The sequence below is a fragment of the Panicum virgatum genome, chromosome 8N, assembly GCF_016808335.1.
Source record: "Panicum virgatum strain AP13 chromosome 8N, P.virgatum_v5, whole genome shotgun sequence".
Classification (NCBI taxonomy): domain Eukaryota; kingdom Viridiplantae; phylum Streptophyta; class Magnoliopsida; order Poales; family Poaceae; genus Panicum; species Panicum virgatum.
Window position 1 is genome coordinate 15949914 of NC_053152.1, and position 72089 is coordinate 16022002.

The window sequence follows — 72089 nt, forward strand, 5'->3', positions numbered from 1 at the left end:
TGTCCTACAGCACCAACAGGAGTGGAGAGATAATCAAAAAAATATGATTTTCCTACTCTTCCACCCTATAATGAGTCACAGAAGGAGGACAGGATGATACATCTAATGAATCAAGCGATCGGACAAGGTTTCATAAATCATGCTCCGATCATGGCTAACCATGTTCACAATGCCTTCTAATGCTCCGATCGGACAAGGTTTCATAAAGACGCTGCAAGACATGGGGACGCCTGGTTTTGTAGGACCGGCCTATCAACAGGCCAGTCAGATGTTCTTTTCTCCTACTGGATCGGCTACTGGGACATCACAGATTGACCCTCGAGCTCAGGCAGATGGGAATGTCATGGATGCACAGCCGATTAGTACTATGGCGTCAACTCAGTTTTCTCATACACTAGTTCCTTGCTAATGGCTACATATGCATAGGGAAGCTTCATGTCAGGATACCCAACTGGCTAGGATCCTACCACCGGATTTGGTATGCCTCCAGAATACATGATTCCATCTCCAACAGGGCAACCAAGTACATCGGCTTCTCAGCCGATGAATCAGCAGGTCAGTGCATCGGCTCCACAACCGACACAACCTCAAAATACCGCACCGGCTTCACAGCCATCGGTTACACCTACATCAGTCCCTTTGCCAGCAAGCCCAAGCAATGTGTCGGCCCCATGGCCGATGCCTCAACAACAGAATCTGGCGATGATACTGCAGCCCAAGTCTCCTACGGAAGTACTGGCAAATAGAATTCCCCATGCTAATGGAGTCACCTAGGTTTTCCATGATCTTGCAACTGGTTTTGTGTGTCACGTGAACGTGCCCAACGTACCTCCTGTGGCACAACAACCGCCTAGTCAGAAGACACCATAGAGCGGTCATGGCGATGAGATGGTGCTCTACCAATCACCGTCTAATCAATCCCCTCAGCAAGTCGCACGGACCGCATCGGCTGCTCAACCGATGGCCACACCGAATGTCCAGCCAGCATCGGCAGCCTTGCCGGTAACTCCACCAGCGCCACAGGCAGCATCAGCTGATGGTCAGCAGATTGACTGGGCATCCAAGATTGCTGAGGTGATGAGAGATCAGTTTGGTTTGAAGCCAAAGCAGCAGAATCTGATGTACAGAACTCCATATCCAGCTGCTTATGATCAACTTCCATTGCCCCACAAGTACAAGCTTCCAGATTTCACCAAGTTTTCTGGACAGGGGAAAGTCTCCACAGTGGAACACATTAACAGATTCATCATGCAGTGTGGAGAAACAGCTCAGAATGATGCATTGAAGGTGCGATTGTTCTCTATGTCTCTCTCTGGATCGGCCTTTACATGGTTCACGACGTTGCCAACCAACTCCATTATATTTTGGGCCGATCTGGAGAAACAATTCCACCAGTTCTTCTACTCTGGTATAGAAGAGATGAAGTTGACCGATTTGACCAACTTAAGGCAAAGGAATGATGAATCGGTCACCGCCTTCGTTCAGAGGTTTAGGGATGTCAAGAACCAGTGCTTTAGTCTAGTTCTATCTGATCAGCAGCTTGCAGAGGTTGCCTTCCAAGGACTCCTGCCACACATCAAGGAAAAGTATGCTTCCCAAGAGTTCTACAACATCAGTCAAATGGCTCACAGAATGACAGGGGAGGCCAGACCATATTAGCAGAAGAGAAGCAACTTCCAGAAGAAAGTCAATTTCATTGACTACTCAGACATTTCTGATTTAGATGATGACCAGATGGTGGGATCGGCTGAATGGGTCCAGAACAACAAAAGCCGATTTCATGTCCTTTTGGTAACAAAGAACCTGAAAAGTATGGGTTTGATATCACCAAGGCTAACAAGATCTTTGACATGTTACTATCAGAGGGACAGATTAAGCTGAAGCCATAAGATCCCAACAGATCAAGAGTTGAAGAATATCAAGTACTGCAAATGGCACAATGCAACATCTCATGATACAAATGAATGCAAAGTGTTTTGTCAGCAGATACAATAGGCTATAGAACAGGGTAGGCTCAAGTTTGAGATGCCCAAAAAGCCGATGAAGATTGATGAACACCCGTTTCCAGCAAACATGGTGGATGTTGGAAAGAAAGGAAATGCACTACAAGAAAAGGTGCTCACATCTCAATCGGTCAAGGAATCTGGGACTGTTGATCCCAAAGCACAGATAACAGCCGATGAAGCCAAGGGTAAGGAGCTGCAACAGTAAGAAGAATCAGCGGCACCAAAGAAGAAGGTCATGTCTCAGATGTTGCTAAACAAGTTTCAATGTGATCAAGAAAGGAGACAGTATAGAGAAGAGTCTGCATGGTGGCATGAAGGACACTGGAGGTGTCCTTTCTTTGTGTACTGTTGGGAGGAAGGCTTGACTCTGCCGACTGTGGATAACTGCCCAGAGTGCAACGGTTTCTATCGTGAAGGCCGATTGCACAAGAAGCCAGGTTTCGACCAGAGGCATCGAAGGCCGATCATCAGAGAGAGGAGGGGCGATAGGCGCATCTCTATACATGATCGGCTGGGGGGCAGGGTTTCAGTGCATGATCGACTGGGGCGCAGGACCATGCTGCGTGATCCTGTAGGAGGAAGGATTTCTGCCGATGAGCAGATTGAATGAGTTGCTAATGCCCAAGTTTTTGATGAATACCCACATCGCAGGGACCCAGAAAAAGAGCTTGTTCATGATAACATTGATCAGCCTCGGTGGTGTCCAGCTGGTTTGAACAGATCGCAGAAGAGACGAGTTCGGAGACTGCGTCAGACAGAGGCGCTGGAAGAGAAGAGAAAGGAGGCTCCCTAGAGAGGAGTCAGGTCACAGGTTTGGCATATCAAGCGAAAGGCTGATGATGGGCAACAATCGGGGTCATCGGCTGCACTTGTTAACATAGCCACCATGCTTCTACCAATCCAAGCAGTCGGTTTCCCAAACCGTTCCTAATGGATGAGTTCCTAGAAGATGAAGGAAAGTTGGGGCACGAGTTCACGTCGGCCGATGCTTTGGAAGAAGTAGACATTGAAAATGGAGATAGACCAAGGCCGATGTTTATTAGTGCTAAGTTAGATTCGGAGTATAAACAAGAGTTGGTGAAGCTGTTAAAAGAATATAAAGATTGTTTTGCTTGGGAATATTATGAGATGCCGGGTTTGGATCGTTCTATTGTTGAACATCGGTTACCTATTAAACCTGGATATCGGCCACATCAACAAGGTTCAAGGCGGTGCAATCCTAAAATCCAACCAGATATAAAGGCCGAGATCACAAAAATAATAAAAGCGAAGTTCATCAGGCAATGCAGATATGCTGAATGGATATCCAATGTGGTTCTTGTTTACAAGAAGAATGGGAAGTTACGTATATGCATTGACTTCAGGGATCTCAACAAAGCTATGCCAATGGATGGTTACCCGATGCCAGTTGTCGATATATTGGTAGATGCTGCTGCAGGACATAAGGTGATTAGTTTCATGGATGGGAATGCTGGATATAATCAGATATTCATGGCTGAAGAAGATATTCATAAAACTGCATTTAGGTGTCCGTGGCATGTCGGTTTGTTCGAATGGATTGTCATGACTTTTGGGTTGAAGAACGCTGGGGTAACATACCAGAGGGCCATGAACTATATTTACCATAAGATCATCGGCAAGATTGTTGAGATTTATATGGATGACGTTGTGGTGAAATCAAAAGGGTATCAAGAACATTTAGTCGACTTACGTAAAGCTTTGGAATGCACTAGAAGACATGGATTAAAGATGAATCCTAACAAGTGTACATTTGGTGTGTCAGCTGGTCAATTCCTTGGGTTTTTGGTTCATGAGAGAGGAATCGAAATTAGTCAGAAGACTATTACAACCATTAACAATGTAGTGGCTCCAGAAACTAAAGTTGAACTTCAATCATTGATCGACAAGATTAATTTTATTCAGAGATTTATTGCTAATCTGTCCAGTAAAATACAGTCGTTCAGTCCTTTGTTGAAGTTGAAGGCCGATCAGAAGTTTGTGTGGGGAGAAGCACGGCAAAAGGCGTTGGACGAAATCAAGCAGTATCTAACATCGTCTCCTGTGTTGGTTCTGCCACAAAAGCACAAACCGTTTAAATTATATTTTTCGGCTGATGAGCGTGCTATCGGATCGGCCCTTATTCAAGATTTTGAGGGAAAAGAACGTGTGATATATTTCGTCAGTAGAAGACTCTTGGATGCTGAAACCAGGTACTCTCCTGTTGAAAGGTTATGTTTTTTCTTATACTTTTCTTGTACCAAGCTTAAACATTATCTGTTATCGGCTGAGTGTGTTGTGGTGAGCAAAGATGATGTTATTAAATACATGCTCTCGTTGCCGATTTTGAATGGGAGAATTGAAAAATGGATTCTGGCCTTGTCGGAATTTGATCTAAGATATGAATCGGCTAAAGCGGTTAAAGGGCAAGTCATGGCCGATTTTGTTGTTCAACATTGTGGGCCAGAATTGGGAGTTGTTGATCTAGTTCCATGGACGTTATTCTTCGATGGTTCATCATGTGGAATTGGATCTGGTATTGGCATTGTTTTTGTGTCGCCTCGGGGGGCAACGTTTGAGTTGTCTTTTCCAATAGAAGCTACTGCTACCAATAATCAGGCTGAGTACCAGGCTTTGCTTAAGGGAATTCGGCAGTTGCAAGAAATCAGGTCCGATGTGGTAGAAATATATGGGGATTCCATGTTAGTGGTCAACTAGTTGATCGGTATATATGAATATAAAGATGATATTCTACGAGTTTATCATAAAGAGTGTTGCCGATTGCTGAGAGAATTCAAGAAGGTAACCATAGAGCATGTACCCAAGCTTTATAATGGTGATGCTAATCAGCTGGCACAGCACGCTTCTGGTTATCGACCGATGGAGGGTGTGATGGCATTGGAATTACCTGCTGATGATTGGAGGTAAGAGATTGTAAACTATTTGGAAGATCCCTCCAAGAAAGTGAGGTGAAAAATCAGATTTCAGGCAACTAAATATGTATTGCTTGAAGGAGAGTTATATTACCGGACGATTGATGGAGTTTTGCTCAGATGCCTTGACAAAGAAGAAGCTAAGGTCTTGATGGGAGAGACACATGAAGGTGTATGTGGTTCACATCAATCGGCGTATAAGATGAAGTGGGTGATCAGGAGAAACATATACTTTTGGCCAACCATGCTAGAATATTACTTCACTTATTATAAAGGTTGTCAAGGGTGTCAGAAATTTGGTAATGTGCAGAGAGCACCGGCATCGGCTATGAATCCCATTATTAAGCCATGGCCATTCAGGGGGTGGGGGATTGACTTAATCGGACAAATTTATCCACCATCCAGTAAGAATCATAAGTTCATATTAGTAGCAACGGATTATTTCACCAAATGGGTTGAAGCGATTCCTCTGAAGACTGTGACATCCAAAGAGATGATTGAGTTTGTGAAGGAGCATATTGTTTATTGATTTGGTACTCCGCAAACTATCACGACCGATCAAGACAGCATGTTTATTTCAGAGGAGTTTGGGGAGTTTGCTGCAAGTATGAGAATTAAATTGTTGAATTTTTCTCCATATTATGCCCAAGACAATGGTCAGGCAGAAGCTTCTAACAAAGGAATCATTAAGTTGATTAAAAGGAAGATTGAAGAGCAGCCAAAGAAGTAGCATACAACTCTTAATGAAGCTTTATGGGCCTACAAGATGTCAGGCCATGGGGCTACCAAAGTGTCTTCGTATCAGTTGGTTTATGGGCATGAAGCTGTGCTTCCTTGCGAGACTCGGCTTGGTTCCAGATGGGTTACATTTCAAGATCAGTTGACAGCCAAGAATTATGTCACATTGATGAAAGACGAGTTAGAAGATTTGGCTGGGCATCAGTTGAACGCTCCCATCAATATTGAGGCTAATAAAGCTAGAGTGGGCCGATGGTATAATAAGAAAGTCAAAGCCAAATATTTTGACCAAGGAGACCTGGTGTGGAAACTAGTATTGCCGATAGGAACAAAAGATCCCAAATTTGGCAAATGGTCTCCGACGTGGGAAGGGCCATACAAAATCAGCAAATGTGTTCCTGGAAACGCATACATTTTGGAGACACTAGAAGGAGAAGAATTTTTCAATGCGCTTAATGGCAAAGATCTGAAGAAGTATTACCCAAGTGTATGGGTAGATGCGTAGCCGATTGTACGAGAAAATCGGTTGATTTTAAATATAGCCGATACGGAGGAAGTATCGCCTTTAGTGCAAAATAAGGGACTTGATCGTAGCAAGATGCGTTCAAGTGTTTTCATGGCCGATATGACATGGATCGCCCTTAGATCAAAAATACAATCTAAACGCATGGTTCGAGTTTGGTTCGAATTTTCTGTTCGGCTTTGGATTGTGGGATGTGTTGGTTTGTTCGGTGTGATGATCGTGGATTGCAAGACAAAAAATTAAATCAAAGCATAATGAAGGCAAGAAACCAAAGGGGAGGAGGCCAGTCCATTGATTATATTTACAAAAGAGCCAGAAAGGCTGTTACATTTACAACTTAGTCTGACTCTGCTCCGAAGAGGTTGCGATGACCCCGTCCAAGCTCACATCGTCGACAATGGCGTCGGCGACGAGGCTGAGATTGTCAACCAGCTCATCGAAGTCCTCGAGCTCCCGTGCCACACCCCACTCGGGGAAGATCGGCTCCGACTGCCAATAGTCCGCCCCGGACATGGTGGAGACAACGGCGATGGCCCTGGCGGCGCTCGCCTAGACTCCATGGCCGGCGACCTCCTTAACGCGGGCCGGGATATTCCGGAGGCGTGCGGCGACGGTGCTCCCCTTCGCATTCACCGAGTCTATGGTGACCCGGGAAGCCTCCAGGAGGGTTTGGACCTGCGACTCCAAGTCTAGAAGATGAAAAGATTAGAGCAAAAATTCGGAGAAGATCACCGAAGAAGACACGGTCAGGTAGACATACTTGCGACCTTGGTGTCGGCGTTTGTGAGCTGGCCACGGATGACGACCTGATCCATCTGCGCCCGGTTAAGGTCATGGCGGTCCTCGTTGCGCTGGCAGAGGAGGTCGCGAATGAACCCCTGGGTGCCCTCATCCAAGTCCTAGAAGTTGGCGTGGAGCTCGGCGTTGGCGTCTCTGCAGAGATGAGAAGGTGGTCAGATACAGATCTCAAATGCAGCATTGACAAGAAAGAGAAGCGTCTTACCTAAGGCGAGGACGGAGCGGTGGAGGAGCACCGGAAGAACCTTCGCCGGCACGCTTGTTGCTGGCCATTTGCTCGGAACGAGAAGGAAAGGCTGGGGTTTTTGGGAGAGTTTGAGGAAGGAAAAAGCAAAGAAAGCTCTGCCCGATGGAGCAACTACAGCGCCGATGGGGTAATTTATAGTCTAGAGGAGGGAAGATGAATCGGTTGCGTGCGCCGGTGCAGTTTTTTACCCCTGGATTCAATTGGGGGTATGGGTAAAAAGACAGAAGGTGGATCAGCAGACTCCCATTGTGTGGATGAGAAGATGAAAGATTAAGAGCAAAGAAGAGATTTTCATTCGCCACCCGCACGGGAAGCAAGATGGCAGTAAATGAAAGGACCGTTCGGCAGTGTAATCATGACAAAGATTAATTTCAAAATAAAAGGGACATTTTACTCCGAAATTGGGGGGCATGTGTTGACACCAGATTTTGGCACGTGTCAAGGAAGAGTGTTGCAATGGAGAAAAGGTTCTGCGTCATACGATCGGTGGATTTGGAGAGGTGGTCGTGTGCCACGGTTGAAAATCTTGTTGACCGAGGAAGGAGAGATTGACCAGATATTTTGGCTTCGGTTTGGCAAGAGTTATCTTATTTTTAGAATAGTTTTTCGTTTCTTAAGATAGAATCGTTCTTTGCCGTAATTGGCTAGGATTGTGTTAGCGTGGGTTATAAATATGAGCCCCCCGGCTATTGTAAAGATTAATACACATCCAAACAAACAAAGTTTACTACTTGCAATTTACTTTCTCGTCGGCGACTTCGCCACCCTTTTTTCTTTTTTTTGCGAGTTCTTTCAAGCTGATCAAGGATGCCTCACATTCGAGCGACTTGGTTTACTGGTAAGTCTTTGTTTACAGAGTAAATTTGAGCTTTAGCTTCCGGACGCATCGCTGTGGCTTCGTTCAGATCTATTCAAAATTTACCGAATTTATCTAATCTTTGATCTCAGGCGTATCGCTGTTTTCTCGTTTAGAGCTATTCACAAACTATCCGGCTTAGCGATCTGTTTAATCGGCTGTAAGCTTCTTGTTTATCGTGATAAACCTTGTAAAGCTGATTAGATTGGTTGCAAGCTTAGCTTTGTCCAGATCCATATATTTGTGGGTTTGTACACTATTACCTGGCACGTGTCGGCTCTAGATCTAGCCGTCTAGTAGCATATCGGTATCGGCAGCTCATTGCCGATTCCTTGTAGATCGCTTTTATTACACGTTTTTCATACCCGATCTATTGTCGTTTTCTGTATCGGCAGAACCTTGCTGATACGCCGTGTAAGAGTGATTCGGAAATCCAGCCGATACACTCTTGAATTTGACGGTTTGCTATTTCCTTGTCAATTTACAGGTCAAATTGACTGGCACGCCTTGGTTTGAATCAAGTGCAGCCCGAGCTTGGCATACGGGGTTCTCGGGCTTGGTGTGTGATCGTTTCACGTCAACAAAGCCGACCACTCTTTCTCGATCCTGTGATTCGGAATCCTTGGTTAACTCTTAACCCTAGCATGGCCATGCATTTCTTGATCCGAATCACTCGAGGGGCCCAGAGATATCTCTCTCTTGTAGAGAGGGGCAAATCTCATCTTGGCCGACTATGTCTCACAACATGCTTCTTGATAGACCCGAAAGCCACCTTTATAACTACCTAGTTACGATGTAGTGTTTGATGGCTCCTAAGTAAGTCGATTCACATCTTGAGTACATACGACGATCTCAGGTCTTAGGACACAACGTACATATTGTGTAATGAGAAGTCATCATCTCGTGTTGGGTTAGTTCAATCTCATGTCTCATATGAGCCCACATTATTAGTTTGACATCCCCATGTCCATGACTTGTGAAACGTAGTCAATCAACTAATACATGTGCTAGACATGTGTGTCCTCACATGAACTCCGACTAGGAACACTTTAGAATATTCATACAAGTAAAGAGTTTCATAAACACTTCACATAAGCATTAATCAATACAAGTTGTCATCCATGAATATTCAAGGAACACTTTATTAATCATGAATATAAGGAAATATGATTGTCTCTAGGGCATATTTCCAACATCACATGCCGATAACCTTCTCGGAGGAGGACATGAGCCTCAACAGCTACCCTCATACTGATGAGATGGTGATCGAAGCCAACATTCATGGTTGGACCATCGGGAAAATACTAGGCGATACTGGCAGCTCCGCACACATTATCTTCTCAAGAACCTTCGACAAAATGAACATTGACAGAAACCTCCTCCAGCCTGCTGAAATCCCTCTGATTGGGTTCGGAGGGAAAAGGGTCGAAGCTCTCGGAAAGATCTCACTGCCATTGTCTTTCGGTGACACCACCAACCCAAGGACAGAACATATCACCTTCGATGTTGTCGAAATGAACTACCCTTACCTCGCCATCTTCAGTCGAGGCCTCATCAACAAGTTCAAAGCAATAGTACATCAACTGTATCTGTGCATGAAAATACCAGCTTCAATGGGCATCATTACTGTACGTGGCAATCAGCAACTTGCCAGAGACATCGAGCGAGGTGTAGCTCCCGGGCAAAGAAATGTCCATACCCTCGAAGCCGAGAAGAGCGCAGTCACGAAGAAGCGCGACAAAAAAAATAACCTTCGAGGAAGGGTGTGAAGTCAAAAGGGTACCCTTGGACAAGCACCTTCCAGACAAAGTTGTGACAATCAGTGCAACACTCTCCGATGAAGAAGAAAAAGAACTACTTGATTTTTTGAACAAGAACAAGGAAGTTTTCGCTTGGTCAGCAGGCGACCTTTGGGGAGTTAGCAGGGACATAGTTGAGCATCGCCACGATATCAGGCCCGGCGCCAAACCAAAAAAGCAAAGGCCTCGCAAAATGTCCGACGAAAAGGCAGCTGTTGTCAAAGTGGAGGTCCAGCGCCTGCTGGATGCGGAGGTTATCTGCGAAGTCAAATATCCAACTTGGCTTGCTAACACAGTGCCTGTCAAAAAGAAAAATGGCAAGTGGAGAATGTATATAGATTTCACATACTTAAACAAAGCCTGCCCGAAGGATGATTTCCCTCTCCTGAGAATTGACAAAATTATTGATGATGCTGCAAACAGCCTGTTAATGTCACTCTTAGATTGTTTCTTCGGATACCACCAGATCTGGATGAGGAAAAAAGATGAAGAGAAAATAAGTTTTATAACTCCCTTCGGCACATATTGTTATGTGAGAATGCCCGAAGGCCTGAAAAATGCCGGCCAATCATTTTCACGGATGACCTCAAAAGTTTTAGAATCACAGTTAAAAAGAAACATCCTAGCCTATGTCGATGACATTGTCATCATCAGTGCAGCACGACAAGACCACATCAAATATCTGGCGGAAACCTCCGCAAACCTCCGGAAGGCCAACCTAAGCCTCAACCCTGAAAAATGTGTCTTTGGGGTACACAGGGGAAAGATCTTGGGATGCCTGGTCTCAACCAAAGGCATCGAAGCAAACCCAGACAAAAATGCAGCCCTCTGCAACATGGAGGAGCTGCAGTCAACCAGTGATGTACAAAAGCTCACAGGAAGAATTGCTGCTCTAAACAGATTCATCTCACGCTTGGCAGACCGAAGCTTGCCGTTCTTCAAGGTGCTCCGAAGCTCTCAAAAATTCGAATGGGGCGTTCAACAAAGAGAAGCTTTCAACTCCCTCAAAGAATACCTCCAGCACATGACTAAACTAACCTCTCCAGGCCCAAAGGAGACGCTTTTGCTATACACCTCAGCCTCTCAAAAAGCTGTCAGCACCGCGTTAGTTGTTGATAGAGAGACAGATAGCACTCGCAAGCAACTCCCAGTCTACTTCACATCCGAAGCTCTAGCGGGCTCCAAGTTGCATTATTCGGAACTTGAAAAGGTATCCTACGCAGTCATCATGGCCTCTCGTAAGCTTCGCCACTATTTCGAAGCTCATAGAATCATTGCCATCTCCAATCAACCTCTGCACGACCTACTACACAATAGAGAAGCTTGCCCACGGATAGCCAAATGGGCTTCAGAGCTATCAGAGCTGGTAGTTGACTTTGAAAAACGAACAACAATCAAATCCCAGGTTTTGATAGACTTCATAGTAGATTGGACATCCCCCAAAGCCTAGGTAGAAGAGCCCATAGAAACATGGACGATCCATTGCGATGGAGCTTGGCAGAACGAAGGTGTTGGTATCGCAGCAATCCTCGAGTCACCTTCGGGAGTAAAGATATGATATGCTGCTCGCCTAAGCTTCGATCAGTCAGTCCCATCCACAAACAACATGACTGAATATGAATCTCTCTTACTTGGGCTTCGCAAAATGAAGGCGCTCGGACATCAAAACTGCATCATCATGACAGACTCGAAGGTCATAGCATACCATATAGAGAAAGAGTCCAAAGCCAAGAAACCCGGCTCATTGAATACTTGGAAGCAGTAAGGGCAATGGAAAAATATTTCAGAGGCTTTACCATCACTCACATCCCACGTGCCCAGAATGACGAAGCCGACAAGCTCACAAAGGCTGCTGCTAGAAAGCAGCAACTCCCACCAGATGTCTTCTTCGAGGAAATCCCCACACATTCGGCTAAACCAAAGAAGGAAGGCAGAAGATTGGAGAGCGCCGATAATGGCGTACCTTCGGGGCCACTACGAACCTTCCGACGAGGCAGAGGAGAAAAGACTCTCCCAAAGAGCAAGAGTCTATGTGATTTCGCAAGGCGAACTATACAAATCAGGGGTAGTAATCCCTTGGCTCAAGTGCATTCCAGCAGTTCAAGGTGTCGAACTCCTCAATGAGATTCACTCCGGCATCTGCGGCTCTTACATTGGAATCAGGCCCCTCGCAGCAAAAGCTTTCAGGCAAGGATTTTTCTGGGCATCAGCACTAAAAGATGCAAAAAGAGTCGACACCTTTCTGTTGCCCCCTCATCCTCAAAATCAAGCAAACTAACACTTCGACCGCCTGTGTCATGTGACTAGCGGAGACTCACAACCACATCCCCAACACTGTCTGGGCCTAAAAGAAGGGACCCAAATTGATCAAGATAAAGTTCCATAGGCTCTCCTCGAAGAGGGGAGTAACTTATCGTTTCCTCTAACTCTCGCATGAAGGACTCAATACATAGCTCATTACGAGAAACCCCTCGAATGTAATGAGGTAAGCGATTACCTTTCTTAGCTGAAGGAACCTTCGACGGTGGTGGGCGAGGAGGTCTCCCCGCCGCAAGCTTCGAAGCGACCTTCGAGGGCTCGGCAACCGCAAGAGAGACTTTCTTCTTCTTAGCAGCAGGCTCCTCACTCGAAGCTCCCTTGCTCCTTTTTTCCGGCTTCCGGGGCTCTTCTTGATCAAGGTACTTCACGCCCATGACAGCAAGAGACTGGTTAACCCGAATACCCTCCGAGCAGCAGGCAGCAAAGGAATCATACTCCTTAGACAAATATGGCCCCGCCAACTCCGCCGCCCTCCGCTCCACCTCTGCGATAATAGCCTCGTTCGATTCTCTGGACAGCTTCACCAAATCAAACTTCGGGAAGGGGATTGTCTTTTTCAGCCCACGCACCCGAACCTTCCCAAAAGAGCCCCTGAGCCAACCGGCAGATAAAGGCCAAACCCTCGCACAGATAAACTCCTCAATCAAATCTCTGTCGCCGATGAGGCCAGTGGCGGATGTAAAAGCGTCCAAGCACTCCCGATAACTAGCTCCAGATCTCCGGAAGTCGGCCTGGCTGATATGCCCAACTGGGAGAATCTTCTAGGCCAAAGGATAGGAAACCTCCACAGGATTCTCGACACCAGGAAAGCAAGCCTTAGCATAAAACCATAACTGGGCCCAGTCATCGTCCCACCGATTCTTCTCGCAGTAAGAAAGCTCCACCCGATCAATCTTCAGTGTCTTGTTGGGCCTTCGGGGCATGAAGGTGCAACACCCGCTTTGAGCACTAAACACCTCATCCTCGTCCTCAAATCTGACCTTCTGGCCTTGAGGATGGAGCTCGTACAAGCGGCAAAATGCATCAATCGAAACAGGACCTCTAAAAGTCTTGACAGCCCAGAAAAACTTTGAGAGTTGAATGATGGCATTGGGAGTCAGCTGATGAATCTTGACTTTCAATCTAGCCAATATCTCAGGAACCACCAAGTCAAGAGGAAAGCGAAGCCCAGCAACAAAAAAATCATGGAAGACCACACATTCGCCATCCTCAGGACTCGATGTCTCCTCTCCTTGGGGCGGGCGACAAACCCCCGCAGAAAAAATACCCTCTTTCAACATACGATTCAATCAAAGACGCAGACATAAGCGACGGTCCAAACCTTAAGGTCGGCTCAGGCTTGTCCCGCCTCATCAGTTCCGAAGGATCGGCGTCCACGTTTGCCAGATCCTCCTCCCCCTCTGAAATATGACCCTTTTCCTCTGATGAACCAGCACCTTCGGAGATGTCCTTTGATGTAAGCTTCACACGAGCCATCCCTACCAAAGTGCATGGCAGAACAATTCGTTAAAAAAGAAAAAACTTACAAAGACTTCAAGAGACGCGAAGCTCCCCGAACTCGCAAAACACTCCCTAAAGTAAGTAACAGAAGCAGGAGCGCTTGATGCTTCTAGCGAATCAAAGCACCCCACGTGGTATGCTCAAACAAACAGATAGAGCTTCGCTACAGGCAAGAGACGTGAAAGTGACGCCTCACCCCCCCCCCTATATAGGGAGGTAAAAGTGGACAGTAACACCGACGGTAAAATCGCGAAGAAGCTCGAGAGTCATCCAATGAAATAACGACACGTATGAATTGCTAACCTTCGGCTCGTACCAACCTCCGACGTGGGGAGACGTTCTTCTTCTGTATGCAGGAGATCAATACTTCGAGGGTTTGGCCCGTTGGAGTCGGCCCTCGCCCGCGAGGAGCTACTGTTGGGGATCACCCACTCGTAGGTTGGGGGTGGCCTAAAGCTGCAAGACGGGACATCTGAAACAGCCGAAGGTGACGAGGGGGCGGCCGAAGGCGTCAGGAACCCGAAGGTTGACCCCGTCGCCCTAAGGTCTCCAGAAGCTCCTGAAGGTCTCCAGGGGCACGCGAAGGTCAACCATGAACCCGGAGGTCCAACGCCACCTTCGGGGTAGCGTCCCACTCACGAATCGGATAGGGTAGACAATTTGTACACTCCAACCTGTATGAAATGACATTCGGTCCGGAATATTCACAGAATAATCCGGGCAGGTAGGGGCATTATAGTCACTATATAACAAAGGTTAGAGGTATAAATACCCCCAACCAATCTGTACCGGACACGTGCTAATACGAAGGCGACACCCTGCCACTTTGTCTTGTCCAACCTTCGTGTATGCTCGATGATTGGGTGATAAGGAAGTCGAGAACCCAACAGCCGATTGGGCTCCTGACGGTCGGCCTATACTGTCAGGACTCTTTGTGTTTCTGGTAGTAATTAGTTTATTTCTCCTCTCAAATTATTTACGTAAAATGTCATTCTAGTTTATTTTATCAATTTTTTAGATCGACCCAATGACCAAAATATTATCTAACTTGCATCCCTAAGTATATTGTTTAAAGTAAAGATGAAGATAATGTTGATGGTCAAATGGTCACTAACTTGTAATTTGTGAAGTAGACTAAAAGAGAGCTAGACAAGCACTCATTCAAAAGAACGAGATACTGCAAGCAGAGGGCCGCTGCTAATAGGGGCGGATCCAGCGGTGGATCTTTTATGCTACTAGTTTAACGCCACCTAGATCAATTCGTCATATGCTTAATTCTTGGCTGTCTAATCAATCTAAAAAGATTAGGAATCTCATCTGGGTGGGGGTTGCTGTTGTATGCTGGGCGATTTGGAGATGTCGCAATGATATTATTTTTAACAAAATCAAAGTTAATTCGATTTTGCAGGTCATCTTCAGGGGAACATACTGGTTACGTTTCTGGGCACAATTGCAGTGTGAGGAGCACGCCAAGAACGTATTCTCCAGCTTGAGCAGACTAATTGAGATAATTGCTCTTGATTTAGTTAAAGGAGGGTGGAAGCATGTCTATCGCTTGCAGTAGTTCTGTGTCTTTCTAGAGACTGGTGTGCCTTTTTCTGTTTTTGCAAACGTTGTATTTTTGGCTGTGTATGCCTCATCATAGAGGCCGGATTGGTAATCCTTTTTCTAAAAAAATTTGAGATGGGGGTATGCATGTATGATGCTTAAGCTTCATGAGTTGCAGACCTGCAGCCAAGAACATGCATGTACGCACCTGTTGATTGAATTGAAGGGCAAGGTCTGTCAGCTTGGAGCTCACTGCAGGTGAGGACAAGGGGAAGACCAGCACTTAAAGATAGGAGAAATCCATATTAGCCAACACCTAGACTAGAATCTTGTTTTTTTTCTTTGGCATTCCTTGGTCAGGTCTTTGCACCCAACTCCTCATTATCCGGTTATAAATTCTTAATTGTTTAGAAAGACTAGGTTCTGTTTAGTTGCCTCCTTTAAAATTTTTGAAAGAGCATCTTTTTATATTTGAAGTACTAAATATAGACTAATTACAAAATTAATTACAGAACACCTCTGTAAATCGCGAGACGAATCTAATGAGCCTAATTAATCTGTCATTAGAAGTTATTTACTCTAGCATTACTGTATTAATTTAGTGTCTAATTACGGCCTAATTAGGTTCATTAGATTCGTCTCGCGATTTACAGACAAACTGTGCAATGTGTTATTTATTTCGTCTAGATTTAAATCTCCATGCAGATGTCGGAAAAAAAATTGAAACTTTAAATTTGGGAACTAAACAGGGCGTTGGCAAAGTCTGCGGCCCAGACCAACCGGCGATGGTCCGGTCGCCATTTCCACGTTCTCCCACTACGAGCTTTGGTATCATTCGATGCCTTTGCGGTTGGGGCCAGGTCCTCGCCCACCGTCGCCTTCACCAGCAACCCCTGATTAGGATGTGCTTACTAGTTTAAAAAACCACTTGGTTGTTCGTAGAGTAAGTTTAATAACTGGCTATAAGTGGACGGATGTCTACGTGGAGATAAAAGAAACAAGAAGATAGAACGGGATGGGCGCGCTCGCCTGAAGCCGGATGAGAGATGCTACCGCCCCTGCTACTGCTATTGGCTGAGCAGTGCTGCTGTACATTGAATGCAGGTGGGTCCGCCACACCGCGCGCCAGATCACGCTCTCTTGCAGCCGGTAGCCGGCAGATTCAATAAACTTTCTCTTATTCCGAATGCTTCTCTTGCAGCCGGTAGCCGGCAGATTCAATAAACTTGCTCTTATTCCGAATGCTGTTAGGAGTCACACATGTAACTGACAGTCAAGATGTCACACAGTCATATTTTCAAAATCGTTATCCAAATCAAAATCTGACTGCACCATTGTGCTTCTTGTGATGAACACAATTAGATGATTTTTGTGTAGAATATATTTTTTAACATGAAATATTTTTTCTGAAGCTGAAACAATTATTACAGCAATATAAAAAAAATATTCAACCTTATGTGATGGTTTGACTCCTAGTCACATGTGTGGCTCCTAATATTTCTGCTTATCCCTGCTGTGAAAAATGAAAAATGAGTTATACATTTGTGATTCAACTGAAATATTTCATACGTCTCTAGTTTTGCTACATGGTGTGGACACCATGTCATTTGAGTGCAAAAACATACGCTTTTGTAGTGGCACGTGTAGATGATTATGGCCTCCTCGAATTTCATAATGAACATCAGTTCGTTTCCTAAAGAAATATGATTTGTTGCCATTGAAAACTAAAAAAATGAAAAATTAGAGCAACTTCAAAAGCTTAGCTAAATTCGGATCGTTAAAAATTGAAAAACGTCAGTTAAAAAGATATACAATAGCCTCTCCTTTCTCTCTTCTCTGTGTCCTCACCTGCTAGGCGGCCTTCATATGCCCAGGGCAAGGCTACCGTCGCGCCCCGAAGCTGTACGTGTGTTGTGCCCTGGTGTTGATGTTGCGGCGGTAGCGTCGGCGTCCAGCGTGCAGACGTCCAACGGGCGTCAAAGGCGTCACGACGGTAGCAGAGTCGATGTTGATGTCGCAGCGGCATCGAGGCCTATAACAAACATGGCTATATTTATGTCATTTCGAGTGATTTTGGTGATCGAATAAGAACGCAATCAATGAGACTAATAAGTTTATGAGCTCAAATTTGTAGAATTTTTAGATTCTATGGATGTAATCAAAAGTGTCCAATTCGCTGTCGAGACGCCCAAATCATAGTGAAAAACCAGAGATTTAGCTAGTCAAATGACAGCCATGACCAGTTGGACAAGTGTAAGAAGGAAACACGAAGAAAAAAATTCAAAGAAACACTGAATTGGACGAGTTCTGCATAAAAGAGTGGCACCGGTTTAACTAGTGGCCGTTGGTTCTTCTGATGACCATGCGCCGGAATAACTGACTCCTTAGTATCGGGGCAATTCACTGCGTGTTTGGAAGCCAGGTGAAGTTCAGTATCACCGATACAACCGACGGTGGCATCGGAGTAACCACTGAAGCAATGTCTAGAAAGATTGTCAAGGGCGCAGCAGCATAGTCTCTAGCAATGGTTGAACCAGCGACGCATTGGAGCAAGGTGTCGGCGCAATGACATCAGCACTGCAAGGAAGACGAGGCAGATCCCTTTAGGACCGGTTGAATCGATGGGGCATCGGTGCAATGTATCGGTTAAATCAATGGTGGCTACATTAGCAGCAGGTGAATGTCTAAAGACTCAACGGCTATATGTGCTGGGTTTAGGATGACTGGTTTAACCGATGCCCCCAGGCATAGGCATTGGTTTAACCAATGCTATGCTGATTTTTGCTAGCCGTTGGAGAAATGGCTCTATGGATTTGAAGGGATATATAAGGGCCTCACCCCGGGTCATTTGAGGTTGCTGAAGTCCAGAGGAACCTCATACACACCAGAGAACACCTCCAAGCCATACAAGAAGTGAATTGATCACATCTTTAGTCCTTAGCACACCTTTGAGAGTGTAAGCGCTTGGTTAGCTCTTATGTCAGTGAGAGAGCAAGATGTTGCTGTCTTGTGCCGTGGTTCTAGATTGAACCAACAATGTATCTTGGTGTGCCGGCCCCTTGGAGCTTTGGTGGCTCGCCGGCAAGTCTATGACCCTCCGTTTTGGTGTGGAGCGGCGTGGACAGCTTTGTGTGGGGGACGTGGAGACCCCCATCCTTCATGGAGAAGCTCATTAGTGGAAAGCGGGATCTAGGTATCCGTGGTGACTTGGCAAGCCTTAGTAGCGAGTCAAGAATAGTCCCGGAAGAGATTTGGTGGCTGAGAAGTGCTACTCTTGATAGAGTGTGCTTCAACAACTTGGACTAGGGGTGGCTTAGTGTCTACCGATACCACGGGATAAATCTTTATGTCGAGAGTTTGCTTTCATCCATCCTCTCTTTACGTTTCCGTATTTCCTACTTGCAACTTGAGTGCCTTTACTTTCTTAGAGTAGCATCAAGCTAGAATTGGCTATAGTTTGCATAACTCTTTTAGGATGAGAGTTTCACACTAGATGAACCATAGTCGCACATTTAGATAACATGTTTTAGTTTAGATATTGTGCAAACTAGTTAGAGTCTTAGGTTAAGATTTTTAAATTGCATAATTCACCCCATCCCCCTCTTAGACTGCGAGCACCCGATTCCTTTCAAGTCCTCTAACAGGCGCCGAGGGCAAAAGAAAACGCAATCACTAGGGAAATGATCTGACGTGGAGGTGATTAGACTTTGGAGAGTCTATTGGTTTACCCCACTGGTTAAGAAATTTTCTATTTTCATGGCTCTTCAAAACTCTAAATTTAGCTAGGTTTATATCTAGACTCTTGGTGTTGCTCTTAAACACATTGTACCATGAGGAAAGGAACTTTTCTTGCCCTATGGGAAGTTTTGTTGTTTCGTTCCTGAAGCAATTGACCGCATACTAGCTACTGCAATGAATTGTTCTAAACATCTAAGAGCATCTCCAACAATAACCCCTAAATCAGATCTTCTAAATGCTAAATGGGGGCTGCCTCTATTTTTTAGGGGCTTTTAAATTTGTTTCAATTCCAGCAATAGCCCTCAATTCCAATATATAATAGAGGGCCCCCGAGAGACCCCCTAGGAATAGAGGGTGGAAGAGGGATTTTGGAGGCCTCCCCAAAATAGAGGGTGAAGTAGAGGGTCTGCTGGAGTGCATTTTTTTTGGCTTAACCCTCTTGTAAGGATCGATGGACCAAGAGGGGGGGTGAATTGGGCCTTTTTCAATTTCTAAAACAAAGTAAAGCAACCTTAACCTATGCAATGCTAGTAAGGCACCAATTCACTAACCGGATAACTAAGCTACCTACACAAGCTAAGAGAGATAAAAAGAGAAGTAAAGCCTAGCAAGGTAGAGCTAAGTTATGATCTCTAAGTCAAGCACATGAATAAATTGCATGAAAGAAAATGCTTTAATAAAGAGAGTGGACAAGCGACAACCGGATTTTTTCCCGTGGTATCGATGTGTTGGCACACACCCCTAATCCACGTTGTGACACTCACAAAGAGTCTTGTCACCTCCCAAGTCACCGAGACGAGGGCGCTCACTAAGAGTCTCCGTTCACCATCCCGGCGTGGTGGAGATCAAGCCACGTACAATCTTCTTCTCCGGGCTCCCACAATCCTTGGCAAGCTCCGCGAGAAACACCTCGATCACCAAGATCACCTAGGTGATGCCAATCACCAAGAGTAACAAGCTAAGGCCTTCACTTGAGCAAGAACCGATCACCAAGAACGGATGCACACAAGCTTCTCTCTACTCAAGTCCTTAATCTTGCTTCTTGATTGATTGAATGAACAAGTGTGTGAAAGATGAAGCTCAAGGTGGCTCTTGACTATAGTATTGAGTGTATGGATGTTGCCTGGTGTCAAGAGTAGCAAAATGACCCATTGGAGGGGTATATATAGGCAGCTCACACGAATAGAGCCGTTGGACAAAAGCTGCCAGAAAACTGCGTAGCGCCGGTTAATCCGACGTCCCTCCAACAGTCATCGTCGGTTTAACTGGTGAATGTAAACTGCCCCTTCTGAAAACTAGCCGTTATGACTTGGGCAGATTAACCGACGTATCATCGGTTTAACCGGTGAGTGTAGTTGTCCACTGATCAACTGAAAAACCAAGTCTCTGGACAACTGCACCGACGTTAACTCAAACCTATCGTCGGTTTAACCGGTGAGTACAACTTCTGAATTCCTTTGAAAAAACCATCTCACTGGTCAATTGCACCGACATCTTGATTTAAATATCGTCGGTTTAACCGGTGTATAGAACTTGAAATGCCCTGGAAAAACTAACTCTGGACTAATGCACCGACGTTAATTTCAAACACGTCGGTTTAACCGGTGTATTGAATTGTCCAGACTCTGCTGACTTTGTTTAACCGACGTATAGAAAATTGAGATCGTCGGTTAAACCGGTGTATAGACTTTTTCTGATTTTGTCTTTTCTGATTTGAGTCTTGAATGAAATCCAAATATTCTTGAGATATAGTTTGAGAACCACTTATTTGAACTTCTAGAAACCTGAGTGACCATAGTGTGCATCCATTTTCAAATGACCATGTCCATGCTCAAGTTACTTAGCCTTAACCCCTCTTAATAGTGCGATCACTACAAAACTATAAAACCTATACTAACCTAAGTGTCCTTCTCAACCTTATGACACTTAGGACTAGAAAGATCTTTAGTCTTGACATATAATTGAGTTGAATACCGAGATCGCCTTTTTGAATAATGAAATTGAGGGGCCTCTTTTGACATATGACCAAATGAGCGATAATGATCTATTAAGCTGCACAAACTCATTAGTCACAATAATGGTTGTCATTAATCACCGAAACATACCTTGAGGGCCTAGATGCTTACAATCTCCCCCTTTTTGGTGATCGATGACAACACAAACATAAATAACGAGAGAGCGAGAAAGATAAAGCAAGATAAACACAAGCAAACTCGAAAAGAAGGACCAAAGAGCTCAATGGCTCAAACGAAATCCATAGATATGTCTCAAAGCACGGCATACTCAAGCGACAAATGTACATATCCATGAACTAACACCAAATGTGATACAAAGAATCAAAGTCCTGATAACTACGAGCTCTCTCTAGCTCTACCCTCCCCCTAACTCTGTGGCTCCCCCTAACACCTCTCCCCCTTTGGCATCAAAGCACCAAAAGGCGAGCTACGGGTCGTGCTGTCGTGGTACGGCAAGGAAGCGGTCCAGGTCGTCGTCGTCGTCGTCGTCGTCGGACGGAGAACCCTCACCCTCGGTGACAGACGGAAGCTGCTGGTTTGGGTCTGAGCTCACTGGGGGGGTGACTGTCGTGGAGGCTCTCGTGCTGGCACTGCCTGGTAGAGGATCCGTAGAAGTCGTAACCGGGCCAGCAGAAGAAGTATCAACATCTGAAGAAGTGACCACTGAGGCTGCCGGCTGCGTCGACTGTGGAAGCAGGGACTCCTCTACTGCTCCTCCCCCTGAAGGTGCTGCCTGAAGTGAGGTAGGGAGGGCGACCGACTGAACTGCTGACGGTGAGTCCTGAAAGAGTGTGGTCGCTGGCAGTGGTGAAAAGAGCGGACGACCGGCAGACCCAAAGAGTGCGGACATCGAGAACGTGGTCTCCGGTGTCGCTGTAGTAGCTGGAGCTACAGTAGTGGCTGGAGGAGGAGGAGCTGGTGTGACTACAAGCTGAGGTGCTCCAACACCCTGAAGTACGGGCTGCTGCTGCTGTGGGGCGAGTCCGGTGTGAGAGTAAAGCTGGGAGATCATCCCGAACATCGCCATCATGCCCTACTGCATCTGCTGGAACTGAGCGTCTGTCCTCTGTGAAACTCTGTCAATGAGGCCGACAAAACGCTCCTCTGTCGCTGCACGCTCTCGGGCTGCCTCTCTCTGAATAGCCGCAATCTGAGCCTCATGGGCTCTCCTGGCCTCCTCCTGAGCAAGTCGGTCCTCCCTCTGCTGAGTCACGAGCTGCTGTAGTAGTGCAGTGAGCTCGGATGGCTGAGTCACCTGGGACTCAGAGACTGTAGCAGCTGCTGAAGTCGGAGGAGCTGGCTCTCCGGACCCTCCTGCCTCGTGGTCGTGACTGGCTGGGGCAGCTGGAGGAAAGTACTCTACGTCCTCGGAGGAGTCTGACTCAAGCTCAGACCAGTGAATCTCATCATCTCCCCCGGGAAGCTGTGCCTCCTCTTCCAGGAGTGCCTCATCCTCCTCTGCCACTCGTGCCTGTACCTCCGGTGACAGTCGAGCCATCGCAGCTCTATCTGCGTGTCTGCCCCTCCTCCTGTCCTGTGGAGCAGTAGGTCGGTAGACAGGGAACCTGGGAGCCTCGTCGTGATGGTAAGGGGCGCTGATGGGTGACTCTGCTGGCACTATCATAGAGCATATGTAACTGATCCAGTGCCCATAAGGAAACTGTCGCACCACACCCATCCCATCAGTGATCACATCCTCGATCTCAGCCAGAATAAAGTCAACTATGTCAAATGGCTCGTGAGTGAGGATGTGTAGGAGCAAGAGCTGCTGCAAACCTGTGAACCCCTCTAGGTAGCCACTCCTCGGTAACAGAGTCCTCCGGAGTGCCATGTGAACAGCGTATGCCTCTGGAGTCAGCAAGCTCGGCACTCTGGCGTAAGAGGCTGGGAACGGCTGGCGGAAGCACTGAGAGATCGCCTCGTGAGAAGGAGCAATCCCACAAACCATCACCCTGCGGGGTGGATCTGAGTCCCCGTAAACCCTCTCGTGCAGCGAGACGTCGACCAGGTCAACTCCAAGTATACCAGCAATGGTCGCCCTCGACAAACCAAAAACCTGCCCTCCAAACATGAAGTGCACGGCTCTGCGCTCGGGAGCTATCCATGCTGTGGCGTAGAACACTCTGACCCAGTCCTCGATATAACGGTTCTGCTCCATCTCTAGCAGCCTGGGCAGTCCTCTGAAGTGAGCGAAGTGTGCTCTCACATCTGCTCCCCCTGCTGCTGTCCTCAGTGAGACCCAGTCAAGAACCCTGTGCGGGAAGATCCGGTGGCCCCTCCGCTGGAAAGTCTCGTAGAAGCTGGCCTGTAGCAGAGTCCAGAACCTCCTGTCGACTCTGCTGTCTCGGGTCACTGGGAACCAGACCTCCTCCTCAACACTCCACCTGAGCCTCTTTACCTTGGCCGCATTGGCTCGGGTCAAGTTCTGGAGCATCACACCTGGCTCCAGACGCACAACAGTGTCCATACGGAACACTGCGCGCTCGGCCTCTAGGGCCTCGGCTCTGCGAGCTGCTGCTGCGGACCTGCGGGGCTCCTGTGGCTGGTGTCCTCCCCGAGTCCTCGGTCCAGTGCGACGCTCTGTCGCTGGCGGGGAACCTCCCTCAGACGACTGCTGTGGAGAACTCTGCCCCTCTGACTGTGCTGCCTCTGAGTCAGAACCATCTGAATCTGTCGCTGCTGCTTCTGTCGCGGCTCTGGTGGCCCTGGCACCTCTGACTCTGCCCATACCCCTGCCTCTGCCTCTGCCTCTGGGGTCCTCCCTGATCTGAAACGGACGAGCACGGCCTGATGCCTGCTCCTCGGCGGCCTTGGCCACCATCTCGGCCCTCTCGGCCTCCTTCTCTGCACGAGTCCGCTTGCGAGCGGGCTTCTCGACAACGACATCCTTCCCCTTCCTCTTCTCGCGACCCATCTCTATCAGTCAAATCCTCGAACACCTGGTGAGCGCTGATCAGGTGCTGCTGCGGCGTGAAAGGCGTGGAGGCGCGGCTGCGTGGGCGGTACTGCATGGGAGCGGCGGCTCAGAACGCGGCGGTGGCGCGGAGTAGCAGTACTGGTGGCGGCGGTGGCGGCGCGGAGCGGCGATGACGCAAGGCGGTGCTGGTGCACAGCGAGGAGTGCGGGCAGCGAGGGCGAGCGGCGGCGCGGGCGGCGCACAACTGCGAGAATGGCGCTCGGTGGTGACAGCGCGGGCGCACGGCGGCGGTGTGGAGGAACGGCGGCGGCGCGAAGGGAAGGCGGCGGCGTTGTAAGGATCGAGTCGGGCGGCGGCGGCTTGAAGGGAGAAAGAAAATAGAGGCCGGCAGCGTGGGCAAGAGACATATATGACAGGTGGGCCCGCGATTTTCCTTAACGCCGGTCGATCCGACGCCTAGGGTTTGAGCGCCGGTTGATTGCGTCGGTGCAGTTCACCCGAGACTCCTGCAGATCTGAAACTGAACGCCGGTTGAACCGATGATTTAAATTATGTACCCATCAGTTGAACGCTGCTAACACCGGTTGATTGCTTGGTCTGATATGTGTTTATGATCACCGGTTGATCCGATGCTCTGACTTTTGTATTCGTCGGTTAAACGCCTGAAACTGCCTGAGCTGAGACCCAACTTTAGTAACGCCGGTTAAACCGATGGGTATTGATCCATTGAACGTCGGTTTAACTGGTGAAGCCAAAAACTCCTCACTCAGCTCACTCTTCTATGCTTAGTCCAATAAACTTATAAAACTCAAATAAACTCAAGTTAATGGAATTGCATAGGCGACTTTTCCCCTCAAAATAAATAGGATAGCACACTTGCTTAAATAAATTTCTTTTTAAACACAAGGAAAAGCCGCAAGAGAGACAAAACGCCAAATAAAATGTATGAGCCATGTCATAGGAATATTGAAGATAGAAAGCTTCAAACTCATCATGACATTGCTCACTAGGCAATAACGCACCTAACACTTTGCTCTTTTCACTTTTCATGAATTAAGATCTTGTAAATGAAACAAGTCTCATTTTCATCAAGTGATCTCCTTTGTGACCCTTACGCATGCAATGATAATGCAAGCTACAACCACATGCGAAAGTAAGGTAAACATGAAGTGCACATCTATATGACAAGTAATGCATAGCAAGAATTTAAATTCTACTTGTCAAGTTTGAACCCACGGGAAGCTTCTTCATGATGAGCCTTTCTTCAAGCCTAGAGGAAAACAAGTGGACCACCACCTCTAGCTAAACCCTTGCTCATCACTATCTTACCATGGTTAGACAAGTGTCCTATATGTATGCATTTTTCTATATGACATGGCAACTTACATGACGTTTGCCGCATCTAACACATTAAGCTCATTCCTTAGCCTAACAAAGGTACTCTCGTCTAAAGGTTTTGTGAATATATCCGCCAATTGCTCCTCGGATCTCACACCTTGAAGGGAAATGTCCCCCATGGCTTCGTGATCACGCAAGAAGTGATGGCGAATATCAATGTGCTTTGTGCGAGAGTGTTGAACCGGATTCTTGGCAATTTTTACGGCACTTTCATTGTTACAAAGGAGTGGTATCCTATCTAGTTTCACACCAAAGTCCAAAAGGGTTCGCTTCATATATAGAATTGGGCACAACATGCACCGGCCGCTATATATTCTGCTTCCGCGGTGGACAAAGCCACGGAATTTTGCTTCTTACTCGACCAAGAAACTAGAGAACGCCCAAGCAAGTGGCAACCCCCGGAGGTACTCTTGCGATCCACACGGCTTCCGGCAAAATCCGAATCCGAATATCCCAAGAGATCTAAGCTAGCGCCTTTGGGGTACCACAAGCCTATGCTAGGGGTGTGCTTGAGATACCGAAGGATCCTATTCACAGCCGAAAAGTGTGATTCCTTTGGGTTAGCTTGAAAGCGGGCACACAAGCACACACTAAACATTATATCGGGCCTAGATGCGGTAAGGTAAAGCAAAGACCCTATCATAGAACGATAGAGGGATTGATCAATCGGTTTACCGTCCACATCCTAGTCGAGATGCCCATTAGTTGCCATGGGTGTCTTGATTGGCTTGCACTCATCCATCTTGAACTTCTTCAAGATATCTTTAGTATACTTTTCTTGATGGATGAATGTCCCTTCCTTCATTTATTTGACTTGAAAACCAAGGAAGAAGGTCAATTCGCCAATCATGGACATCTCGAATTCCCTAGACATCATGGTAGCAAACTCATGGCTTAGTAAATCATTAGTTGAGCCAAAGATAATATCGTCAACATAAATTTGACAAATGAAAAGATCCCCGTTGACGTCTTTTGTGAACAACGTGGTGTCCACCCTCCCGATCTTGAAGCCTTGCATGATTAGGAAGTCACGAAGCCTCTCATACCAAGCCCTTGGAGCTTATTTGAGCCCATAGAGTGCCTTGTGCAACCTATAAACATGGTTAGGATTCCTCGGATCTTCAAACCCGGGAGGTTGCTCAACATAAACAAATTCGTTAATAACGCCATTTAAGAATGCACTTTTCACATCCATTTGATACAACTTAATGTTATGATGTGAAGGGTAAGCAAGAAGGATACGGATAGCTTCAAGTCTTGCGACCGGAGCAAAAGTTTCACCAAAATCCAAACCTTCAACTTGAGAAAACCCTTTTGCCACAAGTCTTGCTTTGTTGCGTATCACCACCCCATGTTCATCTTGCTTGTTTCGAAAGACCCACTTGGTGCCAATGATGTTCTTGTCTTTCGGAGGAGCTTCGAGGACCCAAACTTCATTGCGGGTGAAGTTGTTCAACTCTTCTTGCATGGCCATCACCCAATCCGAGTCCTCAAGCGCTTCCTCTATGCTAGTGGGTTCAATACAAGAAACAAACGAGTGATGTTCGCAAAATGAAGCATGTTTAGAACGAGTTCTTACTCCCTTTGATGGACTACCAATGATTTGACCAATTGGATGATCCTTGGAGATGCGACCATGCTTCACTAGCGGTACTTGCGTGGATGCTTGTTGGGGTGGATCACGGGTGACTTGTGCTTGTGGTGGAACACTTTGCTCTTCTTGTTCTTGGGCTTGGGGTGTTGGCGTTGGCACATCTTCTTGAGGTAGTGGATCATCTTTTTCTTGATCTTTATCCGCTTGGGGTGCCGTGGAGGTGCTTGGTGTAGATGAGGAAGGTCCTCCCCCTTGATCATTGCCTTCATGCTCCTCTTCCGGCTTGATATCCCCAATGGACATATTCTTCAAAGCTTCATCAATCTCTTCATCACCTACATTTTCATAGCCAACAACCTCCTCTTGGGAGCCATTAGATTCATCAAACTCCACATCACATATTTCTTCAACTAACCCGGAGGTTTGATTGAATACTCTATATGCTTTGGAGTTTGATGCATAACCAAGAAAGAAACCTTCATCACATCTACTCTCAAATTTACCGAGCCTTTTCTTCTTATAGATGAAGCATTTGTAACCAAAGACTCGAAAGTATGATATATTTGGTTTCCTCCCGGTGATGAGCTCATATGGAGTTTTCTTGAGGAGTCGGTGGGGATATACTCGGTTGGATGCATGACACGCCGTGTTGATTGCTTCAGCCCAAAACTTCTCGGACGTGCCATAATCATCCAACATTGCTCTTGCTAGGGTGATGAGTGTCTTGTTCTTTCTTTCCACCACTGCATTTTGTTGAGGCGTGTAGGTGGCGGAAAACTCATGCTTAATGCCCTCTTCATCGCACCATTCTTCAATCTTCATATTTTTGAACTCGGTGCCGTTATCACTCCGGATCTTCACAATTGGGGAGTTGTACTCCCTTTGAGCTCTTCTTGCAAATGTCTTGAAAATTTCCGGAGTTTCACCCTTATCGCCTAGAAACATAACCCAAGTGTAACGTGAAAAATCATCAACAATTACTAGGCAATAGAGGTTACCACCAATGCTCTTGTATGTAGTTGGACCAAAGAGATCCATGTGTAGAAGCTCGAGCGGCTTGGAGGTAGATAACATCGTCTTGATGGGATGATGTGTTGCTACTTGCTTCCCGGCTTGACATGCTTTGCATAATTTGTTCTTGTCAAATGTGACATCCTTCAAGCCGGTGATCATCCCTCTCTTGTGGGCTTTCTTGAGGTTGCTCATGCCGATATGAGCAATTCTTCTATGCCAAAGCCACCCAAGAGAAGACTTGGTGAAGAGACATGTCATGGTGCTTGTTTGCTTTGAAGAGAAGTCCACTAAATAGATGTTGCCATGTCTAAACCCCGTGAATACCAATGACTTGTCTTTTTCATGAGTTACTACAACACCATTCTTGTCAAAGGCACACGTTAGTCCAAGATCACACAATTGAGCAATTGAAATAAGATTAAAACTAAGTGCTTCTACAAACAAAACATTAGAAATAGATAAATCTTTAGAAATTGCTATTCTACCCAAACCTAAAACTTTTCCCCTTGAATTATCACCATAGGTGACATGTTCATGATCTCCGGGGTCTTCAAGAGTGGTGAACATGCTATCATTGCCAGTCATGTGTTGAGAGCAACCGCTATCAAGTACCCAATGTTTTCCACCGGCTTTGTAGTTCACCTACACACATAAGAATTCACTTTTGAGTTTTAGGAACCCTAACAAGCTTTGGGCCTTGCACATGTGTGACAAGAGCTTTTGGGACCCAAAGTTGCTTGGGGAGCTTCTTCTTTGACTCCTTAGTGAGTTTGCCAATGAATTTGGCCTTCACCTTGCCCTTCACTTTACTCAAGAGAAAATGGTTATTTTGAAACATTGATGAGTAATTCTTGGGTAAATTAGGAAGAGGATGTGATGGTAAAGTGCACTCCCTAGTGTGGTGCCCGGTGACTTGGCAATGTTGGCAATATGAACTAACTTCCTTGATGAAGCTAATCTTGATCTCCGGAGAAGGAGTAGTAGCTATGTTTGGCTCCGGAAATGAACCAAGACCTCTCTTGCCATAGTCACTGGCATTGTTGAAGAGAATCTCCTTGTGGATGTATTCTCCTCTTGAGAGCTTCTCCACACTACTCTTGAGGCTTGCCACTTGATCCATCAATTCCTTTTCCCTAGAAGGTGCAAGCTCGGGCAAAGCATTAGTAGCATTTGCATTAATGAGTAGGTCATCACATGAAGTAGAAGCATTGACCTTCTCAATAGTTTCATGAGCAAAGTTCTCAAGACTTGGGTCAATTGCTTCATAGGCAAATTCAAGTTCTTGGTACTTGTGAGCCAACTCCCTATGCTCTTGTTTAAGCTTTTTGTGGCTCTCTTCAACTTGCTTAGCAAGTACAAGTGACTCATTGTGCTTTTTGAGCAAGTCATTGTACTTGCCAAGCAAATCGGAGTGGGCAAGCTCTAACTTGGCACGAGTGCTCTCAAGAACTTTGACTTTGCCCTTTTCCCTCTTGATAATGGATGTATACTCATTAATGAGGTTAGCAAACTCATTAGGGTCAAGCTCATCATCACTATCATCTTCACTCTCACATACCTTAGAGTTACCTTTGGCCATGAGGCACATTGGAGGTGGAGGTAGCGATGGTTCTTCATTTGTGAGGGCGATGGTGACAATGTCTTCTTCATCACTTGAATCTTCGCTTGATGAGATATCGGTCACCCACTCTTGCTTTTCCACCAAGAAGCTTCTCTTGGTGTTGCCCTTTTTCTTTGAGAAGAGCTTTGTCTTCTTGTCATGGCTCTTCTTCTTCCCAAGCTTCTTGTTCTTGTTTTTCTTCTCATCCTCTTCATCATCGCTTGAATCATGGCGATGCTTGCTCTTGTTATCCTTGTTTCTTATGTCTGGCTTGGGGCAATTTGGACGGATGTGGCCTTTTTCTCCACAATTGTAGCAAATTTTATTCTTGACATCCATTGGCCGGAACATTCCCTTTTTAGAGTCAAAGTTGAAACCCTTCTTATTGATCTTGTCATTCAAGCGTGTGAACTTTCTCATCATGAGAGCAAGTTCTCCATCATCTTCAACATTGGATGAGCTTTCATGATGATCATCTTCTTCATTGCTTGAGCTTGAATCTTGCTTGATCATCTTGAGCTTGCGGGATTTGTTTGCCTTGGTCTTTAGAGCAATTGATTTGCTTGAAGTTGGCTCTTCGGACATACCAAGGATACTCATTTCATGAGCGCGAATTTCGCCCACAAGTTTTCCCACTTCCATTGTGTCAAGATTCTCCTTTTGAAGTATAGCATTGATGATGTTATACTTGGGCTTCGGGAGGAGCATGAGAATCTTGCGATTGATGGAGGCACTGTCAATTTTGGATATTTCAAGTGCATTAATGTCCTTGACAATGACATTCAAGCGAGAGTACATATCATTGCAATTTTCATGAGCTAACATTTTAAAGGAATCATACTTAGCTCTAAACAAGTGATATTTTTGTTCGCGGACTTTTGTGGAACCTTCATGGATTTCAATTAGTTCCTTCCATATATCACTTGCTAAGTCCATGCTATTTACTCTAGCAAAGACTTCCTCACTAATGGCTTTGAAAATTGCATTTCTAGCCTTTGCATTCCATTTTAATTGTTCGGTGGTGGGAGTTCCGGTGAACCCGGTCTTAGTTGCCAACCACACTTCGGGGGCAATCGCATCAAGGTATGCGGCCATGCGAACTTTCCAATAGGCAATGTTCTTACCCTCGAAGTGAGGCGGCGAACCACCCATCTTGGCCATAGCTCTAAGCGGTGAAGCCTAATGATCCAAATGAGCAACGAGGCTCTGATAACAATTGCAAGGATCGATGGACCAAGAGGGGGGGGGGTGAATTGGGCCTTTTTCAATTTCTAAAACAAAGTAAAGCAACCTTAACCTATGCAATGCTAGTAAGGCACCAATTCACCAACCGGATAACTAAGCTACCTACACAAGCTAAGAGAGATAAAAAGAGAAGTAAAGCCTAGCAAGGTAGAGCTAAGTTATGATCTCTAAGTCAAGCACATGAATAAATTGCATGAAAGAAAATGCTTGAATAAAGAGAGTGGACAAGAGACAACCGGATTTTTTCCCGTGGTATCGATGTGTTGGCACACACCCCTAATCCACGTTGTGACACTCACAAAGAGTCTTGTCACCTCCCAAGTCACCGAGACGAGGGCGCTCACTAAGAGTCTCCGTTCACCATCCCGGCGTGGTGGAGATCAAGCCACGTACAATCTTCTTCTCCGGGCTCCCACAATCCTTGGCAAGCTCCGCGAGAAACACCTCGATCACCAAGATCGCCTAGGTGATGCCAATCACCAAGAGTAACAAGCTAAGGCCTTCACTTGAGCAAGAACCGATCACCAAGAACGGATGCACACAAGCTTCTCTCTACTCAAGTCCTTAATCTTGCTTCTTGATTGATTGAATGAACAAGTGTGTGAAAGATGAAGCTCAAGGTGGCTCTTGACTATAGTATTGAGTGTATGGATGTTGCCTGGTGTCAAGAGTAGCAAAATGGCCCATTGGAGGGGTATATATAGGCAGCTCACACGAATAGAGCCGTTGGACAAAAGCTGCCAGAAAACTGCGTAGCGCCGGTTAATCCGACGTCCCTCCAACAGTCATCGTCGGTTTAACCGGTGAATGTAAACTGCCCCTTCTGAAAACTAGCCGTTATGACTTGGGCAGATTAACCGACGTATCATCGGTTTAACCGGTGAGTGTAGTTGTCCACTGATCAACTGAAAAACTAAGTCTCTGGACAACTGCACCGACGTTAACTCAAACCTATCGTCGGTTTAACCGGTGAGTACAACTTCTGAATTCCTTTGAAAAAACCATCTCACTGGTCAATTGCACCGACGTCTTGATTTAAATATCGTCGGTTTAACCGGTGTATAGAACTTGAAATGCCCTGGAAAAACCAACTCTGGACTAATGCACCGACGTTAATTTCAAACACGTCGGTTTAACCGGTGTATTGAATTGTCCAGACTCTGCTGACTTTGTTTAACCGACGTATAGAAAATTGAGATCGTCGGTTAAACCGGTGTATAGACTTTTTCTGATTTTGTTTTTTCTGATTTGAGTCTTGAATGAAATCCAAATATTCTTGAGATATAGTTTGAGAACCACTTATTTGAACTTCTAGAAACCTGAGTGACCATAGTGTGCGTCCATTTTCAAATGACCATGTCCATGCTCAAGTTACTTAGCCTTAACCCCTCTTAATAGTGCGATCACTACAAAACTATAAAACCTATACTAACCTAAGTGTCCTTCTCAATCTTATGACACTTAGGACTAGAAAGATCCTTAGTCTTGACATATAATTGAGTTGAATACCGAGATCGCCTTTTTGAATAATGAAATTGAGGGGCCTCTTTTGACATATAACCAAATGAGCGATAATGATCTATTAAGCTGCACAAACTCATTAGTCACAATAATGGTTGTCATTAATCACCGAAACATACCTTGAGGGCCTAGATGCTTACACCTCTAAACATGGAATATGGGCTATTTAGAGCGTCTGCTGGAGTTGCTCTAATATATCAATCTTGCTTACACAGCCACTTGTTGTGAGCACAATCATACAATATTAGAAGTAAGGTAACTAACCAACTCTAACTTCCATCTTTACACACCGTTTGCAATATCAAATTCTAGCTGTTGAGCTTTGTTACAAGTTCATGAGGTAAGCCAATTAAAAAAGATCACTTTCTGTTCTTCGCAAAAAAAAAGAAAAAGAAAAAAGAAAAGAGGCGCACTTGACCAACCAGTCATATAATTTGTAAGCAATTCGTTAATTGCTAGGTTTTTATTCCAACTGGATACAGACTTTGAAAAAAATAGTTATCATCTCATTCTCATCTATGCATTGGTTAGCATATTTCGTTTTATGAAGTATAATTGAGGAACTGGCAGACTAAATCAGGAATTCTCACATCATATTCATACGTGGCTGTAAAAGCACATCAGGAAACGAACATGTCAATGGTCAGATGATGCACGGGAGGCTATTATACCTGCAGCTTGTCTGCCTTGATTGAGTTTGAAAACAGTTTTAGATGGCTAATTTACTTCTTCAATAAATTTTACTTGATACTCAAGGTCATGTTTATTGAAATACAAGAAACACAAATCATAATTTGTGTCTAGGATTACCTCGTGTGTATACTTCTCTATGTTTTTCTTTATTTAGTAGGTCTAACAACATCTTAAGTTAAACTATTTGCTTTCACTTGTACAAACAAATGTTGTTTTGTGTAAACTCTTAAAAACTTCAATATTACTATAAAACATGTATTCCTAGTTAAACTGGGTTTGCACTTTTTCTACATGGGGATACGATCAACTATTTTTTGAACATATTAGTTATTCCTTTTCATAATTATTTATGTTTTTAATTAAGTTAAATGTAGAGCTGGACAAAAAAACTCGTAACTCGCTCGACTCGCTCGTTAATGGCTCGGCTCGAGCTCGACTCGTTTTATAATGAGCCAGCTCGTTTTATAGCGAGCCAGCTCGAGCTGGCTCGCGAGCCGCTCGCGAGTCATAACAAGCCAAATTAAATTTCAAGCTAACAACTAAAATTAGCTAGGCCCATTAGCTACAAATTTCTTGGCAGCCCGGCCCAGCCCAAATCGTAAAATCCTAACAATCAGTACAGCGCACCACCGGTCCACCACCAGTCGGAGCAAGTCACGGACGGTGACTCTTTTTCTTCGCTAGGTCTTCGCCCTTTCCCCCTGCTCCCGAGACCCAGTCGCCGCCCGCCGCACTTCCTGCTGCCCGCCGCCCTGTGGCCCCTCCGCCCATGTGCCTCTACATCGCATGGCGCATGCAGCAGCACCAGCACACCGAGCCACCGACGCACGAACTGCCCTGTTCACCTGCGGCCCCGCCACCCTGCCGCCCTGCGCCCTGCACTGCGCACACGCCGAACACCGCCCTGCGTGCGCGGCCGCCCTGCCCTGCGTGCACCGGTCATGGAGGATGAGGAACAAGTCCGAGGTGCTTCCTCCGGTGGCGCCAAGTCTTGTGGGAAATCGCAGTGGCCGTGGCCCGAGCTTCCTCTCGTGTATTGTGTTTTTGGGTTTGGCTCGCGAGCCAAACGAGCTAGCTCGAGCTTTTTAGCGAGCCGAGCCGAGCTGGTCTGCTGGCTCGTTTGTATAACGAGCTGAGCCGAGCCGAGCCAACTCATTAACGAGCCGAGCTGGCTCGATATCCAGCCCTAGTTAAATAGTTAGTCAATGGAACTCAATTGTTCAAAAGCCACAGCATATGTACAGTACATGACCCAGTAACCTGTAAGAACTTTGTAATTTGAATTGACATACAACTATTGTAACAAGCGAAAGACATCTAATGACAAAAAAAAGGTTCACAATCAAAGAAAGAAAAATAAATAATACACAACTGAAATTTTGAAATAAAAGTATCTTTTTCAGGAAAGAGAGATAAGACTGCAGCTGGTTGGGTGGGATGGGTGACGATCGAATTTGCACTTCGTGGTAGTGGTACGGATGCACAGGGACGTGTAAGAATCACCAAATGCGAAACAATGAGGGAAAGAAATAAGAACAGCTTCCACAGCTCCAAAGTTGCAATTCAGACACAGATAGAGCCTCCTCCCGAATTTACTGGAATCCTCTGCAGTTCACATCACCACTCTAGGGAGGCAGGAGCTCCTGATCTAGTGATCTAGTCGGCAGCTCCACCGCCGAGGCATGGACAGCTGCAGAACAGAAACAGAGAAGAAGAAGAAAGAAACAGATCAGAACCATTCTCTATACTGATCATTTGATCGATTCCCAATTAGTCAGAACGTCGATGTGAACTCAAATAATGATTCCTCAACAAGTTCCTTCTGTAAATTTGAAACTACTAGTTGGAGAATGGAGATTATTCGAAGTACCATTTGGCTAAGAAGCCTGGCGTGCTCTGTTTTGTGACCGGCTTGGGTGCCGGTTCTTGTTCCAGGTTGCGATGGTTCTCCGGACGGCCGACGAAGTAATCTTTACGCGCAATTCAGACAAACACGACAAGGAAATCCAACTTCAGTTTAGCAAGAATCTAGAGAAAATCGGAGGAAATCAGCAGCTTTGTGCTCCTCGATCCTGTTTGAGTCGAGAAGGGGATGAAAGAATGAACGCACCGCCAGGAGTGTGCTCGCCGCCTCCGCCGCTGCCGCCGGCGGCTGGTTCGTCTGTCCTGTCCGGCGCGTGGTTCGTCGGGCGGCCAACGAAGTAGCCCCCTGACAAGTCACAAAGATTCGCCGCCATGAACAAAGCTTTCTCTAGCTAGCACCGATTCATCTCTGGCCATAGCGGCCGGAGAGATCGCCGACGGCGTGGTTACCTGGAACGTCGCCCTGCTGGCCGTTGCTCATGGCGGATCCGCCGGCGGCCGGTCCGTCAGCTAGCCTCCACCTCTTCCCCGGAGCCTCGCCCGGCGATAGCAGGAGGAGACGACCAAGAAGGCGAGAAGTCAACAAGAGCGAGATGCTCAGCTCTCGCCAGGCTGGCAATCATTCAGCCAGCACCTGGCCGGCTCTGCTCGGCTGCCCCCCTGGCCATGGGGCGCCGAGACAATTACCAGAAATAACCCTGGTTAGAAAAATAATTGTGCACAGAGACCCTAAGGCCCTGCCTTCACAATGGGCAATGGCAGCTGCAAACGTGAGAACGGTGAACAGAGCAGAAATACTAGAATGGACTCGGCTCGTCGTCCCAAGTGATAGTAATCCCATCAAGTTAATCAAAGTTAATTTTTATTCCAAGATTAATTTGCGGGGCTCACCACCAAATAGTACTTTTGATTGGGAATTTTAGCTATTCAACCGTTAGTAGAACTTTTCAAGTCATTTTATGTAGTGGCTATTTTGCAGGCACTTTTGCTATAATTTGATGCTTGCACTTGCACATGTGAATGTGGTATGTGTTACTTTTGATCTAAATTGTTGTTAGAGTTGGCACCACCTTTTTTTTTTCTTGCACCATTTATCGGTAGTTGTTTGTCGCATTAGTGAGATTCAAATAAACTAATATTTACTAGTATGACACAAATGGTTTGAACACTTTTAGTGAAATTTCAAAAATATTCTAGATTCCAGTCAAATGTCGTCCATTTCATTCAACAAAGCTAGTGGCAACACTCCTGATAGGCTATGTGCTTAGAGCAAGTATTATGGTGAGTTACAAGCCGGCTAAATCACTGCTGGTAGAGAGAGAAAAGGAGAGAGTGCAGAGCGAGGGTCTCGCAAAACGACAGCTTCAAGCGGGCGAAATGCACTCCAACTCGCTGCTGCGCTGCTGCAGTACCTCCGTTTGGCTGCATGTGCTGCTGCACAGGTATCCATGTTGATGCGGTCCCCACGCTGGAGGTCATTTCGCCCGCCGGCCGGCTGAATCATTGCTCTTGCTCTTATGACTTCACCATTATTAATTTGGATAATTTCCACACATGACATTGGTTACTTAAACCCTAAATCTCTAATATATCATTGTGAGTGACTATAGGGGGCCCACATGTCATAGACACGATGATGGTTAACAGTTTTTTCTCCACGTCTAGAATATGCTCCCTCCGTCCTGAAATGTAGGGCATTAGAGAGTTCAAATTTTGTACCTAAATGTAAGTCATTTTAGGATTTTTTACAAACAAATAGTCAACTTATTATCTTATTTTCTGCACTGCCATTTATTCTCCTCATCCTCCCACCGCCCCTTTCCGTGGCACCCCTGTTCCCAGCGCCCCTCATCCCCTCACGCGTGTGTCAGATTTGTAAAGAAACGTTATTTAGGTGGGCCAAGGGAGTAAATAAAAGAAAGATAATCTGTTTGATTCTGCTGTGGCAAATCAAGCGTCGCCTAAAATCAAATAACCGGTAACTTAACTCTGCACTTGATGAGGGGTACATGCGCCATTTCTCAATCTTCTTAATTTGTTTGAAAAAAGCTAGAATGGTCTACATTTGAGGATGGAGGGAGTAAATTATAGTATATTCTCAAAAGTGTATGTAAGTGGGAAAGTGTAGGGTTGGAAAGTACTTCGGTTAGAATAGTGGTTCATAAAAAGGAAAAGTTTCCAACTTATCCATCTGCGCCGGTCAGGCCAAAAACTTTGAAAGCCTTTTGCGTGTTGATTTTATATCGAAAATTTACAATTCGGCATACCCGGATTTAATAAGTTTACAACAAATGAACAAAGTACACACACATGTACTTTAGGTTACCTAGACCTTGTGTTAGTTTATTTTTTTCCACAAGTTCAAAGTCAGGTAGAGTATATTAGTATATAACCTTCGTCTCTCGAAATCAGCAGAAAACTACATCATACGAGGTTATGACAGTTCTATGAGGTACGCTGTTTTGAGTCACGTGGCTCACATCATGACGACCCTGCAGCCTTTTAGGAAACGAACTCTCATCAGTTCTTCAGATAAATGATCCAAAGACAATCTTATCATGTTCGTGGATAAATGCAAAAGGTCGGGCGGCCGGTTGGCTAGCCTAGACCTGGTAACGTCGTGCTCTTAGCAAGTCCTGAATTCGAATCTCATCAGAAGTGAATTTCAGACTGCTGAGAGAAAAAAACTTCCTTCGTTGTGCTCGCCGCAAGGCTTGGGCTTCATGGGCATGGGCCAGGGTTCCGGGGGTTTCTCTACCCGGTTAAGCCGGTTAGGCTTCCTCTTAATGAAAAAATGGTGGGACTGTTTCATACCCTCGGGTAGAGTTTTTTTTTCATGTTCGTGGATAAATTTCATGGTGAAAGCTCATTTTACACCAGCCAAGTTCCATTCTTGTTCACTTAACTCCTAAATAACTTTTTATCGAGATTAACCCCAAACTAAAACATCATTCAAAGAAAAACAAAAGTAGTCGGGGGCTAGCGCTTCCGAAAAATGGGTACCGGCTTATTGAAATTGGCAGTTTCATTGCATCTGCATTTGCTGGAACGAGCAACAAAGGACCATCAATTATCAAGTGTAGAAGTAGAAGAAAAAGGAGCAGCTTTCTTCAGAGGACATATTGGTGGCAACAATTCAGATGCAGATTGAAGTAGCAGGGGATCTTGGATTCTTGGGGGGGGGGGGCAGTGGCGGAGCTAGTATTGAGTCCAAGGGGGGGCCAATGCTACAGTGTTGTATTCTTGGGGCAGTGGCGGAGCTAGCATTGAGTCCAAGGGGGGCCAGTGCTACAGTGCCGAGCACGGGAGATAAGGAGCTGAAGAACCGTCTCCTGAACAAGTACAGCGGCTACCTGAGCAGCCTCTGGAAGGAGCTCTCGAGGAAGAAGAAGAAAGGCGAGCTGCCGAGGGACGCGCGCCAGAAGCTCCCCTCCACTGGTGGCAGGCTGGCAGCTCCACTACAGGTGACCCTACCCCTCAGTACGTAATCGAATTATTCACACGTCGGTCGATCTCGATCATGCCGGCCGGCCCAACGAGATCATGTCCGCCGTTGCAGCAGCATCTTGGAGTATGACAGCTTCATTGTTTTTCCTGGGCCAAGGGGGGCCATGGCCCAGTTTGGCCTCCACAGCCATCCGCCACTTGGGTGTGGTCCGGGAGGGGGGGGGGGCCGGTGGTTAATTTTCAACCATGGGTGAAGAAGAGGAAGAAGAAAAAGAGGAAGAAGATAGATGGGAGGAAGAATACTAGGAAAATAAGCCCCCTAGATTTACATTCTAGATTCGCCCACTGGATTGAAGCTCCTCAATCCAAATTACTCGAACCTTCTCTGCTCTCACCCTTGAACTATGCTCTTGGTATTACTGATCTGCCGAAGCTCCACCACCGAAGAGGCAAGAGGCCCTGCAGCCAAAAACAGAGAAGACTCACTAATCAACTGAGCACTGAAAAGGGAACAAATCAGTAAGCTGTTCATCAGATGGCAATGAACGAATCGGAGCACCATTTTGACAGGAAGCTTGATCCTTGCTTTCTAGGCGGCCGCGGCGCCGGCGCCGGCGGCAGCAGCTGCTTCTCCTCGATGGGGGGACCTGCGTAGTAGCCGTTTGTTTCTGCAAAACAACCATGGACAACAGGGGCGAGTCGAGAGAAGGTAACAGCGTTGTTCCCATCCATCCATCCATGTCAAAGAAGCACGTACGGACCAGCAGTTTGCGAGCTCGCTACTGGGTTCTGCACGCCGCCGGAGACCTGCGGTTGCTGCGTCGCTCCCGGCGTGGTCGCCGGAGGGCACTGTAGAAGGTGGCATCTGTAGAGCGCAGGGAAAAGGAAATACTAGATGATTGAGATGAGCTGCGCGCGCGCGCGCGCACACACACAGAGAGAGAGAGAGAGAGAGAGAGAGAGAGAGAGAGAGAGAGAGAGAGAGAGAGAGAGAGAGAGAGAGAGAGAGAGAGAGAGAGAGAGAGAGAGAGAGAGAGAGAGAGTAACCGTTGCTCAAGCCGCAAGTCCGGGCGACAAGGCACCAGGCGCCACCGCTGTTGCCAACGGCAGCGGGCCGAGGGAGACGACCACCAGGAGGGCTGAGGAGACAGAGGAGGCTGCCCGGCCTGAATTTTTTGGAGCAGCAAGAGGGGAAGAGTTGGGGAGATGCCGGACCAGGCTGGCGGAGGAATGATTATGCGAATCGTCCACATTGGCCAGCAGGAGGTCTATCTACCAGCCAAATCGCCGATAGGCGTCCACATGGAAGCTTCCAGCTCCACTGTGTCTATGTGAAAACAGCAGGCCGCCCCTTGCACGCAGCAAGAAAATAGTAACGTTGACTCCACTTGTCGCCAAAAGTTGTGTGTCCACCTTGGCCGCAGGAACCTGATGCCAGCAAAGGATCGACTTGTATCATTCTTCGTAGCACACTGTGGGCGCAGACAAGTAATTGGTCCCTGTAATCTTGGTGCAAGTCAAATTTATCTAACTTTATTTAGGTTACAAAAAAAAATTGTACAAACAAATATAATTTCTCTACTATGAGGGCATTTAATTATGGGTAGGGAATGGAAATATTTTAAACAGCATCTTTAGTACCCTTGACCGACGCTAATTGTAGTAAGTTTTCTCCTGAGGTCAAGAACAAATATTGTAGTACCCACAAAAAGAAAATGGACAAATATTGTAGAACGGGGATATTGTAAGTATCACTGATTTATCCCTTGCAAGCAAAAAAAATAGATTATGAAAAAAAATCTAGTTTTGATCATTTACATGTGAATGACTATACCTAAAAAAGTTACAAGAGTTCTTAGACTCTAAACCTCAAATGAGAGAATTCACAATATAAGAAAGAAAGCTATAAAACAAAAAAAGAAAATAAGCAGACTAAGCTTCAATCTTTTTCTTTATTCCCGTTTCAATCTTGCAATGTATTCACACGACATTAGTCCATCACATCTTTCATCTGCTTAAAAACTTGATGTCCGAATTATCAGTTGCTTCCTGAATCTTTCGCCTAAGTCTTCACCTAGCGTATGGCTTGAGGAGATATCGACATAGCCTCTAGAAAGATAATGGTATCAAGAAATGTCACTAATATCGATACCCGGTGTAATACACGAGTAGAACCTCCTGAAACTGTTTTTTTAGCATTGTCCAGACCGCGGACCTGCAGTTAGCGTAGCACATCGTAAAACATCCAACGAGAAAAGTGGTGTGGTGGTTTGGAGTAGTGTGGGTAATATTAATTTCTCTAATTAGAATAGATTGGTGTGGATATAGTTTGGTTTCCAACCCATTTGCAAGGCTAGAGCGAACAGGCTTCCGCCGCTCGAGTAGGGTGGCGGCGAGGCGAGGGACGGAGGAGGAGGGGAGCTCGCGACAGCAGCTCAGATGTCGCGTGAGTCGGCCAGGAGGAGCGATGCGGGGGCCTTCCACCTAGTGCTGCAGCGCCTATCGCAGGGGCCACCAAATTTCGCGAGGGAGCCGCCAGATCTGGCGAACAGCGGCTGCCACTGGCTTTCGGGGAAGAATACTGTTGGGAGGAGAGTGGAGGCCTCCCTACCGCTTGTCAGATCCGATGCAGCGGGACTACTCACAGCTATGGAAAGTTTTAGAATAAGAGATAGCGCATAACATGTACCTTATCTTATTATAACTACTCATACAAAAGTAGGAGTAGACGAACAGAAGAAAACTACCTTATCCTGCAAACAACTGAGTGAATAGCAAGTTTTTGTATTCCATGGCTTTATGGGAAAAATTCCTTAATAAAAGACTCCTTAAGTATTACATTGGGAAGGACTCCTTTGTATTTCGCAGGGATTTTCACATAACCCTGTCTCCCTAGACTATATAAAGGCGGGTATGGACCCTTCGAAACATAACATCATCTAAGACAATACAAACAACACACAAGACGTAGGGTATTACGCATCTCGCGGCCCGAACCTGTCTAAAGTTTTGTCTTCCTTGCACCATCGGTTCCAACACTCGGTGATTCCCTACCTACAATCCTACTACTTATGGTATCCCTGAGCAGACTTAGCGGCTAAACACCCATACCGCCGTCATTGCATTCGACTAGTCTAATCTACCCCAACTAAGATTTATCCTTTTCATTTGTACGCGTACAAGTAAAATTTTAATTTTAAGTTTTGCAGACTTTATAATATGATGCCCTATGCTAGAAAAATACATCACCAATTTTTCATGATTACTTTTCATGCATTATTGTATCCCTACGATCACATGGGAGCAGCAATCTATGCTCCAGCAAGATGTGAAAGTGAATTGATATATGATTTCATCACGCACTATTCTTTGTTTCTTTGGTTATAAATATTTCATCCGTTCCAAATTGTGGGTCATTTTGATCAATTTTAAAAATATAATTTTTGCTAGAACCTAGATAAAACGAAGGAAGTATAAATTATAGTATACGGAGTTCAAAAGACCATCCAAATTTGGATTTGTTTTCACACTTTGTAGGACATGACAACCATGAATGCAAAAGCTTAAATTCCATCAACGTCACATCACCATCATTATTTAAAGAAAAAAATCCACTTTACATTCCTCACCAATCACTTATCTACTTGTGAAAGGAAATGTTGAAAGTGACTTGTGTCTTTCCGATGAACAAATGTCAAATATATACAGGACCATGAGGCAGTTGTCCGTGAACGAAAGGGCCAAGTGCCAAAGGGTGTCGGTTGACACCAAAGGGTGTCTATCTATGCCTACTTGTACAGATGTCATTAGTGGTTGCTAATGACACAATTAAATAAATTGATCACTACTAATTAATCCTAACACTCCCCCTTGATTATTTGTCTTCTTGTAGGCATTGTTTACTTGTTCATCAGTTATCGTCTTCAAGCTTTGGAAAAACCCTATGGGAAAAAACCAAAGTATATCGATATACCAGGTAAAACTCCTTAAAACTCAGTGGGAAAAATAAGGAGAAACGCCATGATATATATAACTCTCAATGTTCATAGAGCCTTTAGGTAATTCTAAAGACATAGTCTAAAACAATTTTGATCTATGATCAATATGTCATATATTATGCTTTAAAAACCTTTGTGAGGAAAAATAGATAATATGACAATTTCCATGTGTTAACATCACCTCATTAAAAACTTTATGTGAGAAAACTCTCTCAGAAGTAAAACTCATATAAAGAAAAGAGTGTAATGTGATACTTATGTAGGTTATATCTCAATGAGATTCTCCCTCTAATTCTTGCAAATCTCTAAGGCTTCTCATACCAATACCCTCAATGCATTTACGAAATGCAGTGTATTGTAGAGACTTTGTGAATAAATCTGCTAGATTATCACAAGATTTAGTTTGCAAGATTTCAATCTCTCCATTCTTTTTGAGTTCATGGGGATAGAATAGTTTAGGGATAATATGCTTAGTCATATTACTCTTAATACAACCTGATTTCATCTGAGTAACACATGCTGAATTATCCTCAAAGATAATTATTGGTGTATCAATCGCACCAATACCACACGATTGTATTATGTGGTTTATCATTCTGCGGAGCCATACGCATTCGCGTGATGCCTCGTATAAAGCTATTATCTCAGAATGATTGGTGGATGTAGATACTAAGGTCTTCTTTGTAGACTTCCAAGATATTGCTGTACCACCTTGTAAGTATACAAAGCCAGTTTGTGATCTGCCATTGTGGGGATCTGATAAATAACCAGCATCTGTATATCCTAACAAAACTGGATCTTGACTTCTACTATAAAATAATCCAAGATCTATAGTGCCATTGAGGTATCTAAATACCGTTTTAATTCCTACCCAATGACGTTTGGTAGGAGCAGCACTATGTCCTGCTAATAAATTAACTGCAAATTCAATATCCGGTTGGGTATTGTTAGCAAGAAACATAAGTGCTCCAATAGCACTCAGGTATGGGACATGTGATCCTAATACCTGTTCTCCTTCCTCTCGTGGTCTAAAAGGATCCTTCTCGACGTCTAAGGATCTTACTACCATGGGAGTCTTTGTAGGATATGATTTGTCCATATTGAATTTCTTCAGTACTTTCTCGACATAGGCAGCTTGGTGTACAAATATACCAGTGGGTAAATGCTCAAGTTGTAAACCTAAGCAGAATTTTGTTTTACCCAATTCTTTCATTTCAAACTCCATCTTTAAATGATGACGTGCTTCATTAATATCAGTTTCGTTTCCAATGATATTTAGATCATCAATATATACTGATATGATACAAAATCCTGTTGATGATTTTTTAATGAAGACGCATGGGCAGTCATCATTATTTGTGTATCCATTCAATTTAAGGAATTCACTTAACCGATTGTACCACATTCGGTCTGACTGCTTTAAGCCATATAATGACTTTTGCAATTTAATGCAATACATGTTGCGATTTGCCTTGGGGTTCGGTATGCTAATTCCATCAGGAACTTTCATGTATATATCCGAATCTAATGACCCATATAAGTATGCGGTCATGACGTCCATCAACTGCATAGGTAGAGGATTTTGTACTGCCAGAGATATTAAGTATCGGAAGGTTACTCCGCTCATTACCGGAGAGTAAGTTTCGTTGAAATCAACACCAGGTCTTTGCGTAAAACCTTGTGCCACTAGCCTTGCTTTATATCTCACCACTTCATTGTTTTCGTTCTTTTTACGAATGAAAACCCATTTGTATCCCACAGGAAGGATACCAGGAGGTGTTGGCATTACTGTCGAAAATACCTTCCTTTTATTAAGCGAGGCTATCTCTATTTCAATTGCAACCTTCCAATTATCCCAGTCCGCTTCTTGCACTCAGTCATAGACTTAGGATCTGAATCAATTTCAAGGATATTTGCAATTTGCTTAGAGAAGTAACAGTCGACTATTATGGACTTGCAGTCATAAGACTCTCCAGTCTCAATGAAATTTATAGCTATTTCATTTACCCTTAAAGATTCATCATGACTTCCCGAAATGATGGATCTAGGATCTTCCGATGTTCCAACCTCAGTGTTTATGCGTATATCTGAGATGGGGTGTGGATTATAAATATCCATAGGACATACAATGTTGAAGCGTCCCCTCATAAGAGAAGACTTAAATGTGATACAAATATCATTCCCAGGAGGCTGATACACATTTATTACATCAGATGGTACATCACCATACAATCCTCTGAGGAGGTGGACACTCGAGACAGACAATAACAAAAAGTAAGAAGGCTACGGTGATACACCAGAGCATGACCCACATGGGATCCAGCTTGGGCTCAGAGTATCGCGCCAGCGAAAGCATCTAGAACAGGGCCAACACCACAGGCAGAGTTGGGTGCAGGGCAGAATCCCTACTCAACATCTTCGAGAACGAAGTCTGGATCTTCCTCTATAAAAATTAGGAAAGGGGTGAGTACAAACGCACTCAGCAAATCCAACCGCACCCATGGAGGGGGTATAAACAGAATATAATGCACAGGGTAAATCAAGGATAAGGCTAGGGTTTAATTTGCGGAAAGCTAATTTTTATGCAGGGGTTTATTTGCAAGAAAAGGGTTTTCAAAGCAACTTTCTCGCACCGAGTAACACGTAGTGTTGATCCACACAGGATCCAAGTTTTAAATTTGCTACCGGACTCCTCATCCGCCGTAGCACACAGCACAACTGCCGGAGACTTTTCCAAAACAACTAACGCCAACCCATCCATTCCCAGAAGAAACACTAGTTGTGTGACCAAACCGTAACTCGCCCAGTACAGTGGGCACGACTATTCGAATAGATTTTAACTTTGCAGAGGTGTGCAACTTTACCCACAAGCGGGGTACCACAGCATGATCACCTTAGTGTCGGTGCAGATCCCAACAAAAACATTACCGACCTTAGCTAGACCTGACTAGCCACCACGGGATCCACCAAGGGGCCATTGACCTATCTCCGAGGTTTAACCGGGGCATAAGTAACACAGAGCTTATCCCTTCTCCTTAGTCACCCGTTGCTCTCAGCTCTCCTGATGGCTATCAGACTAACTAGTGGGATTTATGCTAAGCCGTTGCCACATACAACGGTCGAGTGGTTTGCACGATAGTGGAGTTAGGCAAGATGACATACCAACTCGGTCCTTAATTGTGACAAGATGGATATCTCCCTTCCTTGCTCAACCACACAGGTATGAGCACACCATTCGGCAATTCACACAGAAGTAACATCCATCCCATCTAACTCATCTTTCAAAAATTTCACATTTTCCCTTCCCACACTGTTTACGCTCCTTAGCGCCCCAATTTATATACCACAGGCACACGGGATCATGTAGCTTTTCCCTTAGAGTATTCCCCCCAAGGTTTATCAATCCGTGGATCGACAAAGAACTACCCAAGGTCTTCCATCTAATCTAACGGATCTATCCTAACATGAAGCATGAATTGCACATATAGAGTAACCTTTAATAGATATGAGTGTTGTGTAAAGGTTGATCTCATCCATGAACATAGGTGTAACCATAGCAAAACCAAAGACATGACTAGGCCTATTGTCATCTAGTTGTAGTTCAAGCTAACGAGCAAATAAATCATGCATCTCAATCAATGGCATCTTTAAACCCAAAATCTCCAATCCGATCCTTTGATACCCCATCTACTTAAAGCAACGCCCTGTCACGACACCCCCCTTTGGACGAAAGCACCCTGAAGCAAGTCAAACCCCCTTTGGTAGTTCCACCATGAACCTCTAGCCACCATGACTACAAGATCATGCTAAGCGATCTATCTCGATAATAGATCTAGGATGAAGCAAACCCAAAGAAAAGAACGAAATCGAAAGAGAGAACATGGTCACTAAAAGATTCGGAAGACATGATTATTATTACTCACATAATAGATTCGTTTGGATCGTCACCACCGAGTACATACCATTGATGACTCCAACTAGCTCATGAACTCCACCATGGCACAACCACGCAGGGAGGCCATGGCAGCTAGGGGCGGCCTAAGCCATCTCCTAGACAACTTTGAAGACTTGCGGCGGCCATCGTCTCTCTCCGGTCTTGGCCCTAGGTTTTCATCGAGTTGTGGGTGGATGGATGCCCCGAGTTGAATAAGGTGCGAGCTATTTATAAGCCGAGGAAGCCACCGGTCGAAAGGGAGGCCGAACCGCCTGGGAAACGGGCTAGGCTGGCCGGCTCATTGGCCTAGGCCGGCTGGCCTACCCTCTTTCGGGCCCGCCTCGGTCTCATCTTTTGCGTGTAGACTCCTCACATCTTCTAGAGTTTATGTCCTTCACAATTGCACCCCTTTGGACGTCGTTATCTTGGAGATATCTTTGAGGAAAGGATAGGATAGGGAATCCTTCCTTAAATCTTCATTTGCTTTACTTAATCCTAAAGTATCTTGATCTCATCTTCGCGGGCTCGGTCCTTTGGGCTCTCTTGGAGGATGGATGTGCATGAATGGGCTTCGAATCAATATGGGCTTTGGCCTTCGTCTTTCTTCGTGTTGGCGCTCGATCACGGGCCTCGTCATTTCATGCTCCAAAATAGGCCAAAAACCTGCAAAAACGAAGTTCCTCCAAAATATATGTGCAAGTGTGAAAATGACCAATAATTAGGCCGTGGTTAGGATGGTTAGTGATTTTGATATTAAATTCATGCCATTATCAAGGATAAACAAGGGATAAAATGGGTACTTAAGGAGCGCCAACATTCCCCCCATGCTTAAACCTTGCTCGTCCTTGAGTAAGTCCAGGAGCTTTGTGTTGACGCTCCTTAGCGCACCGATTTGTATACCGCAAGCGCACGGTTCGTGTAGCTTTTCCCTTAGAGTATTCCCCCAAGGTTTATCAATCCGTGGATCGACAAAGAACTACCTAATGTTTTCCATCTAATCTAACGGATCTATCCTAACACGAAGCATTAATTGCATATAAAGGGTAAACCTTTGACAGATATGAGTGATGTGTAAAGGTTGATCTCATCCATGAACATAGGCTTAATCATAGCAAAACCAAAGACATGACTAGGCCTATCGTCATCTAGTTGTAGTTCAAGCTAACGGGCAAATAAATCATGCATCTCAATCAAAAGCATCTTTAAATCAAAATCTCCAATCCGATCCTTCGATACCCCACCTACTCAGTGGCAGCGCCCTGTCACGACACCCCCCTTTGGACAAAAGTACCCTGAAGCAAGTCGAACCCCCTTTGGTAGTTCCGCCATGAACCTCTAGCCACCATGACTATAAGATCATGCTAAGCGATCTATATCGATAATAGATCTAAGATGAAGCAAATCCAAAGAAAAGAACGAAATTGAAAGAGAGAACATGATCGCTAATAGATTCGGAAGACATGATTATCATTACTCACATAGTAGATTCGTTTGGATCGTCACCACCGAGTACATACCATTGACGACTCCAACTAGCTCATGAACTTCACCAAGGCACAACCACGCAGGGAGGCCATGGCGGCTAGGGGCGGCCTAAGCCATCTCCTAGACAACTTTGAAGACTTGTGGCGGCCGTCGTCTCTCTCTGGTCTTGGCCCTAGGTTTTCGTCGAGTTCTGGGTGGATGGATGCCACGAGTTGAATAAGGTGCGAGCTATTTATAAGCCGAGGAAGCCACCGGTCGAAGGGGAGGCCGAACCGCCTCGGAAACGGGCTAGGCCGGCCGGCCCCATGGGCCTAGGCTGGCCGGCCAACCCCCTTTCGGGCTCGCCTCGGTCTCATCTTTCGCGTGCAGACTCCTCGCATCTTCTAGAGTTTATGTCCTTCACGATTGCACCCCTTTGGACATCGTTATCTTGGAGATATCTTCGAGGAAAGGATAGGATAGGGAATCCTTCCTTAAATCTTCATTTGCTTTGCTTAATCCCGAAGTATCTTGATCTCATCTTCGTGGGCTTGGTCCTTTGGGCTCTCTTGGAGGATGGATGTGCATGAATGGGCTTCGAATCAACATGGGCTTTGGTCCTTCCTTTGGGCTTTGGCATTCGTCTTTCTTTGTGTTGGCGCTCGATCACGGGCCTCGTCATTTCATGCTCCAAAATAGGCCAAAAACCTGCAAAAACAAAGTTCCTCCAAAATATATGTGCAAGTGTGAAAATGACCAATAATTAGGCCGGGGTTAGGACGGTTAGTGATTTTGATATTAAATTCATGCCATTATCAAGGATAAACAAGGGATAAAGTGGGTACTTAAGGAGCGCCAACATTCCCCCCCCCCATGCTTAAACCTTGCTCGTCCTCGAGTAAGTCCAGGAGCTTTGCTTATAAAGAAATCAGCGTTGCCCCCCAATGTCCTCTCTGCACTTAGTCATACATAACAAGACATATTGCTCTCTCAAGTATTTAGCATTTAAGTTCATGTTGTGACCGGCTACTTTTTCATTATGGAAGATAGACTAGCAATTAAAGAACAAGCCATAGACTAGCCATTAAAGAACAAGCCACGATAATAAATAAATGCAATGCTCTCAAACTTAAGCGAACTTCAAACCTTTACATTGTTTCATCATGAAGAGTTTTCAAAAGAATGCATATCAAACATAAGTGAGGTTCTCTTGCAAAAGATCATGGAAATACTCATCTCATCAAGTCGCTCAAGCCTACGTTAGATTGTCTTCAACCTATTCTACTCATATATAAAAGTGGAAGGCTTATGTGGAGCTTGGTAGGTAAAAACAATCATAGCAAAACATTATATCTGAAATATTATCAAAGAAAGAGAGAGATCTATTGGATTTACTGAGACTAGTCAAAAAGGCCATTGGAAAATAATGTTGGAGAGGGAGAAAGATGAAACACACATTTAGATAGGTGGACATGTGCAAGTGGCAAATGGATGATCCCGAGACACAAATGAAGTTCTCGTTATCGGATTGCATATGGTTGGAAGATTTGAGTATGGAATAGTTCTTCAAAGTAACTTGGAAAATTAATGAAGCCAAAAAGAACTAAGGAGCATTTTATTCTTCTCTTTTTTTGTTTTCTCCTTTTTTCTTTTTTTCTTTCTTTTTTCTATTTTTCTCTTTTTCTTTCTTTTTGCTACTTAGAACTTTTGATAACATAGAATACTTACCCAGCCATCCCCCATGCTTGAATGAATGCTCGTCCTCGAGTATGAATAGTGGGAGAACCAACTAGTTAGGGTAAGTATCTCAAATTCACCTTCTTCTTCGTAGATCCTCTTGAATCTCAGGGGAGCCTTGTCTCCCAAAACTTTTCTTTATATGGTGCTCTTGATTCTTTTGATTCCGTCGAAATGATAATCCACACTCAAATTGGGTTGTGGTCAAATTGATAAACAAAGCAGCAATTTTTATCATTTTTCTATAAGCATAAGGCATTGCCAAAATGTATCAATGTGGTGAGCACAAAGTGATGGTGATCCTACACTTATTGAAAACAAAAACAAAACTAGGTTGTCCTCCTAGAAGCCATGTGATAGGTTGAGAGGTATATACAAAGATTGCATCTATGGTTGAAGGCATATATGTACAAGCATTTAGAAAAAGAGAGAGTTGAGGAAGAATTACCGTCCTTCTCGATGCTCGTAATGAAGTGTAGCGCGGCCTCCCCCATACTTAAGCATTGTGCTAAGCATGGAAGAAGAATCATGACCATCTTGTGGCAACCGTAATTATCTTACTCCATGAGATCTTTCTTCCTTGTCCACGAAATCCTCCCCCATGCTTAGCATGATGCTAGGCGTGGAAGGAGAAGATGGACCATCTTGTAATTCTTGAAGTCCTTCTCTCATGTGTATTAATATCATCTTTAGTGTGTCTTCACCTTTGTTGCCTCAATTTCCTTCAACTTCTTCTTGTACTAAGTCATGGTCCCAATCATTGCTTCACATCGTCGTCGCCTCCTTCAATTCCTCATTGTCCCATTACTGCGTCATCTTCATGAATTTTTTTCTTTCAATTTCCAGAACAGAACATGTACTGAAACATTGCTCCATTGCAAAGTGCACGAATTTTCCTTTCCAACGAGTCCTCATTTGCCCAAAACTGATTCCGAACAAGAAGTTATGTCGATTTCATCCCAGCGCTGCAATCTGTCTCGGATTTCAGAACGCGCAATGTCCAAAGTTTTTGCCATATCTCCTTGTACGAGTCTTCAAATTCATTGATCTTAGATACGTTGGAACGGGAATTTCGTGGAGCTTCTGAATATCAACTTTTTCTTCCTTGTACATCTCTGTCCATGTGCAAAATTTGATGAAAAGAGCGGGGCTTGCTTTCGAACTTTGGAGATGTTGACGAATTTGATTTCTTCTTTGATCACGAATTCTTTGGAACGCTTTGTCATGCCTGCAAAACAATTAAAGTGCACAATCTACCCCCAAGGTGACAGTCGGGAGTAGAGACAATTGCCAATAAACCTACCATTCCTAAGATCTCAATTTGTGGCATAGCTAGCTTAGCGAAAAAATAAAACCTAGTGAGTGTACGTGTGTGCTAATGTAAATGTAAATGCAAATGAGAGGAAGGTATATAAACAAAGACAATGTTTACAACTAGTTCTAAACACCATGTTTACAACTAGGTTGCCGAACTTCTCCATAGCCACAAAGACTTATTTAACTAAGGTCAAATCACCATGTCTATCCCAAGATCAATAGGCCTTCATGGCACAAGAAAAAATAAAGCGCATTGCAAAGCTTATAAACCAACCAAATGCAACCTCATAGCTTGGTTTATAAAACTGAATGATGATGGTCTTCAATCATGTCTAAACACCATGTTTACACAAGATTGCAAAAAGGAAAATGCTCATGTCAAGCATTAACATGGATATGAAAGCTTTCATCAATAAAGTTCTTCCGAAGGATCAAGCTAACAAAATGAAAGTGCGGACAATGAGGTGGATGCAAAATGTAAATGCAAAGTTAGCAAAAACAAGTGTTAGCAAGGTTGAAAGGACTTTTCGATGTTGTTCCGCAACTAGCTTATTCAAAAACAATTGCTAAGAGTGACAAAAAGCCTTCGCGACACTTCATAAGAAGTGAGGCTTTTGTCAATGAAAAGGTTATTTATCGAAAAGGACCAAGCAACCGAGCTAACAAGGTTTTAGAAGTAGATTTATGGGTTTTCTATTTTTTTTGGCTTAAAACAAAAATTTTGAAGAGAGAGTGTTGGGTATAGAAATTCTATCTAAGGTGGTTTTTCTAAAAAAACTAGAGAGAAACAAAAGTTAGATTTTTTTTGAATGAAAAACATAACCTATGGTTTTAGGATTGCTCTATGAGTGGTTTTTCTAAGGGTTTTAGGATCTCAAAAGCGAGGCTAGTCAAGGCTTTTTGAAAAGTTTTTTTTAAATGCAACATGCAATGCAATGCAAGGGTGAGACGAACAATATGGTATGCAATGCAACACGGGGTGGGTGAACAAAATGATATGACATGATGAGGTGGTCTAAAACAAAACAAAAAGTTAGCCTAAGTTAACTAGCCACAAGTTTAGAATCAAAGGGTGGTGCAACACTTCATATTTCCCTCTAAAAGGACACAAATAAAAAGACTCTAAACACTAATAGGCACACAAAAAGGTCTACAAGTTTCCCAAGATCGAATAACAAAGTGCTCCCTCAATAACATTTAGAATGAACAACATGAAGTTGTGGTTTTTGTTAGAGCAATGGTACAATGTTACTTAATATTCCGATTAAAGAGTGCAATGTAGACGGTCATATTAATATATATAAAATGAAAGATAGGGTTGCCTCCCGCAAAGTGCTTCATTTAAAGTCATCAAGCTCGACTTTCTTACCTTCAAATTGATGCGAAGCCATGGTCCTTCATGCAAGAGGTGAAGGTGTTCCATGCAGCTCTTATTCCACTTCCCATGTTGGACATGATCAATCACACTTAATGGAAAATTTGTCCAATCCTATCTCACATCATCGTCACCTCCTTCTTTGTTGTCCTTCGTTGCTACCTTTCTTTTCATGGATTTTCCTCTCTGTCCAGATTGGTAATTGCGCCAAACAATTGATCCAATGCAAGGTGCACGAAATCTTCTTTCCAACAAATCTTCATTTGCCCAAAACGCATTCCAATTGAGGGAGTTATGCCCCTTTTTCCCCGTCACTGCAATCTGCCCCGTGCTGATTTCATCACGTGCATCTCCGTTGTTTGAGACATAGCTCCTCCCGTGGGTCTTCAATTGTATCGATCATGGATGCGTTGAACCGAGGACTTGATGGAGATCCTGAATATTCAACTTTCTTGCATTGTAAATCTCTGGACTTGTGCACAAAATTGATGAGGCTTAGCGACGTCCGTTCTTGAAACTTGAAGATGTTGATGATGGTGTTCAAAATTTTGGGCACAGTTTCCCTCCTCATCATTTGAGTTTCATGTCCTGCATGGTTAGTGAAATTCGGGGCTTCTCCCGACATGTGCTCTTTTAGGGTCATGAGCTTGACCAAGCGCAAAGCAAGATCGAGATTTGCAATTATTTGTAAACATATGCAACGTAATCACATCCTCAATTAAATTTCATCAACAAGGCATGGTGTAATTAAATGCAGCATGTGTTTCTTGCATAGCGCAGAGCTCATTATTAGGCAGAGGTTCTTTAAGCATGAAATCAACCTTCTCAAGAAACTCTGGCCTATCATCATGAAAAGAACAAGGCATAGAATTTAAACTTTCATTCCGACTATCAGTTCGAGCATGAGATTTTTAAAGATTATCAACAAAACCAATAGAAGCTTGAGAATTCACTGTATACCTTAGCCTCAGAGCTTTTTCATACTCATTGGAGTCGTGGTGCTTTGTGCGAGATGTCATCTTGATGCACTCTTCGTGGTCCGTCGTGATTTGCTTCTCACGTCTCCATGTGTTGAATGTTACGCTCTTGTAATCCGTCGTGGTTTGTTTGCAACATCTTCGTTTGTCGAAGGTCGACCGCTTGTGCCTTCATTTGCCAATGCCATTGGGGTTCTTCCTCTGCTCCAAGCCTCTGAATTTTATCATGTATGCTTGATGAAAACATCGCCCAAGCTCCCCTTCATTGTTGTCATCGTCATCTTTTCTATCTTGTTCTCATCGCCTTGCTCCTGCCTCTTCTTCATGGAATCTCTCCTGTATACTCAATAGAACATATACCAAAATATAGCTCTATTAAAAAGTTTATGAAATTACCTTTCCAACGAGTGGTCATTTGCTTTAAACGGAGTCCAAACGAGGGAGTTATGCCCGTTTCACTTTTGGCGTTGCGTGCTGTCCAGAAATTTTTAGAGTGCACAACCTTCAATATTTTGGCCATACCCGCTTGTAGGAATCTCCGATTGACTTGGTTCTTGATTCGTTGGGATGGGAACTTCGTGGTGCTTTTGAATATCCAAAAATGTGCTGCTATTTGCTTCTGAGGTTGAGCAGAATATTGATGATAACAATGACTTCTTATGAATCGATCCGAAGATGTCGATGATCTTGATCTTGTGGTCTTCGGAGCGTCTTGTTGTGCATCCTTGGCTTCAAGGTCATCACCATTGATTCACCAGCGAGTAGCATGGCTCCAATGGTCAGTCTCCATGGTTTTTTCTTTGCCTAATGTGTCGGGATCGAAGGAGGCTCCCGTGCTTTGTGTCGATCATCAGAGCGGTCTCTTTCTTTGATTGCACTCGACTAGAAGCTTCTTGAGCATCCCATGGAGAAGATGGGTGGCATCATGGTTCCTCTAATCTTGTTGCCTCTAGCATTGGTCAACTTCAAATCATCAACTTTTGTGCACAAGGTTCTCCAAACATCTTGCGACATCATCATCACTTTCTCCATTGTTTGTTGCTGACTCTTCTTCGTTGAATTCCTTGATCATCCTGCACAGAACATGTACTAAAATTGTACTCCATGGAAAGCCTTATGAAATTACCTTTTCAACGAGTGGTCATTGATCCCAAACGGACTCCGGATGAAGAAGTTATGGTCGTTTTACTCCGGCACTACGCTCTGTCCAGAGACATTTCAGAACGCGCAACGTTGAAAGATTTTACCATAACTCTTCACACCGATCTCCAAAATTCACGATTCTTGATGCATTGGAAAGTAGACTTGATGGAGCTTCAAAATAATCTATTATTTGCTCATGGTACTTCTCTGATCTTGGACGAAAAACTCATTACAACAGTAACACTTTGGAGATGATGATGATCCGATCGCACGATTTTCTTCGCGGGCATGCTTCATACCTATTGCTTGAACAAACAATTTTTCCCAAAAATATTAGTCTTTAAAATCAATTGACATGGCGGCATACCTTATTTATCATCTTTTGCTTTGGGGAGTGGGGACTCGATAGCGGATGCTGGGCCACTAACAAAAGTTAGCACCTACCACTAAAGAGCGGGTCTTCACGTAGCCATCAACTTGCTTGAGTGAGATTGGACTTGTCAAAGTACGGACGTTGAGAACTTCTCAATCGCTTTGTGTCTAGGGTTTTACCTGCATTCATGGACACAACACAAGAAACACAGGATATATGCAATAATAAAATTAGGGTTAGTCCAAATACTAGATAGATCGCCCTAGGGTTCGTGTTGCCGATCCCCGGCAACGGCGCCAGAAAAGCTTGTTGACGCTCCTTAGCGCCCCAATTTGTATACCACAAGCGCACGGTTCATGTAGCTTTTCCCTTAGAGTATTCTCCCCAAGGTTTATCAATCCGTGGATCGACAAAGAACTACCTAAGGTTTTCCATCTAATCTAATGGATCTATCCTAACATGAAGCATTGATTGCATATAAAGGGTGAACCTTTGACAGATATGAGTGATGTGTAAAGGTTGATCTCATCCATGAACATAGGCTTAATCATAGCAAAACCAAAGACAATATTTGTTGTGTTGATAGATGGCATGATAATAGTAGAGCACCACAGTTAGTTGTGTTTAACCTAATCCAATATTTTTTGGTGGGGCTGTGATGTTCAGTAGTGCACACATTTACTTTAAACTTAAAATTTGATAAACATGGACCTGTTTTTATTTATAAACTGCATATAGCCACATGATAAATTGTTTAGTATAATGAATGCTGCTGCTGCATGAATTATCTAGTAAGAATATCATTGAACATCAGATTGATGTATACTGCCAGTCGTCTTTAATCTGAATCGTTTTCATGCTTATTGCTTCCTACTAAGCTTAGGCCTTTTCTACTTATCTATGTTTTTACTTGACTAATCTTTTTCACTGAACTGCATCTCTGTTTTTTTTTGCAGCAATTGACTATGTAGCTAGAGGGGTTCAATATATTGCTGGATGTGTTGGTGAGCTTGGTTTTCTTGTTCAGCATCTCAAATTTTTACTCAAAGTTAGATGCATAGTATTTATATTGCTCTGTTTCATCGTCTACTTTGGATAATTCAGAAAACAAACAATCACCAATTCTTGCAGATTCATGATTAATCTCTTTGTTTAGTGTGATTTGGAGGCTACTTTTTTGCTACATACCATGTAGTGCCTTGTACATCCTATGGATGTGCTATTGTATTTTTGCTATCTGGAGGTGATACGACTTTGCTTCCTAGAATGAACAGTTGTGATGGCTATACAGAGTATTTTAGTATTTTCCATGTCAATATTATCTGCTATAAGTATTTGGTGATGTGCTCTTTTCAGGTTGAGGATAATATGTAACAAGGAACCAACAGTTAGAAGAGATCAGTTGATAACAAGCAATTAGAAGAGGTAGAAAATTTGAAGAAGGCAACAAAGGAGACATGGTTTTGGTCTGTTTATAACTCGTGTTATTTACCTTGGTTATAAATGGTTGTAATCTTTTCTTTGGATGTGATTTGTACCTTATGTCTTCAGAATGATGTGTCTGGTACCTTGTAAACGTTTGGATGGTGATTAAAAATGATTTGTGCCAATGAATATAGGCCTGGAAAAAATTACTTGGGTTTGAATTTGTTTTATTGCTGTTATGATATATGGGCTTCTATATATAGACTGCTCATTGATGGGCCTTGCTGGGCATTGAATATTTTGCAACGAACCAAAATCATCACAAAAATGCTGCCACGTCAGCTCCACTTATTTGCCTCATCATCCTTGTACAAGGTTTTATGACGTTTCATGGATCTTTAATGACGAAGAACTGGTGTCATAAATTAGTAGTGATACAAGAATTGTCACAAAATTTATGACGAAAAAATAAGTTTTCGTCACAGAAGACTTTTTATTACATGGTATAGGCGACGAATGAATTTTAGTCACGCGAGTGTCACAAATTGTGAAATATGACATAATTTCTACTTTCTATGACATAAATGAAATGTCATAGAAGGCCATATGTGTTGTAGTGTAAACTGGAATTCAGGGACCTGTTTGTAATTATTTTTGAGAGGGAAAGGACTTGGTCGCAATTTCTAGGAATATCTGGGCTGAACTAGAAAGGGCAGGGGTCTATTTATAAATGTTTGTGTAGTGCAAGGGTTTATTTTCAAAAAGGAAGAATAGGAGGGGCTTTCTTGAAAAAAGGTTATAGAGAGGAGGGGGTTCTTAAAGAAAAAGGAAGGAAGGGAGGGGCCTTTGGGCAAAAGTGCCCTTTCTTCCTCCTCTCTCCCGGGAAACAGAGGAGGGGGAGGCAGGGCGCCGGCGGCGGCCCTTGCCGGCCGTCCGGGGCACGGCGGCGGCTGGGGATGGGGGCAAAAGCAAGAGGGGGCCGAGGTGGTTTGATTCCCCTCCTTACCCTGAGCAGGGACGGAGCGAGGCGACCTGCCCACGGTGGCGGGCGGAGGTGGCCGGCGGCAGCTCTGGTGGCGGCGCTGCGGGCCGAGGAGTGGGAGCTACGGTGGTAGGCGAGGCTGTGGAGGTCGACGGTGCGGTGGAGGGCCTATTTATAGGCGAGGAGAGGCGGTGAAGGGGAGGGGCAGCGGTGGCCGGCCGACGAGCATCTCGGGCGGCCATTAATGGCGCCCGGCATCGCGGAGCGGCGGCGCGAGCGGCGAGGCGGCACAGGGCGACGGGACAGGTCGGGCAAGGGCCGAGCGGCGCGGCGAGCATCCCGGGCGCGTGGAGCGCGTAGTCGCATATGGGCGCGCGTGCAGCGCGTAAGCAAGGAGCAGGAGGGAAAAAGAGAAGAAGGAAGAAAGAAGAAGTTGAAAAAGAAAAGGAGAAAAAGAAAAGGAGAAAGGAAAAAAGGGAAAAAAAAGAGAAAAAGAAAAGGAGATGCCGGCGGGGTTCGCGGCGTTGGTCGCGAGCCGAGCGTGGCGTCGACGAGAAGCGACGTGCTCGAGGAACGAGGAGAACAGGGAAAGTTTAAACGATGATTGATTTCGGTGTCGGGACGGAGATCTGGTTTGGTGTCAGGGCGACGAATTGCCGGAAAAGATTCGAGCTGAGGTGATGAAAAGATTTTGAAAAATATTTTTAGCGAGTAATTTATTTGGGTGAATTTTCGGAATGTTACAAACCTACCCCACTTAAAATGAATCTCGTCCTCGAGATTCGGCTGGTTCTTGAAGAGATGGGGAAACTCCTTCTTCAGAGCATCTTCGCGTTCCCACGTAGCTTCTTCTACTCCGTGTTTGCTCCATTGCACTCTGCAAATCCGTACTTCTGAGTTCCTTGTTCTTTTTGTGACCGTGTCCAGAATTTTGAACGGTATTTCCTGATATTGCAGGTCTGGCTGCAAATCTATTGCCTCCACTGGCACGTGTTCTGTCTCGGGTACCCTCAAACACCTTCTTAATTGTGAGATATGGAACATCGGGTGTATGTCTGACATTCCTTCTGGTAGTTGGAGTCGGTAAGCTACCTTTCCGACTTTCTTTAGCACTTGGTACGGTCCAATGTACCGAGGGGCTAACTTTCCGTGTACTTGAAACCTCCTGGTCCCTCGAATAGGTGAAACCTTGAGATAGACGAAGTTTCCTGGATTGAAACTTATTTCTCGTCTCTTCTTGTCTGTGTAGCTCTTCTGTCAGGACTGGGCTGCTTTCAACATTTCGCGGATTTCTGCTACTCTTTATTCTGCTTCCTTTATGAGGGCTGGTCCATCTAATGAACGCTCTTCTACTTCTGACTACATTAGAGGAATTTTGCACTTTCTCCCATAGAGAGCCTCAAATGGCAACATGCCTAAGCTTGCCTGATAACTGTTGTTGTATGAGAACTCTGCATAGGGCAAACTCTATTCCCAATCTTTACCATAGGTAAGGACACATGCTCTTAACATATCCTCCATAATTTGGTTTATCCTTTCAATCTGTCCATTAGTCTGCGGGTGATAGGCCGAACTAAAATCCAATTTGGTCCCCATGGCCTTATGCAGACTTTTCCAAAACTTGGAGGTGAACTGGGTTCCTCAATCTGAAATGATTCTACGAGGTACACCATGTCAGAACTGGGGCAGCGGGACTGCTTACAGACATAGAATGTTCTAGAGTAAGGGATAGCTCATGGATGTACCTTATCTCTTTTGTAACTACCCGAATAGGCGTAGAACTAGCTGCAGTACAAGGAAACTACCCGATCGTGTTGTAGAAGGACTCCAACTGTACTCAGCTAGGACTTTCCATGTAACCCTGTCCCCCTGGATATATAAGGGCGGGTAGGGACCCCCTCGAAATGCATCTACACCTAAGACAATACAAACCACCACATAGGACGTAGGGTATTACGCAACTCGCGGCCCGAACCTGTCTAAATCTTTGTGTTCCTTGCACCATCGAGTTCCAGAGCCATCGATCCCTACCTACAAACCCTATTGCTAAGGGTATCCCTGAGCAGGCTTGGCGGTAAACACCGACAGCTGGCGCGCCAGGTAGGGGACTCGGCGAGTTCATCGGCGAGTTCGATGGCTACTTTCGCTTTCAGCACCATGACACCTCCCAGAGGCGCCACTTCATCTTCGGTTCGTTGGTTTGCGTCGCCAATGGTTCAGGCGGCTTCGATAGCCACTTAACCAACTCTCCCACGCCGAAGAGCTCCACATCGAAAGACTCCAACAAGCTCGCGCAGATCTCATGTTTGCGGCGTCATGTTGCTTCCCGACCTTGCCAAGGAGATCGAGCCGAAACTCAAAAACAATTCGAGTTTTACTCGGACTAAGATTGATCTCAAACCGAATTCCACTCGGATTGGGACTCTTATTGCGCAACCCATCCTTGGTTTGTGCAATTCATCGTCTGTTTACAAACAAATGATTAGATCCTCCTATGAAAATAGCTTGGATCACCTACTTCACGTCAAAAACCAATCAGCCACCGCTAGCCGGGAGGCACCCGTTTTTGACGTTTACCCAGATCCAGTCGAGTCACCTCAAGACAGCCTGGACTTCATCACCAAGGCGCTGGCTAAGATGCAACTCAAGTCTTGCTGAGGTCATACCCTTGCAGAACTACTCGACAACCTGCGAGAAGTCGCCAGCATTGATGATCTCCCGTTTCAACACGGCATTCCCCTCGAAACTGAGAGGGAAACTGGCTCCGGTGGAACTGTCCTAGCTGATTATGAATCAGAACTGGAAAGCTTCTCTCACGAGTGTTTGGTTCCGGTAATCATCCAACCCGGAGGTACTCCAAGCCACCATGATCCAAACGAAGCCTTGGATCAGATCTCAGCAGACAACCTGACCCAAGACGCTCCAGCTGATGAAGACGAAGTCACTCGTACAGCTCACAGAGAAAGGAATCAACGCAAAGAAGTGCGCAGGACTTGTGCGGCCGAACGTGCTCATCTCCCGCCACGCAACCTCAACAACGAATTCAACAATGTTGCAGATCCCATCTTCAGAACACCAATCGCCACAATGACAGAAGCACCCCTGCGACTCATGACGATGCCCCAGAATCTCGAGTTGGAATGAGTCATAAATCTCACCAAAAACGCTGTTGAACAACTCGAGAAACAGAACCCCCTGTCCTCGCTTCACGGTACGCGATCAAGGGCTACCGCAACAGCAATACCTCAAGCAAGCCGTACCCCCGGAGGCCACTAGCGTCAACAGCAGCAGGAACAGCAGAACCGAAGAAACTAAGAGGATCAGAAAGCTGCAAGTAGTCATCACCCCAGAGGTGGCCAACCACAAGCAAATCAAGCTCCTGGCCCTCAGCCGAACAGCAACAACAACAACAACTGTGGGAACAACATGGAAGAGGTAGCTGATTCCATTGTGGATGCATGGGACATCATCAACGCAAGACGCAAAGCGCAACCTGCGGACATCTCCGACCGCTTCCAAGCCCTGAGCAAGGCTTTCGACAACATCGAGTACCCGAAGGATTTCAAGCCTATGAACATTCAAAAGTACGACGGTAAGCAAGACCCTGCTCAATGGTTACGTTTATACTCGACCGCTATTAGTGTTGCAGGGGGAGACACCAACACTAAGGTCCTCTACCTCCTGATGGCCCTGGAGCCCTCACCCCTCACGTGGCTCGAAAGCTTGGCGCTCGAGTCAATCCACTCATGGGAGGACCTTAAGAAGGCGTTCGTCGACAACTTCCAAGGGTCACTACATCGAGTAGCTACTCGCCACGCCCTATCCATGATCAAGCAGGAGCAAGGCGAGTCGATCAGATCCTACGTCAAGCGCTTCTTCGACACAAGAGCCACCATCCCCAACATCGCCGACGACGATGTCATCGACTACTTCCAGAGCGGCATCACCATCCAGTCACTACACCGCGACTTTGGGCGTAATCGGCCCAAAACGGTAGTAGATCCACGTGACATGATGCAGCGGTGGGCAGATGAAGAGGAGCAAGAACACAGTCGCTTTCCCGGTCGCAACAACAACAACAACGGGAAGCGCCACAACGACCGTGGAGGGCCCAGCAACCAGCGGGATCCTATACGTAAGCGTAAGCCTGACGACACTGTCGGCACTATGGATTGCACACCGCACGGTAAGAAGGGCGACAAACTGCAGGACCAGTTCGACAAGATACTTCACAACAAAAGATGTCCAATCCACCCCAAGAGCAACCACTCGATGTGGGAGTGCACGATCCTGCGCAAATCCTTCTAGTTGGCATCTGCAACTGCTCCAAAGAAAGAACAAGACAAAGATGATGAAGACGACAAGAAAGACCGTGATGGTTTCCAACAGCAGCAAAACATCATCAACGTCATATTTGGAGGAGATTCTACCTTCTCCAAGCGAGCTCAGAAGCTCCTACTCAGAGAGATCCTCTCAGTCGAACCAGCAATTCAGAGGCCACTCAAATATAGAGAGGTCCCCATTATCTTCTCCAGGGAGGATCAGTGAACCAGCTTCTCTGAACCTGGAAAGTTCCCGCTAGTACTCAATCCAGTCGTTCAGGGCTCCAAGCTTACTCGAGTACTCATCGACAGCGGAAGTGGGCTCAACCTAATCTTTGCAAGCACATTGGTAAAGATGGGCCTCAACTATATGAGTCTGCTTACTCCAAGCAAGGCTCCGTTGTACGGCATCGTCCCCAGAAATTCCTCTACTCCAATTGGCTCGATTACCCTCCCAGTCACATTTGGTACAGAACAGAACTTCCGGACAGAGTACATCAAATTCAAAGTAGCCGACTTCGAGTCCTCTTATCACGCTATCTTGGGAAGACCTGCACTAGCCAAGTTCATGACAGTGCCGCACTATGTCTACCTGCTCCTCAAGATGCCAGACAACACAGGAGTCCTTTCACTACGGGGAGACCTCCTCAAATCCTTCGAGTGCGACAAGGAAGCAATAGATCATGTTTCTACTATCCGGGTTCCTAGTTCTGTCAGTGAAATACTTGCTGCTGCTAAAGAACTCTCACTCAAGGAGTCGATGCCATCCAAGAAGCCAAGCCAATCATCGATTAAACCAACCAATGGTGTGGGCACCAAGACTATCTAGCTACAAGAGGGAGACGACTCCAAAACAGCCATCATCGGAGCAGGACTGGGTGACAAATAGGAACTCGAGCTCGTCAACTTCCTTAGGGCCAACTGAGACGTATTCGCGTGGAAACCAGCGGATATGCCAGGGGTGCCCAAGGAGTTGATCGAGCATGCCTTGAAGGTCGACCCTAAAGCAACACCAAAAAAGCAATGGTTACGGTGGTTCTCACCGGACAAGCGAGAAGCCATCAAGAAAGAGCTGGCAAAACTACTCGCAGCTGGGTTCATCAAGGAAGTCTACCACCTTGATTGGTTGGCCAACCCTGTGCTCATCCAGAAGAAGAACAGCAACGAGTGGAGGATGTGGATCGACTACACTGATCTAAACAAGCATTGCCCAAAGGATCCTTTCAGGCTACCACGTATTGATCAAGTAATCGACTCGACGACAGGATGTGTCCTGTTATCCTTCCTCGACTGCTACTCAGGGTATCATCAGATTGCCCTAAAAGAAGAAGACCAAATCAAGACGGCCTTCATCACCACTTACGGGGCATACGCCTACAAGACCATGTCCTTCGGGTTGAAGAACGCTGGCGCTACTTACCAGCGCGCGAGACAACTGTGCTTCTCCGACCAGTTACATCGCAATGTTGAAGCTTATGTTGGCGACGTCATCGTCAAAACAAAGACCCAGGATCAATTCATTACTGACCTGGAAGAGACCTTCAACAGCCTCCGAAAATTCCGCTAGAAGCTCAACCCAACCAAGTGCGTCTTTGGTGTACCCTCTGGAAAACTACTCGAATTCATTGTCAGCAACCGAGGAATCGAAGCTAACCCAGAGAAGATCAATGCCATCATGGCCATGGACGCCCCAGCTACCATCAAGGACGTCCAGAAGCTTACAGGCTGCATGGCAGCCTTGAATCGATTCTTGTCCAGGCTTGGCGAATGGGGATCACCCTTCTTCAAACTCCTAAAGCGACAAGATAAATTTGAGTGGACTATAGAAGCCGCGGAAGCACTCGAGAACCTCAAGCAACATCTCCAGTCACCACCGATTCTAACAGCTCCTCTACCCGGTGAGGAATTACTCCTCTACATCGCTGCGACTACCCATGTAGTCAGTACGGCGATAGTAGTCGAATACCCGGAGGAAGGCCACGCTTACGGTGTTCAGAGACCAGTCTACTTCATCAGCGAAGTACTCTCTGAATCAAAGGTTAGATATCCATCAATTCAGAAACTTCTGTATGGAATTCTAATCACCTCCAGGAAGCTCCGGCATTACTTCGATGAATACAAGATCTTAGTCATAACTGACTTCCCATTGGGGGACATACTCCAAAATCGGGATGCCACTGGATGAATATTAAAGTGGGCAGTTGAACTGGGAGCTTTGGAAATCAAATTCAAGCCAAGAACAGCAATCAAGTCACAGGCACTAGTCGACTTCTTGGCTGAATGGCGGGAAAATCAAATTCCAGCACCTCAGAGCATTCCAGAGCATTGGGTGATGTACTTTGATGGCTCACTCAAGATCGATGGAGGTGGCGCATGAGTTTTGTTCATCTCCACCAAGGGAGAACAATTGAAGTATGCGTTCCAAATCTTGTTCAAGGTCTCCAACAATGAAGCTGAATACGAGGCATTGCTACACGGCCTCCGACTAGCAGTATCTCTCGGCATCAAGCGACTACTTGTCTACGGTGATTCTCTACTCGTTGTTCAATAAGTCAATAAAGAATGGGACGTCAACAAGGATACAATGGACGCATACATCACAGAAATCAGAAAGCTTGAAAACAAGTTCTCAGGATTGGAAATCCACCACGTCGATCGCAACAACAACGTGGGAGCTGATGTCCTCTCCAAACTTGGGTCCACTCGAGAAGCTGTTCCACCAGGAGTTTTTGTCCATGAACTTCACCACCCATCAGTCAAGGAACAAGGCCAACAAGCCACTAACACGGAGGGGGCCACAGTCAGAGAAGTGCTGATGATTGATGAAGATTGGCGAACTCAGTTTATTGATTTCATCAAGGAATTAAAACTTCCACCACATGTTGATCCTAAAAGCGCTGAAGCTGCCCACATCACCAGGCGCAGCAAGGGTTTCGTCCTCGTCGGCGACAACCTATACAAGCGCTCTACTTCAGGCATCCTCATGAAGTGTGTTACCCTTGAAGAAGGAAAAGACATCCTCCGAGAAATACACGAAGGAGTTTGCGGCAACCACGATGCATCAAGGACACTAGTCGGCAAGGCGTATAGGTCAGGATTCTTCTGGCCAACAGCTGTCTCGGATCCTGGCTGCCAATTCTTTGGCAAGAAGACTCACGTCCCAGCACACAACTTGATAACAATCCCTCCATCATGGCCGTTCGCCTGTTGGAGCTTGGACATGATCGGGCCATTAACCGTCACTCCAGGAGGATTCAATCATGTGCTGGTAGCAGTCGACAAGTTCATCAAGTGGATCGAGTACAAGCCCATTGTCAAGATCTCATTAGATAGAGCAGTGGACTTCATCTCCGACATTTTCCATCGGTTTGGTTTTCCTCACACCATTATTACAGATCTTGGCTCCAATTTCATGTCCCAATCTTTTTGGGATTTCTGTGACAACTCCTGCATCGAGGTCAAATACGCTTCCGTGGCTCATCCTCGGGCAAACGGTCAAGTTGAGTGCATCAATGGTTTAGTACTCGACGGCTTGAAGAAAAGACTCTACGATGCCAACACCAAGAAAGGCGGCAAGTGGATTCAAGAACTACCTCATGTAGTCTGGGGGCTGCGAACCTAGCCTAGCAAAGCAACTGGACAATCTCCTTTCTTCCTTACCTATGGGTCAGAGGCTATACTACCCGCGGATATCATATGGAGATCCCCAAGAGTAGAATCCTATCAAGAAGGAGAAGCAGATGAAGCTCGACAACTGGAGTTAGATTTAGTCGAAGAGGCCAGAGTCAACGCCTTAACTCAATCGGCTAGATATCTTCAAGGAGTCAGACGCTATCATGACCGCAACGTCCAGCAAAGATCATTCAATATTGGAGATCTAGTACTTCGCCGGATTCAGGATGAGACAGGACTGCACAAGTTAAATTCCAGATGGGAAGGTCCCTTCATCGTAACTAAGGTTACAAGACCAGGTTCATACAGAATCACTGATGCAAATGGCAATGAGGTACCGAATTCCTGAAACATTGAGCACTTGCACAAGTTTTATCCTAGATCCAAGCAGACTAGTAGTGTCAGTTGATTTCCTTCATAAAGTGAGGATTCTTATTGACATATCGACTACATTAAAGGCAGTCCGATAGCATCACCAGTTCGGGATAAGCTTACATAGTTTTCCATCAGAACAACTACACAAGCCGCATCCTTTCCCTTAAAGGGCACAACCTACTCGCCTAGCTCGAGAAGGTGAATGGATACCTTTACTAGTTGTCCATCTTGGATAACTCGACGGAGTTCATCCTAATAGGTCAACTATGAGGAACTCTAGCATTGTGGTCAATGCAAAACTACTCGCTCGCTCGAGTACGTTATGGATACTACTACATTTTGTCCATCTTGGGCAACCCGACGGGGTTCGCCCTAACAGGTCAATCTTAGTAGTTACTCTAGTCTACAAGTTAGACACCTTACTCGCCTCGCTTGAGTAAGTTTTGGATATCTTTCTGTCATTTACATCTTGGACAACCCGACGGGGTTCGTACCTAATAGTTTTGCCTTAAGGATTACTCCAGTCCTTGGTTAAAGGACACCTTACTTGCCTTGCTCGAGTATGCCTTGGATATCCCTATGACATTTACATCTTGGGCAACCCGACGGGGTTCGTACCTAACAGTTTTGTCTTACGGATTACTCCAGTCCTTGGTAAGGACACACTACTCGCCTGATCGAGTAGTTTATGGGTATCTTTACAAATTTTTTCTATTTGGATAGTCCAAACGAGACTCATCATAACTGATTAACTTTAAGGATTACTCCATGCGGGTATTCTACTCGATTGATCGACTAGTTCATACTTATCCTACGGTATCAGATTATGCTTCTGAAGACACACCAACAGGATACAAGCTATAAACAATGACAAGAGCTCACTGAAGATTATAAGAGTTGTTACAAGCAGTCTACTCTGCCATGTTCTTCAGAATTTTCTCCGCAATCACTTCTGATTCCTTACAATACTCTCGGAATTTCTCATCAGAGCAACTAGGAGATATTCCTTTAGCTATCAGAGCTAAATTAAACTGAGGCAAGTATGACTTGACAACTCCTATCATGTGGGTTAGATAATTCTTGGAAGTTGCCGTCATAACGTCAAAAATTTTATGGGGAGCTTCTTCCAAGTGCTCCACCAAGGACTTGCTACATGATGACTCTTCTTCAGTATCAACCACATCCACAAGAGCTTGAGCTGCTGCTATTAGTCGAGTATGGTCTTCCGGAGAACCTGATGGGAAGATATGTCAGATATTGATATGACAAAGAAAAATCAGGACAAAAGATCGAGTGCTTACAGGCTTGAGCAGTCTGCAATTGCTTCAAAAGCCTGGAATTTTCTTCTTGAAGCTTTGATCTTTCTTCCTCAAGGTCTTTAATCTAGCGCTTCATGTCACAAATCTCTAGATGATGCTGCTGACTGGCTTCATAAAGTTTGTTCTGAGCAGCAAGAGCTTCATCCAGTCGTTTGGCAATCATGATCTTTTGCTCCTCTAAGATCTTCCGATTGTCTACAGTCTTGTATAAAGCATGAGACTTCAAGAAAGATCGATTGGCTACATCCTGAGACATACAAGGCGAATGTGGTCAGACATCAACAACTACTCGACAAAGACAAGTAATGGCAGAAGACTCACCTTGGTGAATTTAGAGCTCCATTGCATACAATCTGCAAGTTTCTTCATATTATCTAGAGACAACAGTGGATCATCAAATTGTTCCTTTCCCAGCTCTTCTTGGGTTGACTGAGGCATAGACTGGAATGGTACCAGTCGAATGGGAGGACCTTTTGACCCTTCTGCTCCACTACTCCCAAATCCACCAGCTTTGGAAACTCCTTCAGCAGCCGCGGGAGTATCAGATGTTTCAGGGCTTGGTTCTCTTGGTTTCTCAGCTATGTCTGCACTCGGGAAACAGGAAGTCGGGGTCTCGATCAATCCAATTATAGGAGAATCGGGGGCTGATCGACTAGTTTCTTCCGAACCACTCGACACCCAGTTGCGAAAGTCTTGGATTTGATCTTTTTCATGCGCCGAAAGATGTTGGACCCTAGCCAAGCAAGATTCTGAATAAGAAAGCTGAGGCAAATGGGATACAATTAACAAAATATTATATACTTACTCGTCGGCATCTAGACGAGGAACTTTCCTCTGCAATATTGATCCGGGAGCCACCTTCCGTTTCTTGCTGTCGTCAGAATCAGCATTTGCAGAAGTCGGAGGCATACAATACCAGGATTTATAATTCTTCTGCAGAAAGAAGCCAATACTTAGTCAGAAGATCAAAACTGGTTAACTACAAGTACTCGACATGGTATCCAAAACACATACCCAGGCATTCTCGGGAGGATTTTGTGCCGAGAAGAGTGTTGGAAGCGTCAAAGACTTGTCGAAGTTATCAAGTACTTTGCAGCATCTCTTTATTACTTCAGACTGTGCCAATGGTTTTGAGGACATCCTAGTGGGATCCTATGTACCTTCATATCTAAAGGCAGGATGCTTTCGCAGCTGGAGAGGCTGTGTCCGGCGACTAATAAATGAGAAGACCACATGATCTCCAGTCACTCCTTTTTTCTTAATAATGACAATCGCACGAAGAATGGCTTCAACTTGCTTGCCACCAGGTCCTCTACTCGACCAGCTCTCCTGGACTTGGGGGGCACTAGCAGTCCTTTCTCGAAGAGGGGATTCAAAGTTCCCAACATGGAACTAGAATTTCTTCCATTCGGCTCCTTGACCTGACGGATCATAAGCCAAGTACTCGCCTCAGTTCTCAGGGCGGAGTACCAATTCACATCCCCCGACGACGGTGGGATTGGCGGCATTAGGGATTGGAACAAGAAAGAAGAAATGTTGGAAAAGATGGAAATGGGGGAGAAGTCCAAGGAATGCCTCACAGAAATGAGTGAAAATTGAAAGATGCAGGATGGATTGGGGAGTGAGATGGTGTAACTGAATTCCTCAAAACTGAAGAAGTCTATAGAAAAATTCTGACACGGGAAGAGTGAGACCACATTCTACAAAATTGCGAAACATAATGGTCTCAAGGGTACCTTCCATGGGGTAATCTTCTCCTTCACCAGCGCACCATTGGCTCACGCCCTGCTCTTGGAGGAGACCCATATTCTCCAACTCCCGGACCAATGATTCAGACATCTTGATTTTTCGCCAACCTGTGGACATATTGGCGATAGTTCCCTCATCAACTTTGGATTTGTTCTTCTTGGGAGCCATCTCAAAGTCACGAGTTTTGGCTTGGGGGCTACGAGAGGGTTTTTGGATTTTGACTGAGAAGAGGCAAATGTGAAATTTGAGTTTGACAGCGGCCAGGAGTTCAAGGGTTGAAACCCTTGGAAGTTTTCAACCGGCTTCATATGGTCTTCAGGTGCAATTTTGTGAATATTTGGGATGCCAACAGATTCTCTCCTTCTCAGGGAAGTTTTCAGTTTTTGCCACGAGTTTACATTGATTCTTAAATCTAAATGGAGGGATTTAAATTCAAGACTCGGGGGCTGCGGAATATATGTATCAGAGATTTATTTTTCAAATTTTTTGAAAAATAAAGAAGAAGAAAAAGACTGAAGTGACCCTCAGCCTGATTCTTTGATTCAACCTAAGGCTCGGGGGCTACTCCGTATGGAGCACGAGTACTTTGCGCACCATATATGATCAAGATTTCGGGGCTTGAGCACCTCGCAGCCTCGAAGCAAATGGAAGTACTTGAAGGACTACTTGACGTATCTGAAGAAAGAGTCAGAAGCAACCAGAACGATGTTCTGACTACTTGAAGAACTCGAAGACGCCTAGCCAAGTACTCGACACCTGCAGGACTCGGCTACGAAGAGCTCGGGGGCTTGTCAGACCCGGGGCAGCGGGATTGCTTACAGACATAGAATGTTCTAGAGTAAGGGATGGCTCATGGATGTACCTTACCTCTTTTGTAACTACCCGAATAGGCGTAGAACTAGCTGCAGTACAAGGAAACTACCCGATCGTGTTGTAGAAGGACTCCAACTGTACTCAGCTAGGACTTTCCATGTAACCCTGTCCCCCCCGGATATATAAGGGCGGGCAGGGACCCCCTCGAAACGCATCTACACCTAAGGCAATACAAACCACCACATAGGACGTAGGGTATTACGCAACGCGCGGCCCGAATCTGTCTAAATCTTTGTGTTCCTTGCACCATCGAGTTCCAGAGCCGTCGATCCCTACCTACAAACCCTACTGCTAAGGGTATCCCTGAGCAGGCTTAGCAGTAAACACCGACAGCTGGCGCGCTAGGTAGGGGACTCGGCGAGTTCATCGGCGAGTTCGATGGCTACTTTCGCTTTCAGCACCATGACGCCTCCCAGAGGCGCCACTTCATCTTCGGTTCGTGGGTCTGTGTCGCCAATGGTTCAGGCGGCTTCGATAGCCACTTAACCAACTCTCCCACGCCGAAGAGCTCCACGTCCGAAGACTCCAACAAGCTTGCCAGATCTCATGTTTGCGGCGTCATGTTGCTTCCCGACCTTGCCAAGGAGATCGAGCTGAAACTCGAAAACAATTCGAGTTTTACTCGGACTCAGATTGATCTCAAACCGAATTCCACTCGGATTGGGACTCTTATTGCGCAACCCATCCTTGGTTTGTGCAATTCATCGTCTGTTTACAAATAGATGATTAGATCCTCCTACGAAAATAGCTTGGATCACCTACTTCACGTCAAAAACCAATCAGCCACCGCTAGCCGGGAGGCACCCGTTTTTGACGTTTACCCAGATCCAGTCGAGTCACCACAAGACAGCCTGGACTTCATCACCAAGGCACAGGCTAAGATGCAACTCAAGTCTTGCTGAGGTCATACCCTTGCAGAACTACTCGACAACCTGCGAGAAGTCGCCAGTATTGATGATCTCCCGTTTCAACACGGCATTCCCCTCGAAACTGAGACGGAAACTGGCTCCGGTGGAACTGTCCTAGCTAATTATGAATCAGACCTGGAAAGCTTCTCTCACGAGCGTTTGGTTCCAATAATCATCCAGCCCGGAGGTACTCCAAGCCACCATGATCCAAACGAAGCCTTGGATCAGATCTCAGCAGACAACCTGACCCAAGACACTCCAGCTGATGAAGACGAAGTCACTCGTATAGCTCACAGAGAAAGGAATCAACGCAAAGAAGTGCACAGGACTCTTGCGGCCGAATGTGCTCATCTCCCGCCACGCAACCTCAACAACGAATTCAACAATGCTACGGATCCCATCTTTAGAACATCGATTGCCGCAATGACAGAAGCAACCCTGCGACTCATGACGATGCCCCAGAATCTCGAGTTGGAATGAGTCATAAATCTCACCAAAAACACTGTTGAACAACTCGAGAAACAGAACCCCTTGTCCTCGCTTCACGGTACGTGATCTGTGGCGGAACCACCCAAAACTACTGGGCCCGGGTGCACTGATCTTTGTTGCTAAGCAACTCTGACCCAAATTGGCACTCACCGGTAGTTCCTCGAGTGAAGCCTCGATAAAAGCCACGCTATTCCAGGATCAGCAGACAACACTCACACGAAGGTGAGCCTAGAGATTACAACACAGAACATTTCATACATCTCAGAGTAATTGCAGCGGAAAAGAAATTTATTACAAACCATGTTCAGAAAAGTAAAGTACTACAGAGTTCCATCTACTCAATTATTCAAGTTTCAAGTTCAGCGGAAGCAGTAAAAGATAACTAGCGAGATAACATGATTCATCGATAAAGCCCATACGAATGCATCACTCGGCGGGAGGGTGATTAGCACTAGCTGAAGGACCATCCCACTCGACAGACCAACCCGGAGGCAGAGTACACGGCCAAGTAAGACTTGCAAACAGATCTTCAAAGTTAGTACCTGAAAACAGTGACACAAGCAAGGCTGAGTATACTAATACTCAGCAAGACTGACCCATCTCCGGATATATCCTAGTCCGATAACTAGACATGCAAGGCTTTTTGGTTTGTGGGATTTAACCCTTCTAAATTAACTCTACACAAACATGGTAGAGCAACCATTTAATCAACCAGCAGTATTATCATCATCATGTTCCACTTGTTACTCTGTGTGACCGAAAACATTAAGCAATCTCATGCCGTGAGAGGCGGATGATTCCGAATCGAATTTCAACCTGGCCAGGGGCACCTAGACCACACGCATGGGGATTGACTTCGCTCCCGCCCACGCTACTTTTCCCCTTTCTTTCCAGTCCGTGGATCCGGCACACCCTCCCCGACTACAGAGTCCGACCACTCTGTACCCGTACGTCGCGACAAAAATATAAACCCTACTTCTACCAGGAGGGTGCGAGATCGTTCCACTCGCCGGTCCAATCAGGTACTTAAGCTTACCGATTACCATATTTCTCGGTATGTGGCTAGTACTTTCAAACGCTTAACGAAATGAGCCACACACCGCGACCTTAGCCATTTTGGACTACACCAGCGGGGTATCACAACTACACAACCCCGCCCGTTGTCCTTATATTTCAGCAGGAAATAAAGGTAGTACAATTTCTATTTGCTCGCGAGAGGCAGGAAACCACTCGACTTCTACCATACCTATTTAGCATGGCAACTAGTCGATAAAAAGATCCGGTAGCATACAAAGGTTCCTAGGGGTCATGCATCTAAGGTTTTCGATCAACTCCTAGAAAACTTAAA

The 72089-nt window shown here is 45.3% G+C and overlaps 1 protein-coding gene and 1 long non-coding RNA gene across 2 annotated transcripts; both read right to left on the minus strand.

Moving 5' to 3' along the window:
- Positions 1–34215: 34215 nt before the first annotated feature.
- On the minus strand, positions 34216–35940 carry LOC120686677. Its single transcript, XR_005680310.1, has 4 exons — positions 35313–35940; positions 35110–35208; positions 34870–34969; positions 34216–34689 (listed from the first exon to the last, which is right to left on the minus strand). It is a non-coding gene; the product is annotated as an uncharacterized LOC120686677 (long non-coding RNA).
- A 1908-nt stretch (positions 35941–37848) lies between these two features.
- LOC120686725 lies at positions 37849–39577 on the minus strand. The gene is made up of 4 exons (XM_039968930.1): positions 39357–39577; positions 39071–39174; positions 38869–38977; positions 37849–38768 (listed from the first exon to the last, which is right to left on the minus strand). The coding sequence occupies exons 1-4, from the start codon at positions 39560–39562 to the stop codon at positions 38726–38728; spliced, it is 462 nt and encodes a 153-aa protein (XP_039824864.1). The 5' UTR covers positions 39563–39577; the 3' UTR covers positions 37849–38725.
- Between the last annotated feature and the right edge of the window lie 32512 nt (positions 39578–72089).

Excerpts from the sequence above, each read along its gene's own strand:
- LOC120686725 (XM_039968930.1), bottom strand. The coding sequence starts at position 39,562 with ATGTGGACGATTCGCATAATCATTCCTCCGCCAGCCTGGTCCGGCATC. Across the intron at positions 39,175-39,356 it reads GACTTGCGGCTTGAGCAACG|ATGCCACCTTCTACAGTGCC; the intron begins GTTACTCTCTCT and ends TGCGCTCTACAG. Across the intron at positions 38,769-38,868 it reads TCAAGCTTCCTGTCAAAATG|GGCCTCTTGCCTCTTCGGTG; the intron begins GTGCTCCGATTC and ends TTTTGGCTGCAG.